Raw genomic sequence first — 72,089 nt, 5'->3', positions numbered from 1 at the left:
GGAGCAATAGGGAAGGCTTGTCGGATGTTGGGATTTGTATGCAAGGGGGGACAAGAGGTGTCAGTTCCACTAGTTGATGTAGTGGTATAGAGTGTAACTTGGGGGGGGGTTCACAAGGTGGTGAGCCTGTGCTGATCCATGTGTGCTTGTGGTGTTCCTTCATGTGTTATTTTCATGTGTGCTGTGGAACAGCTGAGGTGATACATGTGGGTTGGGGGTTCCAGATTCTGGCAATATAGTTGGGGAAGAGGGTGTCACCTACGTGTAACTTTAAACATTAATAGAAATGGAACATGAAATGATAGGTAAGTGGTGTTCATGGGGCACAAATGGAGGAATTAGTAGGGGAATTATCCAGGGATGTGCAGGAAGGCTGCAGGGAAGGTCCACAGCTGGCCATGTCTTCTACAGCAACAGCTGTGCATATACACTGCATTTGGAGTTTGCGTTGAACACTCACACCCCTAGGTGGGAGTGAGAATTACAATAATAACTTGTGATGCCAATTAGATCGGTTTACATGCCTACAGTGGGGTGTTGTGACCATGTGTTCTTTCGTGTTATGTAGTGGATTTTGCAACAACAAAAATGGTTATGTCATACTTTGCCAAGTAAAATAGACTGTGCTGCAGTGGGACTCATACCAGGAGTGGTTGCTCGTTAGGCAGCAGCTCTGTCTAATGCACACTATTGCTTACATCCCTGGGGCGGTCCAAATAGAACTGCTCCAGCTAACAGCTGCACACCTAGGCCCATAATTTCATACCCATAGTCCCCCCCTGCACCTCCTCTTCAGCATTCATCCTTACTCCGGTGCAGGTCGGGTCCAAACACACCACTACACACTGCCCACTCTCCACTTCTCAGGACCCATCACGTACGCTGTCTCAACCCATGGATTTTCAGGCTTCCCCAACTTTGTAGTCCGAGAACATGCGCTCCCTGCCATTGCGCATCTGTGTAATGGCAGGACCCCACATATGCCTTACATTTTTGGGTTGTCCTGCAAGGGAAGTTCTTGTCTTTGCTTCAAGATTAGACTTGGCGGGTCTCTCCCATTGGTAGTATCCTGCCTGTAGTTTGGGAAGCAGTGGTTTATTTACTTTTTTGTGTGTTTGTTTGTATGTTTCACCTGTCTGGCTGGTGGGGTTTGATGCTACGTGTTAAATGTTGTTGATTGGGCCCCTCACCCCCACTGGCATGGCCTGTGAACATATGTAATTCTTAATTGCTGTATCATATCATAGCTATATATATATATATATATATATATATATATATATATATATATATATATATATATATATATAAAACAACATGTGGATGTATGGGTGTCTGCATATGTATATATCTATATGTGGTTATTTATATATATGTCTGTCTATGTATGTATACATTGGTACTACAGAGAGGGAGAAGTATATCTCCATTTAGTTATGGGTATATATACACACACATACCTCTACATATTTAGCTACATATCCTGTAATGTTTGCTGGTAATGCTGGATAATGTGTTTCGTGTGCATACCGGCAAACCTTGTGTGCCACATATGCTTTGTAATACCTACAACTAAATCCGTTAGTGTACACAGAGTCACATGTGAAATCTATTGTTAGTACCAGGAAATCATTTGTCCCATGCGGGGCAACCCGAACATTGGGTATACAACTTTCGTCTACACCCAGAGTTACCATGGCTATGTGCATGGACTACGGCATGTGCCAGACTTAGGATACTTGGGTCGGGACAACATACGGGATGGGTCCCGAGGGATGGGGAGTGGAGGAGGGCAATGTGTGGTCATGTGGTAGCTACGGGCTGGTAACCAGCGTAGGGATGGTGGCTGCGTGTGTGCAGCGGGTAGGGGGAAGCAGAACTGTGGGTAATGAATGTATGGGTCGGGGATGGCCTTGGTTGGATGGACCTGTACTGCTCTGCCCACCTAGTGGGTGGGGGAGAGGGGGATGTGATGTCAACATGTGAAACATAACAGAGGGCTAATTTAAATCCCTATTTCAATGACACACATACAGTACAATGAGCTTGGTAGTGTATTGCAGGGCAGGTGTGTTTGGCTGGGCGGGGGGGGTATGCCAATTCGTACATCTCGTATATTGCTTGGGGCCTCTCAAGCCCATTCACGGTGCATGTGGGCATATATGTGTTTGTTAATCTATCATTGCTATCTACAGATGTCTGGCCATATATATACCTCTGTGGGTATATATATTTGTTTACACATTTCTAACTATGTCCGTATATACCTAAGGAGACATATATCTGCATATATATATGTAACTTGCTGTGTATATGTGGACATATAGATGTTGACATATATATGTGCAGTTGTCGGCATTTGCATGTATATCTGTTCATATATTTGTATATATATGTATATATCTCTGGATATTTATATATGTGTGTATATATATATATATATATATATATATATATATATATATATATATATGACTACATCTATAGATATGTTGTATCCATTTAGTTATATATTTGCACACACGTCCATCTAGCTGTAGGTATACATTCTCTGTACTGTTGCATGACTGGGCTGGGGTTATGTTTCTGACAACATACGATTTATGCATATCTGGCATGGTTTAGTGGTAAATCATTTTGTGTATGGTGTGCATGGTCCTGGGTTATGGCCTTGCAGAAGCTGTTTAGGAGGACACCAGCCTTTGGATATGGTGTGCTTACGGCACTTTAAACCGGTTGTAAGCTGGTTTGCGAGGAGGTTAATACTGCTAATTTCTGGTCACACTGTCTTACACCCAGTTTGCTTCTCCTTTGCTTAATCTGTGTCAGCAGTGCTTAATCCCACACAAACACACTTGCACACACTTCAAGTGCTTACATATGCTTACTACTACTTATCTGTGCTTACGCCTGCTTACAGCTGCCTTATTCATTATGATGCTGACTCTTCACATGTGCATTTCCTGCAGTACTCCTCTTCATAAAAATGTATGTTATTTAGTGGGTTTTGCATTACAAATATTGCTTATACCATGCTTTGCCATGTAAAATAGACTGTGCTGCACTGGGACTCGAACTGGGAATGCCTGCTCGTTAGGCAAACGCTCTGCCCACTACACTATTGCTGACATGTTTCATTTGCATATATCATCCTTGTTATTCTCTTCAGCCTTTTAAGCTGCTTTCATCGTGACTAAGCAATGAGCACACTCGCGCACCTAGGATTAGCTGTACTCGGTGCTTTAGACACAGATACATGGGTTTCTTCTTTTGATTTTTATGTCCTGTTGCTGTTGTACACATGGGGGACTGTTGGTGGGGATATGTGGACACCTATAAGTGGTATCGCTCATTTATTTCCACTTTCTGATGTTCAACATTGCAGGGGTGTGTTTATTCTGTGGGTTCTGCCTTCAGACATGCCTCCTGCACTCGTAAATGCTCCATGTAAGCCTGGGGGCTCAGGCAGTGCTCCTTCATTGCTATGCATGGTGTGCTGCCATCCTGCTCCTAAGCGGCCACTTCCGTGCAGGCCTAGACTAGCCCTGCACGGAAGATTAGTAAATCCGGGGGAGTATGTGCATGATATACAAAGTGCATGCATGATGTACACAGTATTATGTACACAATACATGCACAATGTATACAGTGCACCCATGATGTGCACAGTACATACATGACTGCTCATATTTCTGCAACATGTCTAATATGAAAGTAGCGCTCATGAGATTATCCTATATTTATGTATAGCTAGGAATAAAAGCATTTTGTGGAAAAATAACAAGTACAAATATTTAACCTAAACTGCTATTCTCTCAAGAAGCTCCATCTATAGGCACAGGGTCCAGAACAGCAGATAAAACGTGAGTGAGCAAACTTACCCTCACTTTAAACAACATTTATTTTTCATAACGCAAAAAAAAAAACATAAGACAAGTTCATAGCCAACTTGGCTTTGTAGATCCCAATCAAAATTAACACTTCCTTAGGTAGTTTTTACCAAGACTCACTGTCAACACTGTAAGACTCACTGTCAACACTGTTCTTTTATGATACAGGATGATACAGACCCATCTTCCAGCTCTGTAAGCAAATCAATTCACAGGGTACAATCAACATGGTAGCCTTAACTGAGCTGTCCCATTCCATGTTTTCAGTGTCTTCCTTCAGATGAGGCAGAAATGCAGTAGGGTTATCCATGATGTTTGTGAGTAAGCATAGCTAAGGCACAATTCATACAGGCCATTTACAGTAATGTGTAATGCCTTAAGCAACTTAAGTATAATGAGACATAAATGAGAAATTGTGTGAAGTAGACTATGTTATGAAATTTTCTTGCAATTCATAGTTCAGTACCCACACTGTGTGTGCATTCATATTTAAAAGCATTGCAGCGCCTCTGATATCTATTTTGCAATCCAGTAGCTTGCCCCCTGAGATCCCTTCAGTAATTTAACCATGTATGCACAAGCACTAAATGATATCAATTTCCCTATTGATCACTTCTGTAGTTTAACTATGTATGCATAAGCAGTAAATGACACCATTTCCCCATCAATCCCTATAGTAGTTTAACCATGTATGCACAAGCACTTAAATGACACAATGTCATGAACATGAATATGCCTACAGAGACAAAAAGGCATTATGTATGATATGATGACTGCAGAAGTTTAAGTAGAATTTACATGGAAGGACATTTACACTAATTACTGATTATTAAACTGTTTGTAACCAAGGAAATGTGCTATCAACCATAACTACAAATGAGTTTCATGACTCCTCCATGTTCCTAGGAAACAGCTGTATGCCATTGAATAGAAGGACATAAAGTAGCATGATATTACTAAGAAACTCTCATGGTTGTTATATAAGATACAGAGGAACTGATAGGTATGGCTCCAGGAGCTATTTACTACCTGTTACTTGTCCTGTTATCCATGAAAAATGGTGCTATGCAAACAGAACTTCAAAATGACTCAAAGCCTTTACCAGTGTATGAATTGCTCATAAAAGTGTGTTCTGTGGGCAGTAGTCTATTGTACCCTGTCATCTCCATGGCACAGAGGGATAAGGCTCTGAGTAAGACCCAGATAACCTGGAAGTGATCACCAGCCTGGGTAGTGCTGGAGCTGAAATAAGATGAGAAAAGAGTAACAACAAGGCAATCCCTGTTCATCTGTCTCAGCAACAGAGTAAGGTGATGTGCTGGGAATGTGCTAATGTCACAGTTTTTAATGGGCGTCAGTAATCAGTAGGGAGTTAGTTGGTAAAATAAGGTGGATGGACATTTGAGGAGTGCACCACTGTGAGGGTATGAGGTGCACATTAACCAGCTTGCCAGAAAAATTAAAACATGTCAAGAAACAAAGCAGCAATTTCTCTTTGCAGCAGTGGTGCTGCCACTCAGTCATATGCCAACCAGTACAACACCAGCTTCATCAGTGTTTTTGTATTGATTTATTTTGTATTCATTGCTAATTCAGCACATATTGATACTACATACAGCTTGAATTATGTGTTTCTGTTATGATAGCAGATAGCCATAATATAAATAAATATGTAAGTCTGTTTGACCCATCATAAAAATAGTAATAATCTATTGCACCCTAACTTTGTGGTTTGCAAAAGTCACCTATTTATGAATCAAAGAATTGTTTCTGTGGGGTTCTAGAATGGTGCTTGTAGCCAAATATTGGCAGGGAATGCTGGATAATTTACATATATACAATGCCTAGTGTGACACTCCTGCATTGGCCCCATAATCAAGGAGCCTCAATCCTCACCACTAACACCAGTGAAGGACATGTACATTAGCAGGATGATAAGTACACACAGTAAAGTACAATTTCCCTTAAGAGTACACAAAGATCACAGTCAGTCTGTAGCTGGTTTCTCTCTCTTTCTCCAGATCCCCGATAAGGCTCCCCACTGGCACAGATTTAGGGTTAAGATCTCAGCTGAGTGGTCAAGCCAAAACCTTCAGCACCCTCTCCGTCCAAACAGTGCTTCATGTCCCTACCCGAGTAGCTGACACACACTTTGAGATCTGATTTATATCCAAACACACAGACACTCTTGGTGAAGGCTGGCACAGGTTCACTAGCTCTGCCCCTTCTGTCAGACTATAAGGTTGTAATCACTGCCACCAACCAGCTCTTTATCAGCTACTATAAGGCCCCTCCCAAAGTGTAACTAATTTTACTGTGCAATGTTACTATTATCCAAATGGTGTAACCAAACTTTTAAGGCTATTCAAGAGTGGCCTGTACAGTATCACCAAATACATATGCAAGTATTCTCAGAGCTTAAATATCTCTAAACAAACCAGCCACAATTAAAAGGTTTAAATATATTTAATAATAAATAATAAAAGCACAAGACAATACTCAATAACTCAACACAGTGACAACAGAGTTCAGAATCACAGGAAATATTTTAAAACAACATTGCAGGACAAATTCACATAAATACAGAAAACATCTAGACTGATCTTACTATATTCCTATCTATCTCTAAGAGAAATCCTATAATCTAAGTCTTACCTACAGGGCCAGGCAAATACAGATGAAAAGTGCTGAAGATGGATCTGTTCAGTTCCAAGACAAGATTCAAAATACACTGACTCACTCTTTGACATAGTTCTTAAATTACTATCAAACATTTCTGATGGGTTATCTCAGATTACATAATTCTTATCACCTCTGCCTTTAGTTTCCAGGCTAACAGAAACCTAAAAGTTAGCACCTCTTTGTCAAGAATACTTATTTCTTAGAAGCTGACACTTACTTATCTCTTAGAAGCTTGCCTGAAACTGGAAGTCGTAAAACAGTTACACACTTTTTTCTTTGAAACCTGTAATTATTTCTGTTTCAAGACAATAGAAAGAATTTCTAGCTGTAGACATTCTGTCTTCTAGCTTTGGTAAACACAATCATAAAGCTCTTTACTTGTCAACTTGTTTTCTTAGAGTTTTGCAAGTTAACTGTTCTTTTCCAGTAGGGTACACTGTGGTTACATTCATGAAGCTCAGTACATAACATACAGTTTTCTTACATTTGTAGGACAAGCATATAAATCATATTACTATTCACAAATGACATAGAATTATTTACAAAATTCCAGCTAGCTGGGCTGGCAGCCTTCACAATTCTATATAAATCATATTAATATTTTCAAGTGACATATAATTATTTACAAAATTCTATTTAGCTGGGCTGGCAGCATATTGATTTATCATACCCAGGGACAGCAAATATGAAATTTCTTGGCAAAAGTGTTATGGTGCAGCCTGACATTGTCACAGGAAGTCAAAATGTAGCACAAAGCCAAATTCCAGATGATACCTGGTTAGGCAAAATGAGAGACAGATAAAAAGTTTTATCATAGGTCAGGAAGTGCTAATCAGGAACTTTAATAGTTTCAGGGTTTGGAGTCCAAGAAGAGGATGCCTAAAAATATATAAGCTTAAGTGTGAAACACCACCTGATATGCATGGAGATTCCATGGAAGTGATTACCACTGTCACCTATCCAGTCCCAGAAGATCCCAAAATCTGGTTAAATAGTGACTCATACAGTAACTTCACATCACACAAATAAGAAAAAAAAGTTGTGAAATCAAAATTATCACTCAAAAAATATGCAAAATATATGTTCTTGCAGATGGGTTGGCCATCCCTCATGTACTGCTCACCCTACAGCTTTAAATATGCTAGCTCTAAGGTCATTCAAGCTCAAAAGGTAAGCGAATGCTTCCTTATCCTGACAATTTGACAACCTCAAACTTACGTTTACTTAATGGATACAGAGACACAAAAGCATACATCTGACAATACGGTGCTCAATAAAGGCATAAGCAGTGAAACACCACGTTCCCTCAAAATCTTATTCCCAAGCACAATATTTTTCAGAACATGCAGAAAAAGGAAAGTCAATGATGATGGCCATTTTGAAAAGAAGATGATCTACTAGTGCTGGACATCAAGACAGCTGTCAGAATAAACCACTGCCATGACCAGTTTTGAAAGATAATGACTGAACATTATCGTTTTCCAAGAAGGGTTAGCAAGCCAGACCATAGACCTTAGAAGGATGGATGATCAATGTCTGACAACTCTAATGATGGATGAGATGTTGGTGTTACACTATACCTAGAAGAGATACTCTCTGAAGGATCCCAGGCCAATGTGATCACAGAGATACTCTCCTGAGTGTCTGAGAAGGTTTCAATGGAGTCCAAATCCAGGAATGAGAAGAGCATTTTTGGTAAAGAAAATAAACAGCATGAATATTATTAAAGAAATATAAATGCCATTTCTACTAGTAAAGATATAGTACTGAGTAAGGTAGCAGTGTTGTATAATATAATTCTACAAGAACAAAACAAAATGCATACTATAGTAACATAAGATTCAAGTACATTGGTTCAAATACAGTAATACCAACCCAGCTAAATGACCTATATGGATTTGAAAAGTAGCCTAAAATGTATCTCCAGTAATGTACATGCTGTTCTTCTTTTAACGAAAGTAAAAAATGCAAAAGAGCCTGATAGAGTGTTATGTGTGACAATGTATGCGCATATCAGTTGGGCATACCATTCATGATGAAGAGGTCTGTGCATAAAGACATAACAGCTGCTGACCCTTTATATGTATTAATGTTTAATGTAAATGTATAATAAGGGCAAATGCACAACATTTACTATCAGTCTGCAATGTTGATTAATGACAAGAACTTATGACTAAGGCAGCCACTCAGCTGTTTGATATGGGAAGCAACAACCGAGTCAGATAACATGGATCAGGTGGATTTATAGTCAGCAGTGTATGAAAGATATTCACACTTAAACAAAAAAGGATGGCAGTAGCTTGCTTCTAAATATCAAGGATGTATCTTCATGGTAGGATAACTGTGGCAAACATGGGATGGATACAAGCGCATTGCAAGATCTTTAAAAGCATGAATAAAGGCCATCTTAAGCAGGTCTGCCATAGTTCTGGGGTTTCTTTAAAATGAAATAACAGTATGCATGGAAAACATTTGAAAACAGAAATAGGAAAATATGTTAGGTGACAGATCTGCCTCAGATGTGTGAGATTTGCAGGATGGGACAGTAAGTGAGGACTGAAAAAATGAAGGTGTAAGAAGTTGGAAAAGTAGTAACTGAATGCAGTGGCAAACAGGGAATGATCAGAAATGTCAGAAGGGGTTTGGTCCTTTGACCTTTGCATTTAACATGGAGCTGTTGGGAAGGATTATCAGACAGTTGACATTTAAATTTTGCTGTTACCAAGGTGACACAGGTTAGACTACAGTTTGTATGTGAAACATCTGGCTCTGAAGATGCACAGAACAGGTGTCACAGTATTAGAGCCTCACTGTATACCTGTCAAAGGTAAGATAAATGGAAAATGCTGAGGAGAATTTTAAGCTCCCGCCTCTGTTTCACTCCCTTATATTCCTATGCTAAATTCTACGTAAGGAATGTTGTTTTAAACTTTTTTGTTAATGAAGGTAATCTAGGTTGATATTCATGAAAAGTCAAGTATAAAAAGATCAATTATGCCATGGCAACCACTTGTTTAGTGTGCATAGACTCTTGTAGCTACCCCCATACACTTTTTGTTTTGTAAAGTGGAAGATGACATTTGGAAGATTATAGGTCTGTGTCTTCCAAATATCTATAGTTGTCATGGGAAAAGTTCAAGCCAGTTGTAAGGATGCTGTGATTTCATGAATAAACTACTATGATGTTTAGCACTAGACATCAGTGGCGGTTTCCTGTATAACTGCAACATCTTCTAAAGCTCTTGTGTTACTCAATACCTGTTAAGGAATATGTTATCACTTCTGCATTCTGTGTGATGACAGGTTCATCATTCTGTGTGATTAACCTTGCTTGCAGGAACTTCAGAAAAGTGTTCTAAAGGCACTTTGCTAACACAAAACATGCATTTTCTTTCCTGATCCCACTAAAGACACTATTTCAGTTATACACAAAAAGTCTGAAAATGTTGCAGGAACAAATCATTATTATAATTAGTCATTTTTAAAACTGGTTTCAGGAAACCTAGACAGCAGACCTCTCAGTAAAGGTAAGAATGTAACTTATATTCTCTACTTTTTTACAGGTTTAGAGACCAATAACTGCTGACATAATGCTTAACAGCATTTCCAAGTCTGTCTGTGTAATTTATTAAATATGCAGTCCCAGGGTAATTATCCTTCTAGGCAGTTTAAAAAAGACTCATAAAATTTCATGGAGTCTAGTTGTGTGAATTTCATTTGAAACATTGCTATGACTATTTATAGAAGTGTTGTCTAATAGCATTTTCAGGTTCATCGCTAATGTCTTAACTTTATGTGTTTGTATTCCCTGTCCCACATGTATTCTTACTAGATTTTCCCAGGTTTTGGTGTATCTTGACTTGCCTTTTAACAGCTGTGAAAAGTATACAACTATTTCCGATTCCCACCTTTAAAAAATCATCTGTTTTTTATTGGGAACAGAACTCAAATCCCTCATAGCACATCGAAAAAACAGGAGGGCAAAGGTTGTATAACAACTAAACCTAGCCTGACAGTGACATTATAAAGGATACAGTGAATACAAACAGCTTAAATGAAAAATATACAAAGCAATCAATAAAACTCATGTGGTAGAAAGTCATCTAAAACATTAACTTCCATTTGGTTAGATATGTTTAGAATGCCTAGCCTTAACTGTGGGCTTGCTTTGTAATAAAGTATGACTGTAGAACTTTGCATTAAAGCCAGAGCTGAAAGAGCAAATATTACAATTCCTTGGGCACATTGTTTCTTAATACTAAAGGCATATATATGAAATCCATATGCTTTCTTTTATTTATTTTATGCATTTATTTATTTTTAATTTATTTGTTTCAGTTTGTTAAAAGGGTAAGTGGACTGCTCATCAGACCATTTTTTAGCCATCACCCGGCCAATTAGTACATTAAAACATAATAGTGTGATACATAAAAGATAGTTATTAAAGCAAAACATAGAGGATGGGTAACATAGACAGGAGATACAGAATCAAAGAGTGATAATTTAGTAGATATTTTACAGTATTATGACTGTACAAACATTATAAGTATACAGTGTTAGAACTGTACAGACATTATCCCCCAGATTCAGCAAGCTCTGCACAGACTGCAGGAATAGTGCAAGTGCTGCTGTACACAATATGGCCGATGAGCGATCCAGGATCGAGTCCCCAAGACGTGAATGAGCACCCCTACACTATTCCTGCACGGAAACTACTCCCATATGCTAATTACCTCATTTGCTGGTGAAAACCATGCAAATGAGGTGAATTAGCTATCCAGGAAGCAGGCAGGCAGCTGTGCAGGAATAGTGTAACTTGCAAAAATGTATTCGGTTACTAACGGAACACATTTCTGCAAATTACAAAACTGAGGTATGACAGCTCAAAAGAAAGCATGTATTCTATGTAGTAGGCATGCCAATGGCCAAATATATGGGCATTGGTATGAAAAATAGCTGAAATTTTATAAAGAACAAGTTTTATTTTTTTCAAATGCTCTCGGCCATTTAAGCATAGGGCAGCAGTGCACAAACGGGATCATCACGAAAATAAAAAAGGGGGGAAATAAGCTTTTATACCCAAATATGCATTTTGCCATAATAGTCAATGACATGCATAAGACAACAATACCTGGGAATAGTTGTTGCTAAGGGGGAAGGCTCAGTGTGAGATTGGTAACTATGAATTAGCAGTCTGGTATATGCAAATGAGGGGATTGATACTGAATCACAGATTTCCTCTCAGTGTTAGCTTGCACCCAACAGTGTAGGTGCAGCAACACCACTGTATAAGTAGAAGAGGTGGATGACCTCATAAAAGGGTGTCTCATGCATGCTGTAAGTTTATTGGAGCTCTGTGGCCCGTGTTTGCCCTTAACTGAGCACAGCTAAGGAGGGGGATGTGTCTTACATTGCTGAGCACTGTTTTCCTTGGTTAAACACGTGTGCGCACCGGGTTTTAAACAAAAAATAAATAAATAAATAAAAACAGGAAATAGCAGCACTGTTCACATCTGAGCACTGGGTATGCACAGCGTGCCTCGGGGCTTAAACGGGGAGGAAATGGAAAGGGGAAACAGCAGCAGGAAGGCAATCAAGGAGAACTAGCATAGATGGCAGGTGAAATGTATCAGAATCAGCCAATTACACAGGCAGCAGCCCAGCATACTACTTTAAACTATACACTTTTCAGTCTATTTTCTCCCACAAACTCTACACCACCAGTGTACACAGACGGGGAAATTTTACCTGACAAAACTAACAAAATGTTAAAGGCTGCTGTCAGTCTCATACATCAATATGTGGAAGAGGCTGAGGGTGGTGAGAATGTGAATGCTGATGACCATCCCACAGTGAGGAGAAACAGAAGAGTGTACATTCCCAAGGTAACCTACCAGTGGCTACATGAGCTGGAGATAGTGGAGTGCTATAGGGTGGACAGGGACATTGTACAGCAAATTGTTGAGCTGTGCCAGCCCCACCTCACACATAGAACCAACAGCGGGGAATCTATCCCAGTGGATACCAAGGTAGTATGTGTAGGCTTAAGAATACTAGCCACAGGTATCTTTCAAAGGCCAACTGGGGATATCATGGGTATCTCACAGGCATCAGCATCCAGGGTACCCCACCAGTTCCTAGATGCCATGTCAGCACATGCCATTGAGCACATATATTTCCTCAAAACCCATGAGGCATTGCCCAGCAATATGCGTCTCTTCCACCACATAGCAGAATACCCTGAGGTAATGGGTGCTATAGACTGCATGCACATACACATCAAAGCACCACCCGATGAATGGTGTAGGGTCTACATAAACCACAAGGGCTTCCCCACCAGCAACTGCCAGGTGGTGTGCGATGTCCAGGGCATTATCATGAATGTGTGTGCTTGCAGCCCTAGCTATCATGACTCCCACATTTGGCATATGACACAGCTGTACCAGTCATTTGCCAGTGGGAACATCCCATATGGCCACCTAGTGGGGGATGCTGGCTACACACTGGAGCCATGGCTGATGACACCCCTCAGAAATGCACACATACCTGAACAAGAACTCCATAATGAGGCACACGCACAAACCAGAATCATTATAGAGTGTGTGTTTGGGATGCTCAAGTCATGGTTCCACTGCCTTGACACATCCAGCGGAGCTTTGCAGTACTCTCCAGCTACATGTACACAAATGTTCATAGTATATGCCATGCTACACATTATAATCCTGCAGAAACAGCTGCAGCAGGAACAGCATGGGGCAGAGCCACCCAGCCGCTCACCATTGCCAAGGCCTGCACAGGCACAGAGTGACTCGAAGGAGGAACTACCTGAGCCTGCACCTGTAGGCAGAAGGAGACATGCCCAGTATGCCCAGGCCTTGGCAAAAAGGCAACACATAGCACATACACTGACATGGTAGGGACCCAGGGAATGACACCTCTCTCTGACTCACACATACAGTAAAAGGGATGCCAAACATGACACTACATGTGCCCTACCATGTATAGGCAGTATAAAGTGTGCATCACACATAGTCAGCCCTCCAGCACCATCTGCAGTACTAGATAAGTACAAGGTAAGTCACTCCTCCTATCAATTAGTAAATGTAGTAGTATGTTCTGATACTGATATCTGTGGTATGGATGCAACCATGCAAGGGAATTGTGTGGCGGAATGGGATAGCATCAGACAGTTGACAGCTATATGGAACAGCAGGAAATCCATAACAAATACTGGTGTCAGCATACTAGGCAGTAGTACACAAGGTGACAACTCCCACCGCAATACATGTAGTCGCCCAAATAACTGGGTGTCCATAGACCACAAACATGGCTGTCAATGAGGGTTCACATACCCACCCCCAGCCTCACCCAGCAGGAGAGGTGTTGATGACCATGGAGAAAGGCCGGACTAAAGCCCTTAAATGCTGCCAGTGGTGAACAGCCCCCCTACAGACCTACACAGACATAGTACAACAGATCTGGCAGGTGCATCATAGTTCTGAAGGGCAAGAAGTCTGAAACAGAAATGTATGCAAATACAATCTAACATGTATATTCTACTGAGATGCCTCCTTTATGCAAGATAGGTCACAATACAATACTAAATGAAAGTAAACAGAGTAAGTGAAATACTACTACAGTCATTGCAAATGTGTAACGTCGTCAGGTGTGCCCCCCCCCCCACAAACCCATGTAGAAATGCAGTAACATTAAGTTTGTGGAGTAATATCAGTGGAGCACAGAGTGCCAGAGATGTCTCAATCAACGTGATAAATTGGTGCATGTCTACAATTTGCAAGGGTCAGTTTGCTAGGTTTCTGTGTGTTTAGTGTTGTGTGGAAGTGGTCAGCATGTAGGTCTGCATGTTGTGTCTCAGTGGCCCAGGTACAGTACTGTACTTGACAGGGCCATGTCCCAATAACTGCAGTGCCAACCAATGTGCTTCTCAGTGACACTCATATTAACGGTTGTACACTGTCCAGATGTCAATAGCAGTCAATGGTGGAAAGCCAGACAGGCCATGAACAGGGGGCCCTACATGGAAAAACTACAGGTGGAAGTACCCTATGCAGTGCCTACAATAAGTCTCAGCTGTACACAACTGTGGAATTATATATCTAGAGCTTAGAATAACATTAGTTGTCCCTCCACTATGGAATACTAGTTGTTTGTCCAATCACTGTCACACCACCAAAGCACTGTTACACACTAATGCCAGACTGCCGATGGCCATACATAAGGTGGGATATGGGTAAGCTCCCACTTTTACCTATGAGGTAGGTGCCCTAAGCTGACATATCTCACATGCACTCAGGTAACCCCCCAACACCCACAGGTATCTCACAGGTGAGATCCTTGCTGTTGGGAATGACTACAGTATGACCCCAGTTCTGTATGGGAATACCCACAGAATGCAGCATACTGAAGAGGTGTCCTATGCAGGTGTGTCCCTAGCTGTAAGCAGCACCATGCCAGCATCCAGACCAATGGATCAATATGGACAGGAAGTATTGCCAGTGACACCTCGCACACATACCCTGTCACCCCAGGGGAATTCACTGGCTCACAGCCTGGGAATGTATGAGTGGCAGAATGCACTGGCCTGCTACAGATGGCCCACATCACTACCAAATGGCCTACAGTCCTCTGTCAAAGGCCTGTGCCTCACCCATAGTGCCAATGTATGGTATCTTATGAAGTCCTAACTAATATCCTAACACAGTCAACAGAACACAAATGCAAGGCCATATTGACAAATGCAAGGCCATATTGACAAATCCCAGTAGCATGCCCCCTTGTCCTACTGCAAGAACTGTGGACCAGTCCATAAATACTGCTGGGATGAAGGGCCAACTATAGGGATACTTCTCAGATATTGCTTGCATAATTTTAGGAAGAGGACAGAATAATGGGGGGTGGTGGTGTAGAAGCATGAATGTCATTGGGTGTGTGAAGTCTGAAACTCTGATATGTGCCCATACTACCCCTGCCTGCAAACCCATTAATGGGTGGCTACAAACCTGCTCATAAACCACAATGTGAAGGGGAACTGACCAGATATATGAGTCTTGCTCTGGGTAACCTGGGTGAATTTGTACAGCTGAGAGGTATGTCCACAGCAGGATATGACCATTCTGTTAAGTCGATATATGTACAGGAACGTGATCCTCACCCACCATAGTACCAAGTTGCTGGACCATTTGCACAGACCTATCAGCAAGTGCCTGTAGCTACCCCTTCAGAATGGCAGGAGTGTGCAGGAATGTGTAGGCTGTGGCCCACAATACTGGACTCAGCTTCAGTCATCTTGTATTTTCATGGTAAATAACTGTGAGCAAATAATTATATCTGTCAGTAGTTGATAAAATACATTGCAGTGTAAAACAGTACATATGTCTGAATATTTCTGCTAATACCAGCCAGTTAACAGTATCCCCCTATCTTTCGCCCATTGTGACTCCATATTGTCAACCTATCTACAGATATCCTGCAGAAACAGGTTGCTAGCTGTAGGTGTAGAACATCAAACCCTGGACTGGAGTACAACTCTACCTGGAATGGATTCATGCACTCAATACAGAAGGTTATACTGGGCATGCTCCTACACTTAGAGAAATGAAGCCCATGTCTGACAATACAGTGGACTATACATATATGTCATTTGTAGATGTCTGTGCACACACCAAATTGTACACCGTTTATGCTTCACACACACACATTGGACAGAAATACTCGCACATATCTAAGGCCAACAGACTATAATATGTCAAACATACACAGAATGAGACGTGGGGAAGCAAGAGACAGACAGTGACAGAGAGAATCCTATTATGAGGCCTGTCCCACCCACTACACATCCCATTGGCCTATATCATATTATGTGCTGATGTCAATCACTGTAGACATTCTTTTTGGTAGCCCTCAGCCCTCTAGTGTCTGTGGTGCTTGTGATAACTGTGTAACACTATAGTACAAATAAGCAGCCATGTAGCATTTGTAAACTCAGTCCTGTCAAATGTAAAGTTGTGTGTGAGTGAGTGTGTGTGTTTCCAGAGGAATGATTTATGGCACATTCACACACACTGCACTTCCAATTGCCCTATGTTAACACTCCTGCTGATGTCAGTCACCTTGAAATAATCCTTTGACCAAGTATCAGCCCTATAAGCTCTGTGGTGCTCATGATAACTGTGTAATACTGTACTGTCACAAGCTAGTTAGGTAGGAGTTCTAATCCCAGACATGGCAGCTGTTAAACTGTGTGTTTGGAGATGAATGATTTTGAGGCCATTCACACTCACTACACCTCCCATTTCCCTACTTTAGCACTCCTGCTTATGTCAGTCACCTTGAAATAACCATTTGGCCAAGTCTTATCCCTATAAGCTCTGTGATGCAAGAAATAACTGCATAATACTGTAGTGTAGCAAACTAGTTTGGTAGGGATTCTAATCCTGGTCCTGACAACTGTGAAAATGTGTGTGTGTGTCTTTGTTGACACCTGATATTGTGGTCATTCACACTTAATACATTTCCCTTTCCCCTCCTTTAGCACTGCTGCTGATATCACTCACCTTTAAAGATATATTTGGAGAGCTGTCAAGTATGTAAGTTCTGAGGCATGTCTGATAATTGTGTAACACTTTAGTAGCAATAACTAGATAGGTAGGGTTTGAATCTCATTCCTGGTGTGTGTCTGTGGTTGTGTCATTAACATTGTGATCCATCTACATGGGGGGGTTTGCTACACTTTTGTGTGGTCCACACAGTACACTACCAAATGTACACTGTACAGAGCCCACTTTTGTGGTAGCTGTGGACACTCTGCAGTCCTATAATCTATTCGTCATGTGAAATAACTATAGAACAGTATGGACATATGTGTCCCTTGTAGTCCTGGGATACAGTTCTACACTCAGGAATCATAGGCAAGCAAACTCATCTATACATTAATTCCTATGTCACTAAGTGGTCCGCAACCTGGCTCAGGGATGGTACCCACAGTGTGAAAGCACCAGACCCCATGTCAGACTGCCAAAGAGTCATGATTGGTGACAGCCTCCCAGTCATGAGTGGAGTACTACAGGTTTTTGTCCTGGGTCAACTCTTGTTTGTTATGTGTGGCTCTGACATCCAGCCAAATATGAATAAACTGTGCTTAGCAATGTTTGCAGACATTGCTAATTGGGGGCTATGTTCACATCCCCAGAATATGTACACATCCTGCATAAAGTTGTCACTGACACCTCCAACTGTTGTCAGAACACTGGCCTTAATCTCATTGTCAAGAACTGTGTCCCAATCCCCTGTTGAATCAATGTGTTGCTCATAAATGACCAAATTGATGGTAGTCCAATGGGCACAGAGCTCCTTATAGGAGGTCTGTAGACACATTTTGACAGCAACCTCTCATCTGACCACCACATTCCCACTGTGGACAGAAAGCCCTTCCATGTGGCACATTGCATAAGTAAGGGTGTGTCATCAAGGAATGTAGAAGTCAATGTTCCCTCTACACCCCAGTCAGTTGGCCAATCAGCAGGTACAATGGTCCATTTGCCATGTAACTCACTGGACACCTACAACAACTTTGTAGGCTGCAAGTGTACTGCACATGTAGGACCCTAGCCATCACACAACTGTCCTACATGGACAGAGACCTGAACCTGCAAGTCTTCCTGGTCACATCTTGGCTGCTTACAGGCAGTCTCTGATTGACTGACACTGACATGTCTGTCCAGCTGTGTTACAAATGCCACAGCTAGGAAACACCACTCTGTATGCACCACATGCCATGAATACCTCAACCAGGCTACCACAGTCAACAGAACATGTTTGGGAACAGGTCCCTAACCCAGACACTGGCCATGTTATGCAATAAATGTTGCATACATGTCACTTTGAGCACATCACTAGCCCTATTCAAGAGAAAAAACAGATGAGTGGATGTTGAATTTAACTGTCACCCTGGGGATCACTCAAGTGGCAGTAGTTGATAGATGGCCTGCTGACAAATGTCAGGTGGCATGATACCAGTGTACTCACATGCCCTACTCTTCTCATCTCTCCATGGACATTAGCCTGGTACACACCTAGGAACACCTACATCTATGGACCTCAATACTGACAAATGTGTCTGTGGGCATTACTGAGTATGACAGTGTTTGTGTGTTTGTAAACTTGTAGTTGAAAATACTCTGAGGGCCTTCTCACCCACTACACCCCCTTTGCTATACTTAGAAAGGGCTGCTGCTGTAATTCACATTAAATTTACCTTGTGACACTCTTCACAGTATGGGCTACCTGGAGCTTGCAGTACCAGCATAACACTGTTCTACAAATGGGTAGATAGGCGTGGGTTACCCTCTGAGTCTTGGCATATGTGAGCATGTATGTGTGTGTGTGTGTGTGTGTGTGTGTGTGTGTGTGTGTGTGTGTGTGTGTGTGTGTGTGTGTGTGTGTGTGTGTGTCTGCAAGTGTGTGTGAGTGTGCATATTTGTAGGAGACAACATTCTGAGGCCTCACTCTCCAAATACACTAAACATTGCCATACATTATAAGGGATGGTGATGTTGCTCACATTGGGAGAGCCATGACAAAACCCTCACCCTACTATCCCTGTGGCGTGTGCAGTAAATGCATATCCCTGTAGTAGCAATAATTTGATAGAAAAGGATTTGTATTGCAGTCCTGGTAAATGTGTGATTGTGGGTATGTCAGAGCATTATCATGGGTTTCAGTGAGTACTATATACAATGTGGGGTGGGGGTGCTGGGTATACTGTCTTTACACCATGGGACCCCCAGTACATGTCCCAAGGTCCACTGTATGAGGACCGCTGTCACCATCAACCATACAGGTAACTGATGACACTCTTCAGCTAAATAATGCATGTGCTGTCTGCAAAAACTCTGTAACAGTATGGACTCACTGACAGGTAGTCAGCACTGTTAAACCCAGGTCTGTCAAATGTGCTTATGACTGTATGCATTTGTTAATGTGTAAATGTCAGTATGTTATACTATGTAGTGTCCATTAACACCCAGTACATCCCCCATTACCATACTGTACAAGGCCTGGTAATGTTGTTCACTTTACATGAAGCTCAGGACACACTTCACCCTACAAGCTCTGTGGTGTGTGCAATTAAGGCCGAACACATTAGTAGCAATAAGTATCTAGGTAGGGGTTCTAATCTCACTGTTGTCAAGTAAGTTGGCCTGTATGTGAAGGGATCTACTTCAGTTTGCAGAAAAACAATTTCCCGGGAGATCATTTGTCTGAGAACTAACTGGCAAAAGCTAACATTGCAAAGCAATCATCTTGTAGAAATTCATTCCATCAAAACTAGTAGTGGATGTGTAAATGCCCTTTTCCCCACTGTACAGCTGTACAGCAATAGTGGAGTTAGTATATATTGTTGGGGGTAGTTGTTGTGGGCACAGCCACCCACATTGGCAGTATTGTGCGTATCTCCCCGCTTAGTGTGCTATTATACTGTCCAGTTTATGTTAACAGGTTAAGTAGTTGTTAATGACACTATGTGTGTGGTTCTATGCCACCCCACACCCTCCAAAGTACACCAGCACAACTGTTTATACCAACTCCAGGATTGCACTACATTGGGGAAAAGGACATAAACCCTGCCAGTACTATTTTCATTGAAATGAAATTTGGCGGACTGATTATTTACTGATGCAATGTTTTGACAATTTGATCTTGGTGGAATTACATAGGCCAAAATGAGTTCTCTACAAAATGAAGTACATCCATGTGAACAGTATTCTCTGTTTATTGCATCAACACAAAAGCCTCTGTGTGTGTGTTATTCACAAACATTTGGTGTGTGCCACCCAGTACACCTACCATTGTTCACTATAGAAGAGCTGTTTACATCAGCCATCATGCACTCACCTGTATACACCCCTCAGACCTATCAGCCACGTGGCACATGCAATACCTGTTATACAGACCTGTTACTTGTGTTTAGCTGTACCCGGGATACGACACAGTCAATATGTTACCACAGTGCCACACCCCTTGTAGGAAAGGACAGCAGACCAACATCCTCCTGACACACAGACACCTAGAACACAAACAGAATACATTATGGAGACCACATTCAGTCGGTGTTAATAACAGCAATAATGCATCATGGTTGGACAGATACACACCCTGCCATGTAAGCATTAAACATTCCAGCTGACAACACTTTAAACAGCATGAAATTGCTAAACTGTAGAAAATTCACCCTGTGCATCAGAACCATATTAGCATGTCCCTGCATCAATGGTATGAATGACAGGGATGTGGCACAGATATCATCATATGCACAGGGTGTGGTGTGGGTTTGCCAGAGGCCTAGGCTGAGCCATTTGGTTGAAATAATGTGTGTGTGTTAGGGGATTGTTTATTAAATGGCCTGTGCAGACATGGTGTGTGTAAGCATGGAGGTGCCCTAGCTGTGATGGTAATGTGTGTGTGGGTATGGATGCACACACTTCTGCCATGTGGCTGCCCTCTACAGGGGTATGTTGGAGAGCTGTAGACCATACATGGCAGGGTGTACAGTTCACTGTGTCCGGCCATGGACACGGGAACTGTGCCTGCCAGGGGTTGCATGGGCACCACCAGGCAGAAGCCAAGATATGGTACTCTCCCCTGATGATGACAATTGTCCGCTGGATCTGCATCCCTGTTGGAACTAGCCAGGACCACGTGCACATGGCTTGCTGAGTTGTGGTGTGGACAGCACCCCCCTGCAGTGCTGCTGCTGGTACTGCCAGTACGGGAGCGGAAGTGAGATGTTGCGCATCCACGTAGACCTCCACCTGTTGATGTTGCTGACCTACATCTATGTGGCCGACGCCCTACTCCCACCACATGCTCTAACACAGACACCACATGGTCGAGGATTCCCACCATCTCACCCAACTGTCTATCCATGACCTCTGCAAAATAACAGTGGGCATCTGCATGATCACAGATGTAGTCACGTATAGCTGGAAGAGTGGCCCTCTGGAGCCTCAGACTATCTTTGGTGTAACATTCCATACGTGCCTGTGCCTCCAAGGTGGCCCAAAACATGTGGCTGGTGATACCTGCTGTAGCACTTCTACCAGGGGCATGATGGCCAGCAGCCCTCCTACGAGCACTCCTGTCCATCTGCCTGTGGGGGACCTTACCAGTTATCTGGCTATGGCTGCTGTGTACAGACACACTTGCCATAGTCACCACACTTCCCTATCCCATGCCACCACCCGCCAACAGTCCCTCATCTATGGCCACTGGTGATGGGGTATGTGTGGGCATTGTGACTGTGTGTGGGGATGGGGTGGATAAAAGTGGGATGTCAACCAATGGCACAGATTCAGCCTGTGACAACCCTGCCTGTGCCTCACCATGCCTATCATTGTTGTCAGAGTCTGTATGGTCACTAACATCAGTTTGCCTGCAGGAGGGACCATGACCCACCTCACCACCTTTGAGGGGCAGACAAGAAATTTAAATTAAGGTCTGCACATTATGGTTTACTTCTACACACACGCGCGCGCACACACACACACACACACACACACACACACACACACACACACACACACACACACACACACACACACACACACACACACACACACACACACACACACACACACACACACACTCATGCACACACACATGCACACACACACACTTACAGGTAAGGTGGCACAAAGATATTACACAGACCACTCATTACCCAACAGTTGACATGCATGACATATGCCACTCAACAGCATGCACTGCAACCATTCTTAATCCTTGTTTCCAACAATATACATCTCTGTGATGCATAAGTTGTGTTAGATGGTGATGCCCCTTCCCCCAGAACACACTGCACCCCTGTACACATTATTTCTGTGCACCTGTGGAGCACACTGGCATGTACTGTGCAACATACCTCACACGTGTACAAATCATTGCTGAATGTGTAGATGCCTGGCAGTTATGTTTGCTCTGTTGCTCACAGCTCCTATGTGTTTGTCTGACACATACCTGGGATGATATGAGGACTGATGTCAATAATTAATGCCTGACCTTTGATTTGCAGATCTCATCATCAGTAGTGCATGCATGTGCAATAAAATCTGGTTATACTAACAACCTTCAAAGCTTAATGTGGATATGGGGAGTGTACACACCCCTGTTGACATGCCAGCCTCTTCTATGATACGCAATGGGGCCACACTACTGCATTTGATAACATTACACACACCTGATATGTGACATATGACCTGTGCAATCCAATGCAGTATCAAACAAAAGAATGAGATGCATACACTATGTGGGTTGCATTAGTGTGCGCACCCTTAAAACAATGGTTTGTTGAAGCACCTCTTAAGTGAACTACAGCAGTCACTGCTCCTGGAAGGGGTATACTAGCATGGCCCATCTTTACTTGGCATTATTTGGTCTGTTTGCCCTACAGAGGTCCCCCAACTTTGCCAGATTGCAAGGTCAGCTCATGTGCACAGCCCTTGGAGGTCACACAGTGGCATCACTATTGCTGTGGAATCTGTCTGGCACAATTCACAACCCTGACTGTGTTCAGATACAGCCATTCTTAGCTAGCTTTGGATGTATGCTTCAGTTCACTGTTGTGTTTGAAGCTGACACCCCTCCCCATCCTCAGCCTTATTGCAGATGCTTGACAACTATGGGCCACACATGAGTGTTATTTTGCAGTGTTCCAAATACCACCCACCATGTCTACAGGCCTAGTTCCAGCTAATGAACAGCAACCCTAAAGGTGTACACTGGCACCAGCAAGATAAAAGGTGGGGATGGTGGCACTGAGGTGAAGTGAGGTGTTGCTTGTGCACCACACGTATCTTTATGAATACTGTCTGTAAGTTTGAGCCTTGGTCTCATGACACCATTACACATTGCAACACATGTCTTTGGGAGACTTTATGTTATGCTTTTGCTACCTGTACAGAGTCTGAATGATATTTCATGTGGGACAAATCTTCCATCTAATTACCTTAACCCATAGGGCAGACTTATGCAGAATCCTGGCAATTGTTGACACAGGTACTACACAGGCAGTACTTGCTAGACATTCATGCAACTCACTCAGTGTTGCTGCATGTCTCTGGGCAGACTCTCTGACCAGTTTGCAACATCTTTTGTCATTTGTTTTGGATGGGCATCTGTTTCTTTTCAACATCATTGTTGTCCCATATTTAATACACATCTAGATCATTGTCTGCACTGTTTGCCATGGTATATGCAATGGTGAGGTAAGGTTACTTTTCCCACTCCTGACTGCTATCTTTCATATATGGGATCTGTTTCATGTTTTGTAAGATGTGTGCAAGCCATGGCTGCCTCTGTTGCAGGTAACTGGGCAAATGTCTTGAACATACTTCTTGAACAGCAGACCATTACTTGGTGTGACATTGAGGCCCTGTACTTGATCGCAAGTGTGTACTCAAGAAGAGTGAATGCTGTCAGTACATCACAAGCTGCCTCCACAATATATTTGGAGTGTGTGCACACATGTGCTTCCAGTGTTTTGTAAGGTTTGTATACCCCATATTTGGTGTCCTAACATAGGATTATATATTACACATTCATTGCACATGTTAAGATCATGTTGCAGGTTGTAAAATGTGAGGATTGTGTTACTGTGGTCTGCCGTTGTATATATCAGGAACAGTTGCCATTGTAATAGTGGTGTACACACTGCTGTATCCACTGTATAAGGGTAATGTTTCATACATGTCCTTAATGTAAGCCATTTATCCTATAATTTTGTTTATCTCTGTCCACACATCTTGTATGACAGGTTGTGAGGTACACTGCAAGAATCTTACATACCCTTCATATATGCCACCATGGCGACCACTGTGATGCAGTGCAGTTAACACCAACAAAAATGAACATGTATAGCATGCATTATGGCTAGGTGTATTAAATGTGTGCATGGCAAATAGCATGGCCTTAACATGGCCGGTGTATTGGCAAACCTGAACAAAACAACTCCATGCTCACCAGGTACAGGCTGCTGTCCCAGTTGTATACCAGAGGGGCCTAAATAGATAGAAGTAATGTCAGTAGCCACACCTGTGGCATTGGTACAGGGTGGAAGCAGCATTTCAGCACATCAACAGTACAAACTCCAATACTAAGGATTATGCACATCTGTGCATTACTACACTCTAGCAACAGACTATCTTATCTGACATATGCATGTATATACTTTACAGATAAAAATGGATAAGCAACAATGTTCTAGTAATGTGCACTGGGACCTTACCTGCACACTCCTCATCCATTGTGTGGGTGGCACCCACCTCCACAATGCTGTCTTCGGCTTCATGGGTTGCCCAGTGGGCAGGTGTCCCAAGGCTGGTGAAGAGCTCCTCAGCGTGTGTCAGTGGGGAATGGATGGGTTGACCCCCATCTGTGGCTAGCTGGTTCCTCGCAATAGGTGTGGTAGATGAGGTCAGTGCAACAATGCCACACCTGCTCATAATTTTGGCTGTGCAGGCCGACATTGTTTACCCTATGGACAGGCTCGTTCCACAGGGTGGTCCTCTCCTGCAGATCCTGGGCTCTGCGGCTGAATAACATGTCATAATGCTGTATCACATACTGTATTATGGTGTCATTCTCTGTGTTGCTGAATGCTGGCAGCCGCAGTCATTGCATATTACCTGAAAGACATAAACAGGAAAAAAGGTCACAGGATCTCATACAGTTGTCCACTTGCACATCAACAGTGGATATTACTTGCAAGAAATCCAGACTATACCATAATACGGTAAGCTATCATGGCTTTGGCATCTTGCATTACATTCCTGGCCCTGACCTGTCTAGTTCCCCCAATGTTGGACACTTAATTGCATAATCCTCCATTCTCCATTCATTTCTTTGTAGAGGGATGACAGTGGCCATCCTCCATGTGGATGGTGGCAAGTCTGTGTTTGACTGTAGTGTATAATGGAGCTGTGAGAACATGCCTGGGTTCATGTAGGAAGCAGACTGTGATGTTCTCATGACCCATGGAGACTTGCTGTTGTTGCCATCAGTAGGCATTATGTACATGCTTACCACTGATGAGGGCAGGAGTGTGGTTGATGTGCATATCCCCCTGTACAAATGGTGTGAGCAGGGTTGCACTGTTCCCACCTTACCTGTCTGATACAGGTTGCCTGTATCCATTGCATGTGTGTATGAGGTGTGCTTTACCACCAGTACAGGTTGAATTGTGTACTGCCTCTGAGACTGACTACATATGTGAAGACATTGTGGCAAATGGCCTTGGTGGGGTGGATATGTCTGATTTATAGTCATAGTCAGCCTTACAGAAATTCACGTGTGAAACTATATGCTTGCTCAGATGAGGTGGACTTGCTTCCAAGTTGTGGTCTGCACCTATATGTCCCTGTACTGCCACTATAGCAACCTATTATGTTCTTTGTGTATTGCTGCTGCACACCAAGGGGGATTATTCCATCCTTGGTGGAGGCTGGTTTTACAGGTCAGGTACTGCTGATTCCATCTAGCTACAGTGGATATAAAGTGTACACACCCCTGTTACAATGCCTGGTATTTGTGCAATTGAAACATGACCCCACAAAAACTCATTTCAACACAATCCCCACCTGTAATGTGACCTATAGCCTACACAATTCAATTGAAAACATGACAATCTGTTCTGCGAAAACATATGGGAAATAATACTCAGTACAGTAAGCAAGTTGAATGTGTTTGCACACCCTTACACTGATATGTAGTGTAAACACCTGCTGAGATGATTACAGCATCCATTTGTCTTAGTTTGTACTCTAACATCATGACACATCTTCACTTGGCAATGGTTGTTCACCTTCCATGAAACAGCTTTGCTTCTTTTTCAATAGAATTGTATGGGTTATGGGTCACATTTGAGGTGAGAAACATTATTAAATGATTTGCTGTGGTCTCATTGGCATACAGCACACAAACCTGGCATTCCAACAGGGGTGTGTACACTATGGATATTCAGTGTATATGGGTGTTGATATAGCTATTCATGGTAGGCATGGACAGTGGGTCATAACACAGTTGTACACTTCTCTGATTACTACCTGATAATAATGCCTACTGTAGTACCCATATCAGTGTCATGGCAATGCAACAACCAGTAGCTGTACACATTTAATTTTGTTGTATGCAGTGACACTATTACATACATATGCAACATGCACAACCTATTTTCCAGACTGCTTGTAACCCATGTTATTACTTTTGTTCCTTTCAGCTGAACATACATATACATACACATGCTCAGGTGATACCTGGTATACATTTGTGTTCTATGTCATATCATACTTGTCAACCTGTTATACCAGGACTTCTGGACAATGGCCCTCATCAATGGATGACAACAGGGAAATAAATATTGATAATGTATTAATATAGCTGACATAACACAAGTATATGTGTATGTGACTACAGATATCAGTCACAACTGTGACTATTGTCCGACAGAACACTGTACAGTTGAATGTTATTAATTCATTATATCACATGCAGTTTAACACACACATCTGCAACAGTACTTTACTATGCACATGCCCTATATAGGTATCTTAGATGTACAATACAAACATGTACAATACTCATATTCACAGGTAACATATGGATATGGACAACATCCCATTAACTGGCCTAGCAGTGGCACAGTCACGACTGTTTGGCAGACACTCTAGTGGTTGCCATATGTGAGCTGTCCTTTCACGGGGTGAGTCAGGTTCCTCAGCTGTGATCCTACCTCTCCACCTCTTAGAGCATCACATCTGGACAAAGCCTGAAATTATGGGGGGATAAATAGGGACAGGTGTTAAATATGCCTGTTACAAACCTATGACGTGTTTAGCATAATACATTTTGCATTACCATGACTGTTCTGAAGGATGTGGAGTATGAAACTCAAGTGCTTGTCATTACTTCATGACTTCCACCCTCAGCTATTTGCCAGAAAAATATAGATGTTAGGAGGAACAGACCAAACACTATGATAGGTAAATCTTGACATTCCATGAAGATCTGTACAGTTGACAGGTATGGCCCACTGCAGACAGAGCCAGATGCTACATCCATAGCAGCTGTTCAGCAGGACATCATTACAGCAAGTCTTGTTGGCACATATAATTCATTCAAAATCATCTATCCCATTACTACAGACCAGGTACTACATTCAATTACATGCTTACATGTTTCACATACCTGTTTTATTTTTATGCTCTCTTCCGTGTTCTGGTTTAGGTTTATGTCTTTCTTGTTTTGTTTGTTTTTGTTTGTTTGTTTTCTCTCCCCCCCCCTCTCTCTCTCCACTACAGGGATAGCACTGGTTTGAATAGGTTGCAGCATGACTTTTGTAGGTGATGCTCATGAGCAGGTGATGGCCTCTGCACCAATTGGTGTCCCTCACTTGCTAATTGCATGCAGAGCAACTGTGTATTTCCTCCAATAGCCAATGTCATAGCAACCCACTACTATAATTGACTACTTCATGTGGGCATTGTCCCTTTAGCTTGCCTGTATGGAAGACATCCTTCCTTTGTGGGGGGAATCAGTGTTACAAACAGCAGGTAGGAATACCTCTTACAACAAGTCTTGTGGACACAAGCCAATTACATGTTTGTATAAGGTTCCAGAATGTGAGTATTGCTGTTATATGCTTTGAATACTGCTACTTTTACAGGGTTTGTGTGTACATGCTAGTTTTGCATGGGTTGCAGTTTGTCTGCATAGCTCTCAACTGTGGGGCTATCCACATAATGTCCAGAGGTTTGGCTGTTATGTTTTGTCTGTTCCCCAGACAGGTGCTGGCCTTGACAAATCAATGGCATTCTCTCTTTTGTTTCCTATTAGTACATGGCAACATCCATTTGTGTTTCAGACATCATATTCCTCAGAAAGGGTATGTTGCAGCCAATCCTGTAATACCAGCAACTTTCACAGTGTATAACAGCAATATTCCTAATATGGCCCTGTGTTTTGGCGTCTGTCCTCCACTTATATACCAGGCTTTGTCCAGATGTCATGCAATAAGAGGTTGATATGGTCTATCATTATTTAGTGCTGACATTCCTGCTATCATCCCAGTGAAGTTGTGGACTCCCACACATGTTGTGGGGTAGGATCCATAAATATGAGGGCTATGGCTGGACAATGTGTGACCCTGTACATTCAAGAGGTCAGTGTATAGGGAACGCTGTTATATGTCCTTGTAAGACATTTTATGGGGGAGGGGTATTACATAGTTTTAACCTAGGCTGTTAGTACATGTGAGAGATATTATTAATAAGAAAGATAAAGGTATATGGCTGTACATTTTCATACATTTCACCATGGGGACAGTGGTGGGTTAGATCATACTGTTTTGCAGACAGTTCTGTTTGTCAGTGTGATAGTACAGTTTGAAGTGAAGCATCGTTATGTAAAGGATCAGTTTACATGGTAACATTTGATACTTTTCCCCCTAGGGAGTTAACTACAGAGTGTAATTGGAGGCTGTTGAACTACATCTATAATTAAGTGTTGATTGATTCTTGTATTCAAGGCAAGTGTGTTTTTTAATGTTGTACTACTTAAAGGCTTTGGTCAAGAGAGCAGAGTATCTTATTTTTCATGTATTACTTTGGGTTACGACCTGTCCCTCTTTGCGAGGGACAAACCCTCTTTGTGCAGTTGTGTCCTGATGACAAAAACTGACAAATGGCAAATATCCTGAGATGGTAGGACCAATAATGTATCATATGTTTTCTATGATAGTTGCATAAATCAGTTATTTTCTATTTCAGACACCTAAATGCTATAAGAAATGGCATAAACAACATAAATAGTACACAAGTAAACATTTATATTTATGCAAAACATGTGGTGTTATGTCTTTGCATTGAGTGTGGGTATATGTTTTAATGCAATAATTCTCATTTCCAGAAAAGAATCAGACTTTGGCCATTTGAAAAGGTGGCAACTCTAGCATTACTGGCTGTTTGATTTGTCTGTGCACTCTCTATATATACTCTTTTTGTATATATCTATATGCATTTATATATGCATATATGTGTATATATATATATATATATATATATATATATATATATATATGTGTGTGTGTGTGTGTGTATGTGTGTGTGTCTGTGTGTGTGTGTGTGTGTGTGTGTGTGTGTGTGTGTGTGTGTGTGTGTGTGTGTGTGTGTGTGTTGAAAGTTTACTGCTTCCACATTGTACATTCCCTATGGTAAACTGACTGTTCTGCATGATATGTTAGAGAAATCATCCCAACTTCTTACAGCTCAGATGGCTTAGTGGTTAACTGCTGTGAGTGCAGTAGGCAAGGTTTTGGGTTCAAATGTATCAAGGGCTGTTTATTTTATTGCTGGGCAGAAGTAGGCAGAGTGATTAAGGCACTTTAAAGCGGCTTTAGGTGTGTTTGTGCGGGCTTGCGTGATGCTAAGTGGAGCTAAAACATGGCTAAATGTATAGGTGCTTACACTGTGTACGCTTTGCTTAGCGATGCTTACCAATGCACAAACACATTTAGCATCTACATTTAAGCAGGTCATACACCAGCTAACCACAGTTATGCATTGCTAATCACTGCTCACTTTTCCTTTTTAGTAGATATCACACTGATGACAAGCTTATTTGGTATGGCTCAGGTGGTGTAGTGGTATGTTCTATGACTGCAGTGTACATGGTCCTAGGTTTGAAGCCAGGGATTACTAGCTTTCTTCATTAATGTTAAATGGGCAGACTGAATGATATGTTTGAAAAAAACAAGTGTACTACTACAGCTCTGATGGCATAGGGGTATTGTCTCTGACTATAGGGTCCTGGGTTTGAGGCCTAGGGTTGCTTTTTCATTGGTGTTAAATGACCAGACTGCATGATAAGTTTGAGAAAGCAAAAGTGATTCTTAGAGTTCAGATGGTGCAGTGGTATGTTCACTGACTCTGGTTTAAAGGGTCCAGTGTTCAAGACTTGACAGGGCTGATAATTTTGTTGCTGGGCAGAACAACAGCTGTTGGATATGGAGTGATTAAGGCACTTTTAAGCAGTTGTAAGCAGGTTTGTGTAGGTTTGCTTGGCCGTAACCATTGCTAACTTCTGGTTAACTATGCCTACACACAGTTACCCTTAATAAGTGCTTAATCTGTGTAGGCATCACTTAGCACCACGCAAACAGGCTTACTCCCACTTACTATTGCTTACTCCTGCTTACCCCCATGCTAGTTTCTTTAAAGGAAAATAAAAAAGAGGTGATAGGAAAGTGGAGAAAAAGGGGGCACAAAGAGGATAAAACAATATGAAAGATAGCTAAGGATGTACAAGATGGATGTAGGGAAGTTCCATAGCTGTCCATTTCTTCTACAGCAACACTCAAACCCCTGAGAGAGAGGGGTGAGGACAATAATCTGTTGTGAAGCCAATTAGACAAGATTAAATGTGTCCAGTGGACATGTGTGCAAAATGGACAGCTATGTATGGAGCAAATTTTTTTTTTTTTTTTGGGGAACAGATTGCCCTTTTTTTTAAAGTTTAGAGTGGGATGTTGGGGAAGGATAGTAGGCATATTTGGGGAGGTAAGTTGGGTAGGAAGACAGACAAGACAGCATACAGGGGGGTATATAACACATGTGGGGGGTAAACACCTTGGATGGGGAGGGGTGTTTGATAACTGGAAGAACACAAGCCCCCAGATGGATACAGTGGGACTGAGGTCCCCACCCATGGGCAGTCACCACTGCACCTTCACAGCCCCAAAGGTGGCTGTGCTGGAGGCTGAGCAGGAGGGGCAGGCTGACCCTCTAATTGCACCATGTGGCCCTCAAGCTGGTGTAGCAGATCTCCAAATTCCTTGCGGAGCTCGCTACACACCAGACCCCGGACCTGGCTTCAGGTGACAGGATCCTATCCATGGGCCCATGCCGGGGGGGACGAGTCCCATCCCCTGAAGTGGTTCCACCCGAAGGTGGTGCAGGACCAGTGGATGAGGAGGTGCTGGGGTGGGTCTCAGATGTACTGGGGCCGAGTTCCACGGCCAGATGAGGCAGGAGAGGCAGATCCACTGGGATCAGCCTTCCCTAACATGCTATGGTGTTGCAGTTTTAGAACATATGTTGGCTAGTAATGGTAAACACATTCCAGGATTAGTTATAACAGCATGCATGAGTATTCCCATCAACCCAAAATTACAGATTTGGAACATTTGCATAGCAAACAGAACACATGCATATATGGAACCACAATGGGCATTACACCAGCATGCAGGTTACATTGATAGCAACAGGCCACCAATGATAGTATTTGAACATGGAACATTAATTGGAATAAATTTCAACATTTGTAGAACAACAGGACACATGTCCCAACAGTAGGTTTGGTGGAAAACATACCCATTCATTTATGTGTTTAGATTATTGGTGAAGATAAGGTGGGGGAGAGAGAGAGATGTCAGCTAACAAATGTAGATTCTTGCAGTGGTCACAGCTTTAATGATCAGTGCTCTACTCATTACTCTACAGGTATTATTACAACAACTATGGCATTGGGTTGGCAATGGTATGCTTGTACACGGAATAATTGCAGCCTTCTTATAGCTTCTTTATACTTTCTCTTACCTGGAAGACCTGTGGAGGGAATATTTGTCAATACTACATGACTGTTTATACCCATATTCACATAGTCAGGGTTACATATGTACACTCATACTGTGTGTGTATGTGCTACTGACACACTCTGCCTTGATTTCTATCAGTCACCCTGGTTGTTGTTAGCAGGGACCAGTTGCTGTGACAGCATGGCACTTTTGAATATTTCTTGGGGGAGATGACATGGTCTATGTACTTATCTTGCTGTCGTTTGCAGCCTTGGGTTTAGCCCATGGGTGCTGGACACAGTATAACTACAGCCTTCTTATAGCTACTTTATACCTTCTTTTACCTGGCAGACCTGTGGAGGAAATGTTTGTTAATGCTACCTGTCTGTTTCACAAAATCCTAGCTGAAATTATGCGTACAGCTTACTACCACTCCCAGGATTCGAACTGTGGCTCTTTCTGCTAAAAAAATATAACAAATGTGTGTTTCATCAGAGGGAGCTATTGAGAAACTGCTGTCTTTCACTTGAATGATTTCTTTCTCATTCTCTCTTTGTTGTACAATCTGACCTTGTAATTACAACATTCTTATACATACATTCATATATATACCTTTTCACATAGCACAGTATGGAAAACAGTGGTTAACACAACATTACTATTCAGATATCAGATCTTGGTGCGTGACATTTGTAATATCAGGTAATCTCATGTTATAGAGGCACTAACTTTGTCAGCTGAGACTTGATTGTTTAATATTTTCAGAGCTATAGTTGCTATGCATAACCTGTACACATTTCAAATCATATCATACCAGAGTAAGCACAACCAGTCCAGGGTTTTGAATTTTATTGACAGGCAGTTACATTTTTATTTATATATAACCTGTATGAGACTATTACTGTAATATTGTCTGCTTTATTCAGTACAAACCGTACCCATTTTTAATACTGCCAGGTGACATTCTATTTCTTTATATTTATTTGGTATGAATACTACAAGCTATATTGTTATTCACCAGACTTGTGATGCAACCTTTGCAACCTGCTGGCATAGGCTTCCTGGTTCGCAACCTGCTCAGCTGGAGCTGTAATGAAGATAGAGAAACATTTATGAATACCTATCCATCACATACACAGGCTTGACTTTGGTAAACAGTTATTGCTATGAATACTTACACATTGCTGGGACATCACCCCTCTGTCATGCTTCTTGGACCCACTGGTCCAAGAGCTCCCTCTTCCTCTGCTTCAAGTTGGCACAGTGGTGCTGGACCTGCTCACCAGTCCAAGGGATACCAGTGGCACTGGTGAGATCACGGGTGAGACTTTCCCAGGCTTCGCTTTGTATTGGGAGCCCTGGTACTGGTCCTGCAGCAGTCTCACATCATGTTTTTTTACAAGGACTCCTACCATGACGTTGGACTCCTGTCTGCCCCAGCTCTGTGCCCAAAAGTGCATGCCTTCTCCTACACCAGCCATACTGCCTACAGTGGGGAGCTACAAACAGTTATGGGCTGTATTCCTGCCTGTGAGGTTTAAATATGGCCGATTTCCCACACTTTGCCGTGATTGGACGGTTTTGAATATGCTGAGCTAAGCTAAGTGCCGGGCAAACCTGCTTAGCTAAGGTTGGCAGTGCTTAAAGGTACAGGTTCAGTACGGCTTACCAATGGGCAAATCCACTTAGCTGGGTTACTCATTGCTTAGCATTCATATTTGCATAATGCTTATACCTGGGCAGCATAGCTGTGCAATGCTTAGCATTGCTTATGTTTTATTTTATGGACTACCACCTGTATGAGATTGATTCATCATTCCTGGCATATTATAAATTTGTTTACCTTCCCTGACATCCCTTAATGTGCTTTCATTACATTTAATTATTCTTGTGTGACTATACTATATGGGGCACTTGTGTTTATATGGGGGTTTCATAACTTTATTACACTTACACCTCACATCTGGGCCTAGTACACTACTCTGGTTGAGAAATATAAGTAACTTTCTACATAAATATACAAATAAATTAAAATCGTACTGATTTCACATATGAAATGGAAAGGGTTTTGGGGGGCCTGAGCCATAAATGACTATATACAAAGCGTATGCTCTAACCACTACACTATTGCACTACTGCTTACAGTGGATGTCTATTGCTGTTTGACTTCTTGTGCTGTTTAAGCTGGACTAAACATAGCTAAGCAACAGGCACACCCATGCAGCTATGCTTAAACTTTAATGCAAATGTGAGGAAAAAAAAATATTTGTTGGGGGCTGTGCTTTGCAAAAGTTGATGACATATAACTTTTTACAGTATGTCCAGATTTTTTGCCTTATATTCTTGTCCCACTTTTCATAAACTTGTGGCTCTCTGGCACATCGTTAAAGACTGAAGTTTGAAAATGACAGACATTTGCGTTTTAGAATTCATACCCTTCAGAAAATTCATGCTAATGCAAAACCTGTTATTCTATCAACTTTCTAAGTTTGTAATAGCAATATTTAGCAGTTGTCCCTTATGGCTTTGTCCAGATTTCTTACTCTAACGGGTTGAGAGGTCGTTTCAGACTTCATACCCTTCAGAAAATTCATGCTAATACAAAACCTGTTATTCTATCAACTTTCTAAATTTGTAATAGCAATATTTAGCAGTTGTTCCTTATGGCTTTGTCCAGATTTCTTACTCTAACGGGTTGAGAGGTGTGCGTTTTAGACTTCATACCCTTCAGAAAATTCATGCTAATACAAAACCTGTTATTCTATCAACTTTCTAAGTTTGTAATAGCAATATTTAGCAGTTGCCCCTTATGGCTTTGTCCAGATTTCTTCCTCTAACGGGTTGAGAGGTGTGACGAGCAGTCTCACTCTTTTTAGATTGCCGTTCAGCAATTCTGGTGTGCAGGGGGCATGTGTATTGTGAGAGCACTGCTCTCAGACACGCCCCCTACACTCATACACATCCCCATGTACGTATTGGAGAACGGCAGAGCGCCTTCATACATATACATGGCGTGCTCCCGTGCCACAAGGGAATGGTCCCTTCCATGCAGGAATAAGTTATTCCTGCACAGACGTTTGCTGAATCCAGGGGTATATCTATACAATGTTAGAACAATACAGACATTATATCTATACAGTGTTAAAACTGTACAGACATTATATCTATACAGTGTCAGAATTGTACACTATATGTATACATTGTTAAAACAGTACAGACATTATATATATATATATATATATATATATATATATATATATATATATATATATATATATATATATATATAGTGTTAGAACTGTACAAACATTATACCTGTACAGTGTTAAAACTGCACAGACATTATATCTATACAGTGTTAGAACTGTACAGACATTATATGTATACAGTGTTAGAACAGTACAAACATTATATGTATAAAGTATTAGAACTGTAGAGACATTATATGTATATAGTGTTAGAACTGTACAGACATTATAGCTATACAATGTTAGAACAGTACAGACATTATATCTATACAGTGTTAAAACTGTACAGACATTATATCTATACAGTGTCAGAACTGTACAGACATATGTATACATTGTTAAAACAGTACAGACATTTTATATATATATATATATATATATATATATATATATATATATATATATATATATATATATATATATATAGTGTTAGAACTGTACAAACATTATACCTGTACAGTGTTAAAACTGCACAGACATTATATCTATACGGTGTTAGAACTGTACAGACATTATATGTATACAGTGTTAGAACAGTACAAACATTATATGTATAAAGTATTAGAACTGTAGAGACATTGTATGTATATAGTGTTAGAACTGTACAGACATTATAGCTATACAGTGTTAGAGCAGTACAGACATTATATCTATGCATTGTTAGGACTGTAAAGGCATTATATGTATACAGTGTTAGAAAAATATAGACATCAGACATTATATTGTATAAAGTGTTAGAATATAAGTATACAGTGTTCAAACAGTACAGACGTTATATGCATACATTGTTTGAACTGTACAGACATTATGTGTATACGGTGTTAGAACTGTATAGACATTATATGTATACAGTGTTAGAACTTTACAGACATTATGTTTATACTGTATTAGAACTGTACAGACATTTATATATATATATATATATATATATATATATATATACAGTGTTCGAATTGTACAAGCACAACATTATATGTATGCAGTGTTTGAATTGTACAAACACTATGTGTAAACATCGTTAGAGCAGTGTTAGAACAGTACAAACATGTTTTGAAGCGTGCTGCTTTGCTCATCGCTGTGTTTATGAGATTAGACATATGCATGAGGTAATGACTTAAACATTCCCTCAAAAGCATAAGCATTTGGAGTCCTGAATCATTTGTTTTGTTTTGAATGCTTTAAGAGTATTCTCCTTCCATAGTTCTACTGGGAGATAATACAAGATTGTAGGATGCTGTTTTGAAAATTAATATTCTTCTGTATATGTCTTAAGGCATGGTCTAGTGAGGGTTAGGACCTCTTCCTGACTGATTCTCATAGTGCTGTTTGGTTATTTTAACTTGTACTTTGGATTTTAAAGGAGACGGTGTCCCATATTTAATAATTTGTAAATCTGAGCACTAAGTAGAAAGGTTGCTCTTTCACTGACCATTAACCATTGAAAGTGCTACATGAGTTGGCAGTAATTAGCATTTGGTTCTGTGAGAAGTGTACACCCACAGATCCTGCTCCTGCCATCTCTGGTTATTTGTGGAAGTCTATATTCAGATGTCGGGATATGCACATTTCTAGCTATAGAACTGCAAGTTGTTGAGGTAAGGAGGAGAGACAGCTTGTAGCATAACTTTAGATTTGAAGAGTTTTACTTATAATATTGTCAGTATGCTTTTTTAACAATAGGGTAGGATCCAAAGTTATTCCTAGATATTTTTGCTCTGTTACTGTTGACATTAAGTTACCCATTGTGTCAATTATTGTTAGGAAATGGGCTGTTGGCAATTTCTGTGAGGTACTGAAGACCATGATATTTAATATTTTAAGTTTGATAAGCAACAAATCAATATTTGTCCATTGACGAAGACTTCTATAACTATCTTGTTCTTTTTCCTGTCAAGGTGCTGATATCTTTATTTGATTCCACTGCATTCTGCACTCATCGAGCTGATTATTGAGTATTATGTCCCCTCAGTATGCACCTGTACAAACATTTGACACAACCTGGATACCCACAACACCGTGTCATATAGGCTACTGAGGGGCAATCTATGTCTCGTCAATAGAACCTCAGAAGAACCTATCCAGTCAGACCTACTGCACATTCACAAGTTCACTATGGATATAAACAACCACTCAAGAGAACTAAATCTCTTCTGAAATATAAACAGAACATGTTGGAGGACTAGATATGCATCACAGAGAACATCACTTTTTGAAATCGTCTCCCTCTCCACATAAAACTCACTGCTTCTCTTATACTGTTCAGATATAATCTGGACAAATGCATTGGTAACCACAAATTCACCCCTTGTTTGGCAGCCTTGTTCCTCATGGGTAGAGACAATATGTAAATGTTACTTAATATTTAAGGGCTAAAACTTCATGGAAATGCATGGCTACATTTTTAAAGAATTAAGAGCCTAGCAGGCGGCCGCAGTGGTGCAGCAGTTAGCATTGCTACCTCATAGCAAGAGGTTCTCTGGTTCAATTCTCAGCTGGGGTGTCTTCTGTACAGAGTCTGCATGTCTTCCCTGTGGTCATGTGGGTTTCCTCCAGGTGCTCCAGTTTCCTCCCACATCCAAAAGATATGCTGCAGGTGGATTGGACACTCTAAATTGGCCCTAGGTGTGAGTGTGTGCCTTCTGTGCAAGGTTGGGTGCTGGGCTGGCAGTACAACACCATAAAACTCCACTGCCATCATGAGCAGATAGGTGATCCACTGTGGCAACCTCTAACCAGGAAAGGCTGAAAGAAGGATTAATAGCCTCGTTAAGTACCTATGATCCCAAGAGACTATCAGCTTAGAAATCTAGACTGAGTTAAGATAGGTCCAAGAAGATGTCTTTTACGAATAGTAAGAACCAAAGGAGGCCTCAGCATCAAACCTTAGGGAACTGCCGTGGTAACTGCTCCTTGAGTTCTGTGCCAGCACCTGAAAGGTTCTATTTTGCAGGTAACTTTTCCAAGTCTTCTCTAAGTGCAGTGTTATTTACAGTGGATATAATTTCTGGCATAGATGTGCTCATAAAATGTAATTTCATTACTTTTAAAGGAAGCATTTCTGCTGCAGACAATGACCTGACTTGTCAATAAAATAAATATGTTTTAAAGCTACTCCCAGTGAGTCTGAAATTAGTTCTGTATTGTATCACTGCATCATTTTAATATCTACAGAATGTAAGATGTAGCATGTAGGACACTGATAGAATGGAACAGTTCAGCTTCACGCAGGCTTTCAGTCAAGCCCACTGTCATTTACAGAATACAGATTTATACTGTGGTATGCTGGATGAGACAGGAGCAGTGGGGATTAAGGCATCTGCACATCATGTTAAGGCATCTGCACATCATGTGCTATTCATCAAATGTGGCTGCCAGAATGGCTACATCCTGCCTAACAAGTTCACATACCTGCTCCTCTAGTGTGAATTCCGTTCAACTGCTTAAACTTTGGTATCTTGCAGAAATAATCACTAAAATGCTTAACGTTATCTGTTTATACTGTAACTGGTGATGTCTTATGCATGCACTGTTTGTAAGTGGTGTTTTTTACCCTGATGTTATACTCTGTGACTGCTTTCCTTCAAATTCTGTTAGTTAGCCTTCTTTATGTTTACGTATCCATGCATTTATATATGGTTATTTTTATACTTGCTCAATTCTCTATCGCACTGTTAGCCTCTTATTTTGTATATGTTGTTGAACTGCTTAGTTCTTGTAATATATTGATCTGCATTGATTTTTTTGACACATTTATATTATAATCTTCTGTATTTTAGCCTTTGGTTTGGAGCATGCCTGAAAAACACTCCTTGTGGATTAGTACTACTTCCTGATTTGCAGTCAACCAATGAAATAAATAAATTATGTTTTCACTTTATACTCAAATCATGCTTAAAAGGAATCTAGCTTAGTCAATAAATGAACCCACCTGGCAAACATTTAATAAATAAAATAAATAACAAAGAAATGAGCTAGAGCATTGGGGGGGGGGGTAAATGACCATCCACCTGAAGGAGGTAGGGCAGACCCTGCCTTTGCTACTAGTTAAACTCAGAGACACAGCATTTTTGAGAAAACCAAAGGTTATCAGCGTTGGCAGTTCTATGAAGTAAAGCAAGAGTGGAGGCCAGACCACAGCTGATAAAATCAAAGCTGCTTCATCAGACAAAGACTCATTACATTTCCCATATTTTAAATTCATTCTATCCAATCATGAACCAGCAACAATTAAGAACAATAGGTTCATAGGTAGGTACTAGGCTATTAGCCCTAGGGCCTATATAAGCCTAGCCAAACAGTACCCTGGCTTTTGCCACCCAAAAAAATTATTTTCCTGTGCCCCTGTCAAGCAGAGCCACAGAAGTGATCCCTAGGGTGAATTTCCTATCTCCCATCCAATCATCAAGATTTTTCTTGAAGAGTGCTAATGAGGAGCTTTGTTTGATATAGACAGGTAGTTTGTTCCAGAAGTATGGGAAGTCTCTGGGGCAGGAATCTATCCCTCCAGCATGTTTTGTTATTGTGGTGACAAGGTTTAGGTCCCTAGAGTGTGTAGCTCGGAGGGATTGGGATTTATTTAAGTGGAGCATGTCCAACAGCTCTAGGTTTGACATAGCTTTTTGTGTTAGGCAGAGATCACCTCTGAGTAGGCGATATGTGACAGAGTAAAGCTGGAGTTTTTTTAGACGGTCTGCGTAGGGCATCTGTTTGAGGCCAGTAATCCTCTTTGTGAGGTATTTCTGTGGCCTTTCCAGTTGTTGTAGATGTCTTGTGAGGTACATACCAAAAGGGGCGTTGTACTCTATAATGTGTCTAATGAGTGATGAGTAGAGGGGAACAATGACCTCTTTTTTCCTAGATGAGAAACCTTTTGTGATGAGGTGTGCCACGTAGAAGGATTTCCTGACTACTGTGGCGATGTGATTATCAAAGGAGAGACTACTGTCCACCTGTGTCCCAAGGTCTCTTATCACACTTTCAGTGTTAAGTAGACTACCGCCTATGTGGTAGTTCATGGGTATGGAGTTTTTACCAAAAGGCATAACAATGCACTTTTTAGCATTGAGCTTGAGGCCATGGTATTGAGACCAGGCATCTCTCTCAGTGAGGCCCTTTTGTAGGATGTCCACATCGTTATGAGTTTTGATTATGGCTCCTAGTTTGCAGTCATCTGCGAACTTTGTCAGCCAAAGACCTTCTGTGTTAGCCTATACTTCAGAGAAGTAGATACCAAACAGGAGAGGACCTAGGACTGAACCCTGTGGTACTCCACTTGTCACTGGTCTGAAGTTGGATTTAGAATCTGCTACTTTCACAGTGTGGGTTCTGTCAGTGAGCCAGATGGCAACTCATCTTGTGACATAGGGATTTATACCTAGTTTAGTGAGTTTATCTATAATTCCAGAGTAGGGGATGGTGTTGAAAGCCTTGGCAAGATCTAGATAAGCTGTGTGAACCACCTTACCCTCATCTACGGCTTTGGTGACCGGTTTAAAGAAGTCTATTAGGTTTAGGAGACATGATCTGCCATTTACAAACCCGAACTGGGTAGGGTCCAGAGTTAGGAGATTACCAATGTCATTGTTTATAAGTTCCATGATGATACGTTCCATAGCCTTGCAGACCAGGCTCATCAGGTTAAATGGGCGGTAGTTCCTGGGGTTCGTGGTGGCTCCCCCTTTATGGAGTGGGATAACTGTTGCTGTGCGCCATTCAGTGGGCACAAAGCCTGAGGTGAGGCTATGACTGAACATGGTACTTAGGTGGGGTGCCAGTTCATTCTGTAGTTCATGTAGAACACAGCCTGGGATGTTGTCAGGTCCCATGGATGCTGTGTTCTTGGCTTTGGAGAGTGTGTTTCTTACCTGTGCAGCTGTGATTACAGGAACTTTGCATTCTTCCGGTATAGAGATGGGCCCTTTAGGGGATGAGAGAGGGGTAAAGTTAGCACTGACCCTATCTGCCAGGATGTTGGCAATATCATTTGGTTCTGTATATTTAGTGCCATTGTGCTGTAACTCAGAGCAGATCTGAGTGTTGCTATTGGGATTCTTGGCATAGCTATAGAATGCTTTGTGGTCATCTTTAGAATCAGTAGCAATTTTGTTTTCGTAACTAGCTTTGGCGGATTTTATGAGGGATCTCAGCTTCTTACTGAGGCTGACCACGGAGTTCCTCCAATCATGGGATTTTACTCTTTTTTGCAACAGTTTCTTTCTTCTGTTGTAGAGTTTGTTTATGGCAGGGGACCACCAGATTGGCTTCCTTTTTTTGGAGGCTAGCATCTTGCTTCTGTTAGAGATTGCACGATCCATGCACTTGTGTAAGTGCTTATAAAGTGCAATTGTATAGGATTCAGCAGTTGTACCTCTATTGTCCATCAGCATGGGTGTCGTGAAGTTTGCCACTTCTGTCTTAAGAAGCGTGAAGTTGGCTTTGGAGAACATTTTTTACTGTAGTTTCCCTAATGGGTGGTGGGGGTGGGATGTGGATGTCTAGGGTGATTAGCTTGTGGTCGGATCTGACCAACGAGGAATTGACCTTTAGTGTGGAACACTGGTTGCTCATGTTGGTAATGACCAGGACTAGGATATTGCTGCCCCTGGTGGGGCAATCACTCAATAAAATATTTTCAATCAAATGTATAATACAGGAAATGTAATGAGTCTTTGCCTGATGAATCAGCTTTGGCTGCAAAAGCGCTCACCTTTTTACTACTGGAATAAACTTTGTGTATGATTTTATCAGCTGTGGTCTGGCCTCCACTCTTGCTTTACTTCATTCTGTTTGTGATTTTGGGAGACCAGTTTGTCTGCATCACACTTTTGTTCTTTATATTGTTGGCAGTTCTATATTTAACTCTGGAATCAGCCCCAAGATGTAGTAGTCTACTAATATCATTGCATGTCTCAGCTCACAAAAAGTGGGAATCCCGTCTTGCAGTATAACACTAGCTGACTGTGAACCCCAATTTCAAAAGTGATACATTTCCCTTACGAAACAGGGTTGAGCTGTCCAGTAAATATCGTCCAAAATAGCAGGAGTTGCAAAAAAATATATTTTGGTTGTAGAATACGATTTGCTTTTTTTGTACAACTTAGAAAGAAGCTTCTGAAAAAACTATAAGTAGCTTGGCATAATAACTAAGCACACTAGGGTTACTGCATGAAACAGGTGGGAAGATATGAAAAAGAGGATAACTGAAGTTAATCAGTGCACAGGGATGGCCTTTCCAATATTACCTTCTAGTACTGACACTAGTAGAAAAGACTAGGAAGAGCTTCTAGAATAAAATTTACATAAGAGGTGGGAAACTCAAGATCCACTGGATTTAAAAACACATCAAAGCGATGGGGGAGGTAAAATTAAAAATAGTCACATAGCAGCTTTAGCTGGGGTTGTACAGATGTATAGATCTCAGTTTTTTTTTAAACTTTATTTGCTTTTGTAGTAATAGACAACATAATAACACACATAAAAATACAATCAAAGCATATTAGTAAAAAATACAAGGATAAATCTGTATATTGACCAAAATGAAAACTATATTACACTTATTTATAGCTATGTCATTCAACTATTTAAATCGCGTTTATATCATGTTATCAAAAGATGAAAATTGCGAACGCTATTTCATCGACCACAAAACATCTAAACATGAAAATATCGAACATTCAGAACAGCGATTTTTTTCCCACGGAAAAAATTTGCTGCTCCGAAACACATACACACAACACAAGCACATCAAACAATCAGCAACCACACACATACACTTAAATTCCTACATCTAACGCTACACTAAACTAAACATACACTACTATCTACCCACTTAGCTTAACCCAAACACTAACCCTAAGGTCCATCACTATAGCACAGTCACCTAACCCGCGCCCTAACCCTAACTCACTTAAACCGCCCCTAACCCTAATGTCTGTCACTATCGCACATACGCCTAACCCGCGCCCTAGCTCACTTAACCCGACCATAACGTACAAACAATCACACACTTACCTGAACCCAACCCGTAACTTTCCACCACAGCGCTAAGAATAGTGAAGCCACAGAAACGGCCAACCAAATTCTTTCCTGAGGAAAGAATTTGCTGTTCTGCAGCTTCACTATTCTTAGCGTTCGCTGAATGTTGTGTCTTTCGGCTTTTCCCAGTTAGGGGTCGCCACAGCGGAACTCCGGTCCTCTAATGATTGGCAGTAGATTAGTGTTCGATATCAGAACATTCAAAGTTTTAATACTTCAATGTTCTGATATAGACCTTTTAAATCATGTGTTCAAACATATATGTGCTTCAGAAAAACAATTGATAGAAAATGGGGGCAGACTGATATCTGTTTTAGAACAAACTAGAAAGGGGTAAAAAGTCAAAAGTGATTACTGGAAAGATATAAAGTTGAATAACTCTTCCCAAACTTCCAGAAGATGGGATTGTTTTTACTATTAAATATCACCATTTTATAAGCCAGCAAGTGTTTGGTAGCCATTTGTTTAACCACCCCATATAATTGCAGGTCTGTCTATCCATTTGGATGCAATGAACAATTTCATTAATAGGACAAGAGTAATTAAAATATGAGTTTGATGTGGTGATATATCCGGGTAGGAATATGGAGTATTGTAAATTCCCATGACAGAGTGTTTTTTTCATACCTCCTCTTTTGGAGTTGGATCATTAGGGAATTCCATAGTTTGGATACACATTTACAACTCCAAAAGAGATGGAATAAGTCTGCTTTTGAACTCACAATAAGGGCAAACTGGTGGGATGGAAGAGTTAAATTTATGTAAAACCATGGGAGTAAAATAAGTATTATTAGTGATCATGAGTTGTGTGTACATCAATTTTTTTCAGAGGGAGTATTTTGGAAGTTATTTTAATTGATTGTTTTATCTGTTGTTTGGAGATCGAAGGGTTCATTTTAATCCAGTAATTAGAGAAGAGTGTATTATTTTGATATTTAATAGCAGTTATCAACCTATATGTATTTGATATCATTTTTCCCTTGATAATATTAGTTTCCAAAGGGACTTACAGGTCTCCATGTCTCCATTTGTTATATTACTATCAGAGATGTATCAATAGCATAACTCTTTAATCTGCCTTAGAATAATTGTATAGCTTTTAGGTAATTTAAGATGAGTTCTTATTTCTGTGATAGTGCATTCACGAAAGGGCAAGAAGTCTAGAATTTGTTTATCTTTTAACATTGGAAAGTTATTTAGATTACGCATTAAGTTATTAAGTCTTAAATTTGGATTGAGGTGTAAAGGTTGTAAAGTTTCCAAAGCTGCAGATAAATTTAATGCTGCAAAAAGCTTTTGTAGGTTAGAGATGAAATATTTTATTGGGTCAATGATTTTATAAGCTAACAATTCTTTTTAATAGAGAAAATGAGATGCTTTGGGGTTAAAACTGAGTGATTTTATATATTTATAATATAGTGTTATCTATATAGGTGTCCATGCATTATTTGTTTGATCATGTTTGGTGATTCTTATTATTCTACTACTATTAATGATATCAAAATACAACCTGAAATCTAGAAGATTAAGTCCCCCATTTAGCTTCGGTTGGATTCGTTTATTGTATGATATCCTTACGGATTTAGGAGACCATATAAATTTAGCTAAGAATGTGTGCAGTTTTTTTGAAAACCTTGTACACTATCACTTGGGTGGTCATGAATATATATAATACTCTAGGTAGGATATTCATCTTGACTATAGCAGCTTTGGATAAAAAGGGTAACTTTAAATTAGTCCATCTGTTACAATCCTGTATTATATTTTGCCATTTAGTCGAGATGTTATTTTGATAAAATTCCTTTTTATTTTGGTAAAAAGTAATCCCAATGTATTTAGTAGATTGTTTTATTTTAATTGTGTCTGAGTGGGGATGTAATAATAGTAGTTTAGGAGGGTTTAAAGGAAATATTGTGGCTTTATCTAAATTAAGTTTATAATTAGATAATTTTGAGAAAGTATCAATGGTTTTCAGTAGTTTAGAAATATCTGAGCTTAGATAAGTAAAGTATAAGTTAATGTCATCATCAAAAGCTGTCAGGCATATTTTAGTATTAAAGAGTATTGGAGGATTATGATACATGTGCTGTTTAATAAAAAGGAAAAGGGGATTTAGGTATTGTTTGAAGAGGTACAGAGATAAAGGGCAGCCTTGTCTTGTTCCATTTTTGATCATAATTCTATTTGAAAGGTTTTTATTTATGTGTAAGGTTGTATAGGATTTGTCATAAAGTGTTTTAATTATCTGAATGAAGCTAGATGGAAAAGCAAAGTAGAATAATACTGATAATAAGAAATTGAGGTTAAGTCTATCAAATGCTTTATATGCATCAACTACAAGTGCAAAAATTTGAATTTTCTATGCTGTACGAATGTTATTAGGGCTTCAAGAGTAAGGGTATTGTCACAGGTTTGTCTATAGGAGGTAAATCCAGATTGTTCAGGTGAAATGACGTGTGTTATTATTTTTTTGAGTCTACTAGCAAGGATGGATGCAAAGATTTTTACATCCAGATTTATTAAGAAGATGGGTCTATAGCTCTTAGGATCTCTAGGGTTTGCATGTTCCTTTAGGATAAAGATAGTTTTCAAAGCATTAAAGATAACATCATTAATATTGTTATTTATAATATAGTTAAACAGATGTAACAATATTCTAGCAATTAGCGGAGTAAAATGTTTTGCAAAACTATGTCGTAAAACCATCTGCCCATGGTGCTTTATGAGATTTTAAGTTCTTTATTATATTAGTAATTTCTTGTTGGGATATATGAGCTGACAGTATTTTCTGTTGGTTAGAGTCTAGTTTGGGAAAAGATAAATTCTGGAGAAATAGTGTTTTATCTTGTTCTGAAGCAGGAAGAGTTTGTTCTCCATAAATTTGTGTGTAAAGTTTTTTCAAACAGGTTTAGAATTTCAGTATTACTACAGTATGTCTTGTCTAAGAAGTGTATTTCAGATAAATGAAGTCCAAAAAGTGAGAACAGTCACCACGAGTAAAACCTTCTATAGAGTATTGCCAACTCAAACTCCTGACACACTGAAAATGTCCACGATGGAAATAAGTAAAAACTCATTTATTGGAAACAAAGAATAAGCGCTTTCGCATAGTTAAACTATGCTTCATCAGATACAATGTCATAAAATAATTCCAACGTACTTATACTAAACAACTTTTGGCGGGCTCATTAATTTAGAGTAAAACTTAATTGCCTTTTATCAATTTAAAGCCATCATTACATTCAAATGCAGTTTGAATTCAAACCAATTCATTTTCTAAAGTGCTGCACTCACACTCATCGCAGAACATTTCAAAGCATTGCAAAAATTCACAGGCTAGACAAAACGCTGCAGACTTCAGACATAAAGAGTGCATTTACAAGCTCATAATTCAAAAAATGCATAGTTTGAACAAAAGCATTAACAACAAGGCATATGGCATTCAGAAATGTGAACACATCCCTCACAAGCTGAGAGTTCATTCATCAAAATATTATCATGGTGTTCCTTGTCTCTTGACTCATATAGGCATAGCTGGAATCCCTTACCTTAATTGTGAGAAATTCTATACAATGCAAGTTATTAAAGATAATTCCACCATCGGTGAAAAAAGCTGCACCGAAGAAGCATCAACAAACTGTTTGCCATTGCAAATTAAACATCATCCAAGCTCCAAGAGAACAATTTTTTTACAAAACATAGTTTTAAGGACAGACTTTTGACATACAATTTCCATAGAAGAGACTGGCATACATATTAACTAACATATAGGATACATTCGTTCTCTACAAAATAATATTACATTTTAGAAGATATTCCTAAGTTTAGGATTCCTGTGATAGATTTACTATCAAAGTAAAAGCAGAGAGATGTAGAATAAGGCTTTGAGAGAGCAGATGATGCTCTCTATAGTTGAGAAGGATAACAAATTGATTCACAATATGTCTTCACCTGGTTTTAATTGAGAAGGATAACAAATTGATTTACAATATGTCTTCTCCTGGTTTTAGTTGCTTATGGAAAGCACAACATTGCTGGGGTAGTTTTCCCTAACTCCTGGAGAGATGGGATGAGCAGTAGATTAACAGTCCTAAGTGAGTACAGTACTATGATTGGTTGGCTTAGCAGAGTTACTTAAGTTAGGTGAAGTGTTCTAATGAGACATTAGCCAGGTGGGATACAGGAGCACAGTCGATTATTCAAAAAGTGAGTTTTAATAAGTTTCTTGAACTGTGATGGGGATTTGTTGTCAGTTATGTGGGCAGGAAGGGAGTTCCAGGTTTTTGCTATACAGTGACTGTAGACAAACTTATCAGCTTCATTGTTATATTTGGTTACTTTGAGGAGGTTTTGTGTGCTAGACGTCAAGGGCCTGGTGGTTGTATAGGGTTGCAAAAGATTTTGTAGGGCTCAGGTGTTATCAGAGTTGTGTATTATTTTGTGGGCTAGTGATAGTTGATTGAGCTGAAGTAGTAGTGGTAGTTCTGGCCAGTTGAGTGTTTTTAGGCATTCACAGTGATGTGTTCTGATGGGAGAGGTTGTAGCGAATATGGCTATCTTATTATAACAACTATCAAGTTTGTTTAGGTTGGATCTGCAGAGATTTGTAAGTCCGGGGGAGGCGTAAAGTAGGGTGGATAGTAGATGAGTCCTCGCTATTGTAGTTTTGGACTGGTCAGTGAGGAATTTTTTATTGATATACAGTAGGCCAAGTTTTTTATGTACTTTTTTATGGTTATAGAAATATGTGGATCAAATCTAAGGTGATTATCTATTTCAACCCTAAGAGTTTGATATAATTTGTGGGGGTGATTGTGGTCTTGTTAAAGGAGGAGATGAAGAAAGAATCAGTGGGAGGTATGGCTCTGTGGGAGTTAAAGAGTACTAGCTTTGTTTTACTTAGGTTCAGAATGAGCCTTTGGTTTGTAATCCAAGTTTCTGCTAGGGAAAAGCATTCTTGTGTTAGGGAGTGAAGGATGTCAATTGATTTGGCTGTACATATTATGGTGGTATCATCTGCATATTGCACTATTGAGGCTTTAGGAATACTGTTTGGGAGCTGATTGGTGAAGAGGGTAAAAAGAAGTGGCCCCAGGCTGGAGCCTTGGGTACTCCTAGGGAGACTGGTAGGTAGGGGGAGAGTTGGTTTTGCCACATAACAGCTTGTTTCCTTCCCTCTAGGTAGTTTGTGAGCCAGGAGATGACAGGGGTGGTAAGGTTTAGAGTTGCTAGTGAAAGGAGTTTATTGTGGTTAACCATATAGAATGCTTTGGACAAGTCAAGGAAGGTGGCAGATACAAGGAGTCCTTTGTTTCTGTGAGTATTGACAATGTTGGTGAATTCTGTTAGTGCGGTGGTGGTGCTATGAAAGGGTCTAAAGCCATGTTGTTGTGTTGCTATTAAATTATTTTCTAGGCGATATTTCATTAGTTGCTTGTGTATTACCCTCTCTAAAATTGTAAATAAAAGGGGTAGTATGGCTATAGGACGGTAGTTATTGATTCCAGGGAGGTTCCCCTTTTATGTAGAGGGATGATATGTGATATTTTCCATAGCTTGGGTACTATACACTTGGAGATGGATCTGTTAATTAGGATGGAGACAGGATATGATATGGCTTCTGCAGCCAGGTGGAGATATTCAGCGGGTAATTTATCTGCAGCTAGAGACGTTGGTTTGAGCTTGCAGAGTATTTTTTCAATGAATTTGGTTGGTTCTGGGTGGAAGCTGAACTTGGGGCAATTGTTAGCTGGGAGTGGGGGGGTGGATTTGCAGGGGTGGGGATGTTGTCATAGGGTTGGTTGTTTGCAAGGGTCTGGATAGTTTCTGTAAAGTATTTATTAAATTGAGTGGGGATGTCTTCTTGGTTATCTATTTTTGGGGTTGGGGGTAGTTGTTTTACCTGGTTGTAGAATACCACAAGGTTGTACAATACCACAAGGCTCTGTCCTTGGTCCCCTTATCTTTAACATTGTTTACCAACACCCTCTGCACTTTCACACAACAGGCCTGCTTACTACAGTATACAGATGACTCCACATTTATTTGTACAGCTGATAATGTGGCACACCTCCAAACAATTACTCAGGAAGCTTAAACAGCAACTAAAACACGGTTTTGTAACACATAACTCATACTCAACCCTGAAAAAACAAACTACTCCTTTTTCCCTAATCCCTTTCCCATGAAAAAAACAAAATTTAAAGTTATCTCTCTAGATAATACAACCGTTGAAGTCACTTCTTCTACCAAATTATTAGGGATGACAGTGGATGATGATCTTAAATTCAACTTCCATATACAAAATTGCTAAAGAAAAACTCATCAAAAACAAGGGATGCTTTATAGAGCCAAAAACATTCTCACTGATGCAACTAAAGCTACACTTCCCACTACTTATCTCCTCCCACATTTCTTTATGGTGCTGCCATCCTTACTAACCTTCAGGCATCACAAAAATCAAAACTTGAGCAATGCTGTAACAAATGATAAATTTGCAGCAAATGCTCCTTTTACAAAGCGCTATTATATAACATTAAAATGCCTAAATTATTTCAAACTACCCCATCAACTAACATATACACAGCGTCTTGCCACCTATAAAATTATCCAGAATTCATCTGCTTGTCCAGCACTAAATAACATTCTACACTACTATTTTTTTTTTTTTACATGTGTTAACCAGGAAAGTCCGACTAGGACAGAGCCCATTTTCAGAGGAGACCTGGGGAGAAACGCTCCAGATGCATGTCTTTGAACTATGTTCCTAGTCAGTTATTATGATCCAGTGAGCAAAAACTCCTTTCTGTCCACAAACCTATAAAATCTGCTGGGCACTTTCTGTATTCGTACCATGTTGCTAAGGCCTGGAACTCCTTATCTCTATCCATCCGGTCAATACCCTCCATCCCATCCCCATCCTTCAAAACCATTCTAAAAGACTTCCTAGCCAAAAGCTGGCTCTGGTCTTGCTCAAAACCAGGATTAAACTGTATCCCTAAATGTAGACAAATACCTATTCACACCTTATATATGCTTATTATCCCTTCTTCACTCACTTCCTTACTTATATCTATTTCTCTCCCTGGCTTTCTCTCTAAATATACCATAAGCCTACATTTCTCTCACTTTGTTTTGCAATTCCTGTTAGCAATATACAAATTTACCTTTAATTTTTTTTCTAAACTGGCTACAATTTCTCTAACTATTAAATCATTGTCATATAACTGTTATCTACTCTTAACCAATGTTTTCATATTATGTGTAATTTGGTATAATTATTTAAACTGTATTTGTCTTTTGTATAATTTTTAAAGACTTAAAAATTATTTTTAAAATGGTTTGTAATACTTTGGGGCTTTTCTCCTCAAAATTGGTCTTTCCCAGTAATGAAATGTCAATAAATAATAATTAATAAATAAATTATACACACACGCACACACACACACACACACACACACACACACACACACACACACACACGCAAATGGGAATTTGAAATTTGTGCTTCTGGTGTTGAGGTAGGGTGGAAGGGCAGCTAAGTACTTCTCTTTAACTGTGTTGGTTAGAGGTTTAGTGTGTAAGTGTGTTTTGCGAGTGTGATGTGTGTATGCGAGGAGGATGTAGGCGTGTGGTGGTGTATTCATGTGTTTGTCTGGGTAGTGCAACCTTGGAGTTAGAATATTTAAGTAGGGAGGGTGTGGGGGGTGCAGGGTCTGGAGGTTAGATTTGTGTGTTTGTGTTTTGGGGGAAGGTTTGTGTATGTGTCTGTGTGTGGTGTATGTTGTTTGTAGTTTTCAGTAGTTTGAATTTCGCAGTTTTGGTTCTTCGGTATTTAGTGTTTCAGGTGTTTGGTCTCGGGATTTTGGGCATCAGTAGAGTGTGCGTTTGGTATTTAGTAGTGGTTCTATATATATATATATATATATATATATATATATATATATTTATATGGTTTCCATACACTAGATCGAATTTTCACTAATTCGAAATAGTGCATGGAATGCTCACTGCAGCGAAAGTGCACTTAATCAAAAGTCCACTTACACAAAGTTCAGTACAACGAACGGGTGTTGTACTGAACTTCTGTGCAGTAAACACGGACCTTAGGGTTAAGGCACGGGTCATAGTAAGGGGATAGCCTGCAGTGCTATCCCCTTACCATGACCCGTGCCCTAACCCTAAGGTCTGTGACGACTGCAGCACAGTGAAGGACATAGCGATGTCCTCCACTAAGGTGCGAGAGTCACAAACCTTAGGGTTAGGGCATGGGTTAGGGTAAGGGGATAGCTTTACTAACTATCCCCTTACCCTAACCTGTGCCCTAACCCTAAGGTCCGTGACTATCGCACCATAGGGGAGGACATAGCTTGTTTTTTATGTCCTCCACTGTGCTGCGGTGTTTTGGGTGAAGTGCACTTAAGCAAAAATTCACTTTCGTTAAAGTGAACTTTTGCAGAAGTAAGGCTTCCTATTACAAATTCAAAGTAGTTTTATATATATATAATATATATAGAGTTTTCAAAAACTCAGAATTGATATATTCAAGTTTCATCCACATCTGTGCAGGAGGCAAGCCCTCCTGCACTCCCCATGTGGGGGACACCCCCTGCAATTTATATGTAGCAACTCTGAAATAGCACTACAGTGGAGAAAAAAGTATATTCCCCAGTCCCCACTGTACCATGACCCAGTTTGATGCCCATAAATGTTAAGATGCCTGCAAAATATCTTAAATAACATCCAATCAAACAAGTTATACAGGCAAACCATTCAGTAAAAACTGCAAGAAAGACTTAGGTAAGTTAGAGTCTTCATTGTGTAATACCTTAAACTCCTATAGTGGAATATATGCAGATGACACCTTAAGGACATATACATGTATGTAACAGAGCCTTGCAGTGAGGTGCAAATGTTTTCCAGTCTTAGGAGGTAAGATGCCTCCCATCCTTAAGGAAAAACATTAACCTACTTAGAAAACCTGTACTTCTTGAGTGCTGGAGCTGCTGGCTGAGCCTCCTTAAAACCAAGAAAAAAAGAACCATAAATTATAGCCAGTCTCAGGTGAGACTTCAAAGTAGCCAGCTTACATGAAGATGAAACTGCACAGCGTTAGGAGTTTGAACAAATAAAAATGTCCAGTCTTTAGGCTTTCCTAACGGTCGATCACAATCATATATGTGTAGCTACAAGAACTTGGTTTCAGTGTACTGATAGCACCCTTCCTTATCAAGACACCGCACCCATCTGTTGTCCAGACCATCTACAAGTGGCAAGAGAGTATCAGTATTTATCTGCTCCCCTATTACCACATGACAAATCCTTCCTGACACTGGTATGTAACCCTAGAACCTCTAAGTCACACTTAATAAAGCCAATTACCATATCACTGCCACCTATAGATCCCCCACAATGTTCCTGATGACCACAATGATGGCCTCAAAGTTACTGCCAACCACAGATCCCACTCAATGTCTCTGGATGACCATGATGGTGATTTCAATAAGTTAAATTCTATACCTGTTCATTCCAATGTGCAAATCCTGTGTGACTTTAATTACTCATCCTTTAAATGGAAATTTTGTACAACAAATAATAAATACACCCAGTAAGTCCTTATTTTTATCAATGTCAAGTCCCTACATTAACTAGTTGGAATAACATACTTGACCTCTTCCTTGCAAATGCCTGATTATCTACTGATGCCATTCTTTCCCTGATCATATCTGACCACCAAACTGTTATCTTCTCCCTTAAAACTAGTCCCTGCCTACCCATGTACCTTTTTCAGTGGTCACTAATATATCTGTCTGAGGGCCTGAAGATATTCAGAAGCACTCTCTCTGACCCAGTCACTAATGCTTTTACATATGCTTCTTACTTCTATGCCTATCTAAACCGATGTAAATAGAATTCTGTCCTCATTCTACATTAAGTATTATTGGAAATTCAAAAATAAACCTCTGTAGTGGAACTCTGAAATAATCAAGCACTAAGATATGAGGAAAAAAATGACATGCTTCACATAAAAGATTCACCACCTCACACCATAAGAAGGTGCTTAAGCAGGCCAGGAAACAAATTAAGCACGCCATCAGAAAAACTAAGGCATGATATAAATGGAAAGTAGGCACCTACACCAAAGTTAGTCATAACGTCATTTTTAAGGGAACTGTTTGACATGTTAGGGCCAGCATAAGCAAATTTCAAAATGCAGAGAATGACTGACTGGAAAAAAAAAAGAACTTGCATATACTTGCATATACCAAGAGAGTGACAGTCATTTTTATTTATTTATTTTTGGGGGAATGTGTCAGCAACCAGCATTATTACAAGTGCTGACATTTCAATAGGGAGCCTTTTTGAAAACTATATTAGGAGTATTAGGAGAAATAGTCCATGCTGTCCTGTGCTCCAGATGAATAGAACTACCTGTTTTGATCCCAGAACTATAGCTAGAGCCAACAGCCTAGTTCACAAATTTGGTTCCAATTTCATCCTACCCACATACCACTGTGTTCCTTCCATTGAATCACTAAAATTTTCTTCTCCCAAACCACCATGGACTTAGTTCTGGAACCAGTATCCAAAACCAAAATCAATAAATCCATGGGTCAAGAAATACACAGGTCCATTTCCAAGGTAACATAATTTCAACCTTATTCTCTTCACAGGGTATGTACCTTGTGATGCCACTCTACAATTATGGTTTCACCAGGGACCCTGTAAATTATTATCCTATTAGTCTAATCAGCATCATCTGCAAAATCATGGAACAGAAATTGGTCAGCATCATAAGCAAAGAAGTTGATGACCTACAAGCCTTTGACCCTAATCAATTCTGCTCCATGAAAGGTAAACCATGTCTCTTTAATCCTGTTGATTTATTTGAACATGTAATGGATGTCATTCACAGAAGGTGTGCTGTTCATACTGCCTAGCTGGACCTCTCAAATGTTTTTGATATGATACCCCATGGTGTCATTACTGACAAACTCTAGCCAAAATATAAATCCCTATATCAATCATTGGGCTGCAAATTGCTTCTCCAGTCAAATGCACACAGGTTGATGGCACCTTCTGCTCTAAAAATGTTACTAGTGCTGTCTTGTAGTATTGTGTCCTGTGTCACCTCTGGTTCAGCATCTACTCCTCCAATGTAAAGGCAGATGCCAAAGGATTATGACTAAACAAATTTGATGATGACTCTAAACTGGGTGCAATTACTGGCTTGCCACAAACACTAATATCCTCCAAAAGGGGCCTGCAAGAACCAGCACTTAGTGTACTGACCATGACCTTAAGCTTAACAAAGAAATGCACTGTAGCATATCTGGGAATCAAGTTTATTATACTTATTGGCAAATAACTGGGGACTGCCCTCCTTAGGACTGACATAGTCATTAGAAATCTAGGTACATTCACTGACAAGGAAATCTCCTTCAATCATCGCATATCTGTTACAGCTACAAAATCCTTCTATGTTTTCCAGTTATTGACAAAAGCTATAGTTTCCAGTCCAAGAATGTTATAATTCCTCTCTACTCTTTTCTCTACAGGCCACTCATATAATAAAATCCCCCTTTGAGATACACCTCCCATAATGCCTTGCTCATCTAGAAAGACTACAATGCTCGTGCTCTCAAATGAAAAATGTTAAAAGGACCAAGCTCCCTTAGCTACCTTGACAGACTAAACACCCTCTCACTTTTCTCTGTGCCATGTTGGCTCCTAAGGTGATCTCTATTTAACCTTCTGGGCTATAAAAGTACCCATAGAACTAGAATTCTTCTACCTCAGACATAGTAATAATACTAAAAATACTCACTGCAAAGAGCTCAACCTTCATCTCAACATGAAAAGACTTCTCAGAGAGACAAGCTCCTGACCCAAAGAATCTCCTGTCTATGGAGCAAACTCCCCTTGCATGTCAAACAGTGTAATACACTTGCCTGCTTCATGTTCTGCCTTGATGATTGATGGATACCCATGTATTTACTTCTGGGGTAAGCAATATGGCTGTCATGAAGTGGAGTGGCAAATGTACCCACTAACCTCTCTGGACTGGGTGGCTAGGTCAAGGCTGCCTCCATAATAAGAACAAATACTGCCCTTAGTTTAGTTCCTGCAAACATATAATACAGTTAGTGCATGACTAGCAAGTTGAAGCTCATTTAATCCAGATGAGCTGAACAAAAAGTTTCAATAAAATGGGAATTTTATGTTGCAGTCAGTTCTGCTGAAAGTCCCACAAAGGGGAAAATCCATTGCACAGCTCTCAGGAAAATAAAATTGGGATTGCCAGAAACTGAAGAAAGAACAAGTTGATTTTGATGTTCCATTCAATCAATTATATTGACTTACACATACCAGTAATCAACAAATTAAGTGACTCTGGTTACAGTAATTCATATGTGACACCTCAGACTTCACTTATGTGAAGAAATCTACACAATGCAGCACTCATTGTCAGTAACATATGATGTCCTTACATTCACCGCTACAGTGTTCATTACTTGTGGGATTCCATACCATGGAAGCCCTGACATCAGCCAGTATACCAAAGCCTACTGTTGGTTTAAGGTACGTGGAATGTCACCTATAAGCACCTCGTGAAGCATAGGGCATAAAGGTGACATCCGGACATACCATCCTCAGAACAGTCTGAATGCATCTCCAGATCATCAGCCAGAATGCATAACATTGTTTTCCACCAGTTTGAATGCAGTTTTTGTTCTCCAGTACCACCTATGTCTCCCTACTGGTTCCGAGCCATTGCAGATAAGTACCCCATTGAGGTTTGGAGTTTTGTTTTTTCTTAGCTTTTTGTTGCTCCAGGGGGTTAATGTCATCCAGGAAGGGTAAATGTCAGTGTGGGAAACAGATTCCCCATAAAGACCACCATGATGTGTCTTTTTTGCCTAGGAGCTTCTCACAACCATACGACCTGCCCAATTTGTCAGACTTTCATCCTGAAAACCCTTCACAGTAGGCTTTCTTCCCTTTCCTTATACCCTGAGAATCAGCATCTTAAGCTTCTTGCTAAAGATACAATGGAAGGAACTTCCTGCTCTGAGGGTCAGCCATTAGGGAAAAAGGAGGTGAAAAAGGTAAGACTGGAATCTGCTGCTGTCCAGCCTCTGTTGGGTGTTTCTCCCAAGGTAAGTAAGAACCTGGAGGCTCACCCTGCTTTGTTGTCGGATTCCTCTGCCATGACTGGGTTGGAGGCTGGTGAGGATCCAGCTGGCAGAACATCCAACAAGGCTTTGCAGGCATCTGTTTCAGCCACTCAGGTGGAAACATGGTTGATTATTTCCAAGGGGCCTAAGGGGGTTCCACAGATTCTAGTTAGGGAAGAAGTTCTTTCGGTGGTTATTGAATATCGTCCTGGGTCAGAGCCTTCTAAGTTTTATAGGACGGGCATTCCATTAAAAAAGGCACATAAATCTAAACATATTTCTTCTGCTCCTAGGGATCCACAAAGTGAGTGTCAGGCTTTTATTAAGGGGTTGTTTAATGCCAGACTCTCCCTTGCCCATGCCTTCCTACTCCCCACATATCTTTACACCACCCCCATACTTACACATCTTCAATCAAATCTCCTGACTAAACTAGAACTTACCTAGAACAAAATTGCTAGATTTGCTACTAATCTACCCTATCACACTCATCACTGTATAGCCCTAAAAATCTGCAATGGCTTGAATTTCAGTACCAAATTCTATTACCCCAGCTTCTCACAGCTCAGAGCCTTACATGATCCATCATTCTGCCCTTCTCTCTATACTCTCATCCAGCCTTATACTCCTATCTGCGCTCTCCGTAGTTCTCAACAGAACCCATTGCAAGTTTATAAGCCTAATAAAAATATTGGCAAACTACTCTACAGCTACTCCGTCGCAGACGCTTGGAACAAACTACCACTACATGTCACATCTATCACTAATTTCAGCTCCTTCAAAATGCTACTAAATTATACCTACTGCAAGTCATAGTCATGCCTTTGCAATGACCCAACATAAATTATTTTCCTGCTAGCTATGCATTCTGCCTACTTCTGCCTCTCTCTTAACTGCAACATCTGTAAAATTGAATTAGACTGCAGTAATGCAGACAGTTGTCCATTCTGCTGCTTCTATCCTACTCTTTTGCATACTTCCTAAATAGGTTGTTTTTCCCCCTACTCCTACCAGTGACATTTTTCTTCCTGTAGCTACTTCTCATCCGGCCTCTCACTGTACCTATCTTCCTTGTTGGTTTACTACTGCTACTGTCATATTATTGCCCTCCTGCATTATTATACACCTTCTTTAGGCAGCTTTCCATCTGTTGTACCTTTGGCCAAAATGTATTATGCACAGCATATCTTGTTATTTTTCTTATTATTTTCTTGTCTGTCCTGCACAGCAAAAAAAGTATTGTTATTCTCATGTTTTTAAATCTTGTTTTATCCTGTTAGTAATTTTACAAATGTTATTTTTACAATCCTGTTAAGCAATTTTATAATTAAATACTGCTGTTTACTATCTTTTGTTTTGTTGTGGAGCTTTTCTCCTCGGGGGTCCATTGAAAAGGGGTCTCTACCCAGTCGGACTAACCCGGTTAACAAATGTCAAATAAATAAATGTAATGCCATTAAAACCTCCTCAAGGGGTTTCATTTCCTGCTCCTCCTTGGTCTTCTACTCCCCCTTAAAAGACCTAGAGAGCAGGATTCTTCTGAGGAAGAGTTGAATTCTGCTGATAAATCCCTGACTTATTTTACTCAAATTCCTTTTCCTTTGGACTATGGTCGGAGGAGGAGGACTCTAATAGTTCTGATACTCCTTTTGAAGAAATTTCCATTGGGGACACAATCTCTAGGATGACTGAATGTTTTAAGTGAGATTGTGCTCAGGTCTCTGATATCCAGAAGAGGTACTATGAGTTGCTGCAGTGGGACTCTCCTAAACCTGCAGCCATTCCTCCTGTTTTGCCTACTCTGTTGGATGCTTTTTTCCAATGCCTCTATAACACCTGGGTCTCTCTCTGCCCCCTGCTCCCAAGAAGCCTGATAGGTTTTATAGGATGCCTGAGGATTGTAACTTCTTGTACAAATGTCCTGCTGCTGACCCTTCTGTGATGTCTGTACCTTCTGACAAGCCATCTCAATTGCTTCCTTTACCCATGTTATCACCTTCTGACAAGGACAGCAGAACTATTAAAAGACTGAGCAATAAGGTTTACACTTCTGTTACCCTAGCTTTCGGGGCTATTAATTATCAGACCCATATGTCTAGGTATGTATTGGCTCTCCTTTTTCAGGCCTGTCAGCTTATTTCTGATCTTCCAGACTCTGAGGGTAAAACTGCTCTTTCCTTGCTAGGGACTTCCTCTCAAGAGGTTCATCATTCCATCAGGTGTAGTTATGATGCAGCAGATGCCTCTTCTAGGGCTGCTGCTTTTGGTTCTGTGATGAAGAGATATTCCTGGCTTAGGCTTCAATCTCTGCCTGATGATATTAAAGCTAAGTTGTTGGATGCTTCTCTGGATTATAAACTTTTGTTTGGGGAAGCAGCTGCTGGTTTGTTTAAGTCCCTACAGGGTAAGGGGAAGGCCTTACAGGAGCTTAAACATGTCTTTGTTTTTCCTGGGCCTAAATTTCAGAGAAACTACCCAAATAAGCCAGCCTTTGTTAATAGACAATCTCACCCTCCTACTAAAGGTAAAAAGAGTGGCAAGCAGACTCCGCCTGCTAAGACCACTCAAACTTCAGGGATTAAGAAGCCCTTCTTTCCTAATGAACCAGGTGCTGTATGACTATCCATCTCTTCCCAGCCAAATACACTTTCTTTTCACTTTTCTCTTTCTCTTCCTGTTTGGCTTCAGATTACTCAGGATTCTTGGGTTCTGTCCATCATCTGTCAGGGGTACTTCATGGTGTGGAAATCCCATCCTCCTTTTATGGGCATTCCTCATGCTCCTCTGGAACAACTTCCTTTTATCCCAGAGGTTCTTTGAAATCTTTTGTCTCAGGGTACTATTCAAGAGGTACCTGTGTCCCAAAGGGAGAAAAGGTTTTACGCAAGAATGTTTCTAGTGCCCAGAAAAAGAGGGTACCTGGAGACCAATTCTAGACCTCTCTCATCTAAACACTTTTCTAAAGGTACCCTCCTTTTTCATGTAGTCCATTCAGATTCTGTTTCATCTCTTGCTCCCTCAGGCCTATATGGTGTCTCTAGATCTCAAGGATGCTTATCTCCATATCCCAATCCATCCTCTTTTCGGGAAGTTTTTGTGTTTCTCTGTTGCTTCCTGGCATTTTCAGTTCTCTGCTTTGCCCTGTGGCCTTTCTACTTCCCCAGGGGTTTTGACCAAATGGCTCGCTCTTGTGATTGCATTTTGCAGGCTTCAAGGGATCCAAATATTTCCTTACTTGGATGACCTGCTGTTTTAGGCATACTATTCAGAGATCCTTTGGCAGAATCTTCATTTTGTCATTTCCCGTCTTCAGATCCTGGGGTTCACAATAAACTTCAAAAAGTCTATTTTGACTCCTTCTCAGGATCATGTTTTTCTGTGTTTCAGGATTCAGATGGCATTAATGTTGGTGTCCCTGCCTCCTCCAATGGCCTTAACTCTCATTTTTTACTTTCAAACACTTCTTCCTCTGGCATCCATTACAGCCAGGGATTTTCTGAGAGCTCCAGGTTTCATGTCATCTACCATTCCAATGCTCCCTCTGGCCAAACTCCACATGAGAAAATTTCAGTGGTTTCTGAAGTCAGTGTGGCTTCAGCATGCACATCCTCTAGACTTTGTAGTTCCTCTTCTTCCTTGTCTCACAGAGGAACTTCACTGATGGATTCAGCAGTTGTCTCTAAATCCAGGGGTCTCTTTTTATTCCCCTCTTCCCTCTCAGGAACTGTTCATAGACATTTCACACATGGGATGGAGACACCATTTGGTTCCCTAAAGGTACAGGGAGTGTGGTCACCTGTTCAGCAGAAGGAGCACATCAATGTCAAGGAGATTAGAGCTCTACTGCTGGCTCTTCAGGCATTTCATCCTTTTTTCTCTCCAGGGCCTCTGAAGGTATTCACAGACAATACCACAGTGATGTGGTATATAAACAAATGGGGTCCATACTTATCCCCGAATAAACTTTTCACCGAATAACTTATGGCCAGGCATACTTACGTGAAAATGCTTTTCAATGAAGTAGCATTTTCGCGTAAGTATGCCTGTTGCGGAGGTCGTACTACAGTGTAGATAAGGGAAAAGGGAAAATTCCCTTTTCCCCACTGTAGTGCAATCTTGGAGTGAGAATATTAAAGTAGGGGGGTGCAAGGGGGCTTGCCCCCTGCATAAACATTAATTTAATGTTTTGTTTTTTTTAACACAGTTTAGCGAAAGCGCTTTTTCGGTGAAAACGCTTTCGCTAAATTGTGTTCAGTGATATTGGATTCGGACTGTTGAACTTTTGTTCAACAGTCCTAGATCCAAACAAACAGCAAGTAACAAAATCTTACCTTCTTTGCCAGATAGCACTCCTGGATTGGGATCTTGTTGTCAAGTATCAAGTGACTCGTCAAGCAGTTTATATCCCTTCAGGTCAGAATATTGTGGCAGACACTCTGAGCAGGTCCTTAACTCAATCCCATGAATGGATGCTTTACAGGGATGTGTTTCTGAATATTGTCCACCAGTGAGGTACTCCTCAAGTAGATCTATTACCCTCTGCTCTGAACAGAAAACTTCCTCTGTTTTGTGCCAGAGTCCCAGGTCCTCTGGTATGGAAGGTGGATGTCCTCTCATTTTCTTGGAAGGAGATGTTTCCCTCCCCTTCCTCTCATTCCAAAAATCCTGTTCAAGATTAAACAGGATGCTCCCAAAATCTTGTTGGTGACTCCCTTTTGGCCATGACAGAAATGGTTCCCTCTACTTCTGTACCTAGCCAAGGGCAATCATCACAAGTTGTCTCACAGGGTGGGTCTACTCACACAAGACAAGGGATCTCTCATCCATCTCGACCTGTCCACGCTTGAACTGACACAGTGGGTGATAGGATTTTGATTCCTCAGATACAATTTTTTTCTGAGGAGGTGCTGAAGGTCTTGAAGGAGGACAGGAAACCTACTGCTAGGAAATCCTGCTTATCCAAATGGAAGAGGTTTTCTATTTGATGTTTTTTTCATAACCTGGATGCACTTACTGTGGATGTTCCTTTGGTTCTCCCTTATTTGTGTGACTTGCTCAGTGCTGGTTTGACCTATTCTTCTATTAAGGTCCATTTATCAACTATCTCTGCTTGTCGGCCTTCAACTCCTTTTTTTAGCTTCTACATTTGAGGCTAAACAATTTCTTAAAGGCGTCCTTAATATTAGACCTCCTAGGAAGCCTGTATCACCTCCGTGGGATATTAATTTTGTTTTGTAGAAGTTGACTCAGCCTCCTTTTGAGCCTGCAGCTTCAGCTTCCTTGTAACATTGTTCTTGAAAAACTGTTCTTTTGTTATCTCTTACTTCTGCCAGATGGGTGTCTGAGTTGCAAGCCCTTATGGCTTTTCCTTCTTTTTTAATATTTCATAAGGACAGTCTGTTCTTGCTCACTAATCCTTCTTTTATGCCTAAGGTAGTTAATGAATTGTCACTTAATCAGTTTATTCATTTGCCTACTTTTTCCCCCTTTCTGCAGTCTAACAGTGAGAGGGTGCTGCATACTTTGGACATGCATAGACAACTCAGATTTTATTTGGATAAGACTAAGGCTATTAAAAATCTGAACAGTTGTTTTTTTCTTTTCATACTAGGTCTTTAGGATTACCTGTATCCAACCAAATTGTTTCTTCTTGGATTTCAAACGCTATTTCTTTTTGTTACACTTTTCATGGTGAGAGCCTTCCTTCTTCTGTAAAGGCTCATTCTACCAGAGCAGTTGTTTCCTGTAGTGCTTTTTCAAGGGTTTAGATACTAATTCTATGCTTGAAGTAGCTACCTGGATTCTGTGCATACATTTACCTAGAACTACAAGTTGGATGGTATCTCCAGAGCTAGAGCTGGTTTTGCTAGGGCCATTCTTCATTGCTTCTTAGAAGGCTCTACTGCTCCTTCCTCCTCCTGAATTTCTTCCTGAGCTTTGGCACTTTCTCACAAGTAATGAATATTGTGGTAGTGAATGTAAGGGCATAGTGCAGTAGTGTAAAATCTTACCATAACAGTAGATGTCCTTGCCTTCACTGTTGCAGTATTCACTACCTCCATCCTTCGCCCTAGTCCTTTACCTTCCTGGATATACTGGTTAAGTCCTGGGTTTCCTTAGACTGCTGTCCTACTGGGGCAATCAGTTCTGAGGATGGTACGTCCGGATGTCACCTTTATGCCCTATGCTACACGAGGACCATATGGGTGACATTCAGCGTACCTTAAAGCAACAGTAGGCTTTGGTATACTGGCTGACGTCTGGGGTTCCACAGCAGGGAATCCCACAAGTAATGAATACTGCAGCAGTAAAGGCAAGGACATCTTTTGTTATGGCAAGATTTCACACAACTGTATTTTTTCATAATGTGTCCGCCAATAAGTTGTACAGAATATTCACTGCCATGTTAGTACAGAAAGCTTATGTGTGTTGTTGCGCCAATGGAATAAAAGTATTTCAAGTAGGAGCCATAATTTATATTTGCTTTAGCATATTTCACAGCATATTATGTAAAACATTTGTTTTTTTCTGTAGTAATACTGTATTGTCATATAATTTGTGTTGATGGAGTTCAATCTCCCTCCATATTGCAGTGTTCCGTAGTACCATCCTGTTACCTGTATGGTACTTAGATGATTATTGTTCGTACCATTCTGCTCATTATTATGTATCACATTCTTAACTTTGCCAAAAATATATCTAATGTTGCTTTTTCCTTTTCTGCCCATTATTCTAAAACTGACATTTGAATATATACCGCAGGTATGTTCAGCCTAATGGTATCCTCTCTCCTCTTTGAACATTATATTAGGGAAACACAGATCCTTGGGAAAGCAATTATAGTTCCCTGGGCAGCTGCCTTAATATATACTCTCATTTTCTCCTTTTAAATTTTCTTCCATTTCCTTTCTGACCATCTGTAGCATGCCCCAGTGCAACTACCCATGAATCTTTATCCCAAAACCAAGACTTTCCTGTTTTTGTTGTATGTGCTGTGTTCTATATATTTATGCTTTCCTGATATGTTCACCCACCATAGACACTTTCTGAAAATTAAGACTTAGTAATAGCTATAGTTAGAGTGTTGTTTACACCTCTTCTGTTATGTTTTGGGAAGATTTCTGCATAGACATGAACCTATACATACCTCTTAACTGAGCAGATTTTCACAGAATGTCCAGATTTTTGTCTCATTATTTTTGGTTTGTTTTCATAAAATTGTGGTTTTCTGGCAAATTATTGGCAACAAATTAAAGACTGAAGACAGAAAATTATGACAGACATATGCATTTCAGAATCCATACCCTTCAGAAAATTCATGCTAAAGCAATACCTATCATTCTATTAACTTTCTAATTCTGTAAGAGCAATATTTAAAAATTGCCCCTATTTTGGGGCTTTTGTCTCCCATTATTTATGACTTTGTCCAGATTTCTTGCTCTAAGAGGTTGAGAGGTATGAACCTATATATAGGCAGTCCGTTTGTTTCATATACTGCCAAAGACCCAAATGCTGTTGAGACAGCACAGTCAGATTTGTGTAGTGTAATCACTGTTTGATCCCCTTCTCTCCATGACTGACAACCACCCATCACCATCAACCCATTTGCCCCCTTTTGTCTTCCCACTGTAAAAGAGGCAGAAAGCTGTGAAATCCTTCCGTAAGCCTATACACAGGTTTGTTGTCCCCCTTTTGTCTTCCCACTGTAAAAGAGGCAGAAAGCTGTGAAATCCTTCCATAAGCCTATACACAGGTATGCTGTCCCCCTTTTGTCTTCCCACTGTAAAAGAGGCAGAAAGCTGTGAAATCCTTCCGTAAGCCTATACACAGGTATGTTGTCCTTCTCCTGGGAGAGAAAGGCTTTAATAGCTGTTCTCAAGATGAGATTGCTGTTCTTCTTAGCAGGAAAGAGTTGGAAGGAGGGCATTATATATGTGTCCAGGGATGGGGATGCTTGGATATGCAAGGTGAACCAGAAAGTCATAACCGGGGTGGATAAAGTAAGACATTGAGACTATGACTGCCAAGAATGGCTGCACCCCCCCCCCCCCCCGGAGCTATTGATGGATTGGCTCCATTAGAGAGTGCCCATTTGCAAGCAGAAACCTATAAGCTTCCCATTTCCTGGCTCCCAAAGCACTGAAGCTGCTAATCAGTCTTTGGTCGTCCAGATTGTAGTCAATGTTCCATCCTTCTATGTCACTGAGCTGTGCAGAGAGTAGTAATTTTATGTCTTCTTCTTAAAAAGGAACTACGTACCTCAATGTGCACATTCATAAATAAATATTAATTTCATTCCAGTTTGTTAGGCAATCATGTATTTATAATTTCCCATATTCACTCTCTTGTGAAGTACATGTTAATCCCTCTAAAATTCTAAGCACAAAACATTTGAAAATGTCTTCCACACAGTGCCTTTGACAGTATTCTTACTGCTCAACATAGTACTGCTCACAATATCACAGTGATCACAGTGCTACTGTTTGAGACATACTCTGTCTGCCAGCAGATGAATGCAATAGAAGCAGAGCTTGTTTCTGATACACTAACAACTGACACTTATATAAGGTCAGGAGTGTGCGACTAGCAGGTTTTCTCCCAGAATATCAAGGTTACAGTATACTAGAGATTTCTCCTTTCCACATAGAGGAGTGAACTCTGAGTTGATATATACATAATAATGGGGGTGGCAATTTCACATTGAGGGACCCTCTGCAAAAACACTTGTTTGCTAATTTTGAGGGAGTGGGGGTAGAGTAAAATGAAAAATGCTGAATACAACATAGAAACTTAGATGGCTAATCTTTAAAATGAAAAACTCACAGGTACACTATAAAAGCCTATGAAATGTTGTTTTAATTCAGTACCAGGGATATAGCTATATCAAAATTCACTCATAACAAAATGTGTTTGGTAATAATGACACATTGTAACCATTTTTACTGTCAAATATATTAAATATTCAAACTGGGTTGCATTATTATCAAAGTTCATAATAAATATACTTGTCAATAGGCTGGTATCAAAGAATTATATACCACTTCATTTTTCTCCACATTCCATATAAGTACAGCATTCTAACGTACAGACTCAATGCTCATACAGCTGATTTTTTTTTGGCAACTGACAAGCCCTACATTTTGTCTGAAGGTACAATGTAAAGGCTCCTTTATATTCATTGCCAAAGCACATAACCTGTTAAAGTGCACTGATTCAACAGTAATTACTCGTTCAGAAGACATGTACAGTGAGGTCAAACCTTGATTCTTTTTCTTACTGTGTGCATTGGATGTAGTGCTAAAATAAAACTTTGCAGGCAAGACAGCTACTTTAATGTTTAATAAACCAAGTGTAAGCAAAACTGGGTGTGTCACATGCAATAACTGTTCCCCTCTCTGGCAATTTGCTTTCAGTAATCTGCAAGAAAAAATGTGACATCCAACAGTTGTGCTGTCCTGTCAGACCTGCTTGGCTTCCTTCTCTCTGTTTATATTTGAGTATGCTATTGTTATTTTCTCAGATTTTCATACAAAGTGTTAAAACGCAGCAGGGAATGTTTAGATATAAAAGTTTGTTTTCATTTCTACTTTCAGCTCCACATGTTTGTTTAACATTCCCAATGTACTTCTCTGCAAAAAGTAAAACAAAATTCAATTTAAATTTGTGAAATATTTACACACTGAGGGTGGTAGGGGAATTTTCAGAGCAACTTCTGAATATCACACTACATAAACAACTTCAGATTTTTTGTTTATTTGTTAAAAGCAAGTTTGATACAGATACCTCTTTTTAAGCCATGTGTGTTAGAGGCACTTGTTTCTTCTGTTTTGTATTTGTAAACCTGCTTCTTTGAAAAGTTTCCCATGATGTTTTTGTTTGTGACACCATTTGCTGTAAGAATCACAGCCATTTCTGATCCCAGATAGCTAAAATAATACAGCAAAACATGCATGTATTTCTATATAATTTTGATTTGATAAAATAAAACTTCAACACCTAGATGAGCATTGCATTGCTAAAAGCCCTAAATTCAAAAATAAATGTGTTCTGCAGTAATTTTCTTGTTACAGGTTGGGTAATTACATCACAGCTGTTGCTTTAAGAAATTGTGATAATCAGTATCTAGCTTGTAACAAGAATTATAAAAAATAAATGCAACTGTTATTTCAAAGACACACACACGCGCACGTGCCCCCCCCACACACACACACACACACCACAGTAAAAGTGTTTTCTGTACTCTGGCCATTACAGTTTACATGTGAGATTGATAGACTCCAGCTGGTTATACATTCAGCCAACTAAACTGTTGTATTTCAACACGACTGTAAAACTGACATGCTTGGATGCCTTTTTGTTGATTTAATTGCATGTTCAAGCCTGATAAGTGTGCTACATATGTTAATACTTTTTAAATTAAAAAAAGTATTGTACATCATTACTAATCATAGCAACACTATAGTGCATGGACTACCACAATTAAGATCTAAAAATCAGGAAAAAATAAACTTGTTAAGAGCTTCCCTAAAATAAGACAGGATCCTAACAGTACTAAGGGGTGATTAACAAATGCTTCTGAAGTGCACTTAAATGCTGTTAAGATTGGGTCTCATGCTAGGGACTAACATTAGAGAGTGCCAACTGCAAACAACAGTAGTAAACGGTAAAGCAGCTTTTAAAAGCTGTTAGATGCGTTGGTCAGTCACGCTTATAAATAGGAAGTATGGTAAAATGCCATCAGTAATGCCAGACTTAGTGTCATCAGTAATGCCAGACTTAGAGTTTCATACTTATTGTTCAGACAATACATGTTAATGCAAAACCTACTATTCTATTAACTATTTTAAGTGAATTGCAGCAATATTTAACAACTTTCACAGTTTGTTTTATCCTTTGTCAATTGATTGTTTTCGCATTTGTCAAGAATTCTTAAGCAAAGAAGTTAAGGCGCTAAATGCATTACTGACTTCCAAAGTCAGTAAAACACTTTGTCCTGCCACCCTCTTATACTCGTTTGCTTTCAAAGCTGGTAATCCACTTCACACTCCTCAATCTTTTTTTCTGTAATTTGTAATACATGGAGCAGATAAATCTCCAAACGCAATAAATAATTATAATTGGGTCACCTGTCGTAACCTTTTACTATGTGTTTTTGACAAAAATGCCAAGATTCACCTCTCAAGCTTCACTTTCAAGGTGAATTTCTTGGCATCAAAGTCTCAAACACATAAGTACATTATGACTGGAGACCCGATCATAATCCTGTATGCATAATTCATAAATTACTTTAACTGCTTTGTTCTGAAAGCAAATTAATTAAAAGAGGTTCCTGAACAATAATACAGAGAATTATGACCACATCTCCAATCATAGCAACTTAATTTTTGGTCAAGATAAACAACACTATAAATCCAACTAGTGTGATCACCTCTCTCTTTCTTTTCAGCTAGGGTGAACTCCAGATTTCTGGAATCAATGCTCTACCATGGTCAACAAATAAAACTAAAACTAAATAAATAAATAAATAAAATAAGGTAGTAGGTAGGATACTGATAGCCAAAAATGTGAGCCGACAGTTGTGAAAGAAAAAGTGACAGGAATGAAGTTTGAAATACTTTTTTTGCACTAGCTGTATAGTGCAAAGTTTTATTTATTATCCCTATAAATCTATGACACACAAATGCCTGTTTCAGGAGCAGACTGACAGCATTCCTTATTTAACCTTCTCATAGTAGCACAGCAGGCAAGTGGAAATTTAGAGTCACTAGCAATGTAACTAGGGAAGCAAGCAAATAAACCTAACTGACAAAATACAGAGGAACCACATTACCAGACGCAAAATACCAGAAATATCAAAAGGGTGAAAACTCTGTCTGCAAGCATTTTTTGTAGGGAACAAGTACCCCCACACCCCTAAGATTACATATACTAAATCTTTTTGTTGTGTCTTTCGGCTTTTCCCGGTTAGGGGTCGCCACAGCGGAACTCCGGTCCGCTAATGATTGGCAGTAGATTTGTACGTGCTGAGTTGCCAGCCCTGACACACAACCTTCAATGAAGGTAAGCCCATTCACCCATGTCTCCACACAGAAGACGCTCTAGCTGAGAATCGAACAGGACAATGTCTTACTGTGAGGTGACAATGCTACCGCAGCACCACCACCACAGTATCATTACATATACTAAATCTACAATTGCATAAACACAAAGAGGGGAGAAAAGTCTCCCAAAAAAGGAATACCTGCTGGTGCATGCTTAGAAACTGCACCAGCAATGATTTCCTATGGAAAAGAGTCATCTGCATTGTTTTCCTTGGGGTCTTGTTATTCACACACTTCATAGTCTGAGAATCTAATAATTGCCACCTGTAGATATACTGATAATTAGCACAGCATATGTAATACACTTGATTACTGTTATGAACTTATGACCATAGATTGACTTATGTCTACACATGTCCATTGTCATAAGAGAGTCCATCTATATTGCACAGCTTATAAACAAAGGAATTGTGTCAAGAGCTAGGGATGTCATTACCTCCCTTTATTCAACCCTTATTATCCAGTCAATGAAAATAATTCCCCCTTTGGCATGTATTTGTCCAGACGTGCAACAACTGGAATGCTCACAGAGGTACTTCACTAAAAGGATACGAGGCCTAAACAATACATCCTACATGGACCAGCTCAAAGATCTGTCACTATACTCAGCATACTAGGACTACTAAGAGGTGACCTGAAGCATACAAGGCATCCTCTGACCCAATACTGATGGATGTATTGCACATCAGCTTGTAAAATAGCATCAGAAATATTTGTCCTAGGGATCTAAAGCTGCTCTGCAACATCAACAGAATGGTTTAGAGACAGATATGTCTCACAGAGGCTACCACTCTCTGGAACAGATTCCCCATTAAAGTAAAACAAAGTTCATCCCCATCTATATTCAAGAGCAATTTGGATCTACGGATGGGAAACAGAAAATTTACCCCAAGACCCCTGTACTACTAATGGACAGAGGTAGTTCCAAAACGCTTTATTCTATGCCTGGGCCCCTTCAAATTATCTGTAGTATGATCCAAGTTATTCTCATTAGGAGTAATATATAAGTATTGACCATGGGATGGATAAGACCAATCTAACACCAAATGGGATAGGTTAATTCAAGCATCAAAAGGGGGCTACCTATTGAAATGTCAGCACTCAAAATGCCAAGCGATGACAAATAAAAAAAAAAAGAGACCGAAACTACAGGAGAACAGCAAATCTTCAACATACTTGTTCTCCTTTAAACTTCTTTTTTGAAGGGGAACAAGCTCCTCTACAGACCTAATGTGTGGGACCAGCCTCCCACACCCTCACTCTTATATATACCAAGTCTGAGATTGCCATACTTTGAAGAAAAAGGAATATTCCAAGAAATGATAAATGTAAGTCCATTTTTTCGGCCATTCAATCTCCACATTTCAGGACTCAGTGTAAAAAGGTCCTGTCATTTCAAATGGTTATCCCAAAAGGAATGTTAGCTAGGCTTAAAAAAACCTGCAAGAATAGCTTGCCTAGTAATTACCAATGAAACCATGAACTACTGTACATAGCATTACCCAGTATAGCACTATGCAATAACAATTTAAAACTGCGATACAATTCTTTTATCAGTACTGGTCAGTGCAGCACAGTTACTACATCCTGCATACATCTGAACAGCCATTGTTTGCAGTGTGGAAGTTAGCAAATAAGTAGCCTGGTTAATAGCATCCAGATGATTAGATCAGTACAAATAATGTATCTCTACTCAAGCTTATACAATATCATGTTAATATTATTCTGTGTTTCCATGGTTCTTGGCAGCTAACAGCAAGAATGGAAAGAACATTTGGATGGGCAGTAAATGTTTGTGTATAGATGTCTCTAATTCAGTATTTATTTCATATGTATTATTATTTATATGTATGCATCTAATTCCGTTTTTATTTCAAACAACCAGCAACAGATAACTCCTCTTTAAAGAAAAAGCACCAAAAGACCAAGAAGTAAAAAACGACAACCAGCGAGGAAACTAGGACCAACAAACGTTAAAAGTCTTTATTGATGAGACACAAAGCAAAATATGTCAAGCACTTTTGCTCAGTCAATACCAAGCTTTCTCAAGCTAAAAAAACAAAGTACTGTTACATCATTAAATAAGGAAAATCGAATCATGTGATATACTAATTAACAATGTGCCCTTGTTTTTATAATCCATTGGGCTTCCACAGATTCTGTTAAATTCTTTATGTCACCCCCTCGGGGGCTAGGTTGCAATATTTGTAGAACAGAAAATATAAAGTTGTGCATACTATCATTATCTATAATATGCTTTGACAATGCATTAACTTGTGACTTTATTCGAATCTGGTAAAGATGTTCCCGAATACGCTCTTTTAACATCCTGTCCGTTTTTCCTATGTAAAAGGACGTACAAGATACGCATCTCGCTAAATATACCAGATGTTTAGATCCACAATTTGCATTAGCTTTGATGTTAAACATTTCTCCTGTAACTGGATGTATAAAACTGAAGATGTTAGATACATACTTGCAATAATTGCATTTATAACATGGATTAGTACCTTGAAATCCAGGATATATATCTTTGGTTTTATAATCTGAACAACAAAGTAATCTATGCAAATTCTTCTTATTTCTATAGGCAAAACTGGGATGTTCTTCTATAAATTGTGAAACTTCTGGATCCAATCTAAGAATATCCCAATGTTTGTTAATACACTGTCTTATATCATAAGTATCTTGTGTATAACAGAGTGTGTATCTAATAGCATTTGTTTCTGAACCCAAGGTTATATTACTTCTGAGTCTATGCTCAGACATACCTATATCAGAAAAAATGGGAGCTGCACTACCTTGTCTTAAATCCAAAACCTGGGCAAATACTTCATTGACTTCTTCACATTTATAATGTCTATTCATAAATCTATTCACTAAGCCATCCATCTCCTTCTTGAAAAGTACAGGGCATGAGTTCAGTCTAGAAACTCTCATACTTTGGCCTTTTAAGATATTCCTGAAAACATGTGGTGGGTGCATACTATCCCTACATAATAAACTATTCCTATGACAGGACTTCCTGTGCATCCCTGTGTTAAAATCTCCACTAGGCAAACGCCAAATATGAATATCCAAGAAGGAAATGCTGTCTGGTGAATAAGCTATAGTAAATTTAAGAAATGATGTTAATTGATTCACCTCTATTTCAAAAGCAAGTAAGTCATGGACATTACCTCACCATAAGAAAAAGAGATCATCCACGAAACGCTTATAAAAAATTACATGTTCTTCGTAACTTTTCAGATTAAACAACATATTTTCTTCATAGGTTCATAGATTAGTACTAAGCTAACTGCCCTTGCGAGCCA

This window comes from Protopterus annectens, chromosome 2.part0 (genome assembly GCF_019279795.1).
Source record: "Protopterus annectens isolate FY-2018-M chromosome 2.part0, PAN1.0, whole genome shotgun sequence".
Taxonomy (NCBI): Eukaryota; Metazoa; Chordata; order Ceratodontiformes; family Protopteridae; genus Protopterus; species Protopterus annectens.
The sequence above is the reverse complement of the archived record's forward strand: the minus strand, read 5'-3'. Positions refer to the sequence as shown.